Source organism: Setaria viridis, chromosome 8, assembly GCF_005286985.2.
Source record: "Setaria viridis chromosome 8, Setaria_viridis_v4.0, whole genome shotgun sequence".
NCBI classification, from domain to species: Eukaryota; Viridiplantae; Streptophyta; class Magnoliopsida; order Poales; family Poaceae; genus Setaria; species Setaria viridis.
Genome location: NC_048270.2, coordinates 32,693,947 through 32,766,035, shown reverse-complemented (window position 1 = coordinate 32,766,035; position 72,089 = coordinate 32,693,947). Strand labels below are relative to the sequence as shown.

Here is a 72,089-nt window from a genome sequence, read left to right as displayed (position 1 = left end):
ATCCAACTATCCGTCGGCATACATTCGGCCCATTTCCCACCGCACTTCTGGCCCATTCTCGCGCACAAAACTCGGCCCACCGGTTACTCGGCACACACAAAACTCTAGCTCCTCTTTCTCCCAGGCACCCACTGGCCGCCGCCACCACTGTCATCTCCCTCTATCCTCTCCTCCAAAATCGCCGCCCCGCGCTTGCGGCTCTCCCAAATCTCCCTCCGCGCGCTCCACTCTCCCAACCTGTAGCCTGGCGCCGCCCCGACCTGCAGCCAGCGCCGCCCCAACCTGCATCCCAGCGCTGCCCCGTCCTCGTACCCGGCGCCTCCCCGTCCTCAAGCCCGGTGCCGCCCCGTCCCGTCCCGGTGCCGCCCCGTCCTCAAGCCCGGCGGCCGCCTGAACCTACAGCCCAGCGCCTCCCGGAGAGCTAGGTGCCGCCCCAATCTCTTGGGCATGGTTCGGTTTGTGTTCTGCTAGGTTTTGATTTGTCAATTTTTCACTGGCTTGTGCCTCGATTTGCTGTTTGTATGTTTGATTTTTGGAACACATCTGCTGATTTAGTGGTCCAATAGGTTAAATCTTGGGGTCTGCAGTCTACTTGTGTTCAATTTTGTATACTGTTAGCAAAAGAATTTAGTAAGTCACTACGGGAGACAGAACCTTTGCCGAGTGCCTGGGACACTCGGCAAAGGCATGAAAACACTCGGCAAAGAGCACACGGCAAATATTGTGTCGGCAAAGCCTAGTTTGCCGAGTGTCAAAACTCGGACACTCGGCAAACATGTTGCCGACGGCCGAAAAACACTCGGCGAACAGATGGACTCGGCGAACCGCGGACTGACGGCGTCGGGTAACGGCGAGTTTGCCGAGTGCCAAACGGGTGGCACTCGGCAAACACCTGGTCTTTGCCGAGTGTTGGCACTCGGCAAAGACCAGGTGTTTGCCGAGTGCCACGCGCCTGGCACTCGGCAAACACGGTTTGCCGAGTGTCCCATCAAGACACTCGGCAAAGACTATAGTTTGCCGAGTGTCCCATCATGGCACTCGGCAAACTAGTGCCTTTGCCGAGTGCCCTATATTGACACTCGGCAAACACTAACGGCCGTCACGGAGGGGCGCCGCCGGCGGAACGGGGAAGTCACGTGGGCATCATGTTGCCGAGTGTCAAAGTTTGCCGAGTGCCTGTTGGGTGTTTGCCGAGTGTTTTTTGGGTGGCACTCGGCAAACCGGTCGTTCGCCGAGTGTTTTATTTTTGCCGTGTGTTTTTTATGTTACACTCGGCAAAACGGTGCTTCGCCGAGTGCCTGAAAAAAAGCACTCGGCAAAGTAATTACACTCGGCGACGTTATGCTTTCCCGTAGTGAGTTGTGTTCTGTTGGGAGGTAGCACCTAGTGAAACAGGGAGTACCAAATTGGATTGCTTAATTTCTAGAAACCTAAATACACCTAGTGAAACAGGAAGTATATCACTGCAGCTAGCACGCCATGTTAGACTCTGAACTTCTGAAGGTTGTTACTGCCATTTACTTGCAGGCACACTTATGTTGGAAATATGTAGCTCAAGCTGAACTCATTGTAGAAATAGCAGATATTTCATTATCATCTATGTGTCTGCAAAATATAAGGTGCCAGACTATCTAATGGTATATGTCATTTCATTGCCTTGTTATGCATTATGCAATCAGCAAAATCACCTGGAAAAATTGGCACTGGTAGACATGAAGTAGGGAGATAGCAAGATATTGTTCTGTACATCACCATATATCACAAGTTTTATAATAATCTCTTCTGATCTAGACAATTATATAATTCTGTTTTTCAGTCTCATGGTATTAATCATCTTGAAATTCCCACAAGGGACAACCTGTTCGCCCCCTCACTTGAGCATATTTGTTGAGCTGTGGATTTTATCCATTGTAAGTATTATGTCTTTTCTGAACCATGATGCATATTTCTGAAGTCAAAGGTTTAAACGATAGGTTCTTTTCTCATGGATATCTTTAGGAGCTAGAACTGCTATATCCTGCAATCACTGTATAGTGTGTACTATTTTAAGTATATTTGACCTCTTGCTTAAATTGAATGTTAAGGAGAAAATAGCTAAGTTTACTGTGCTATGTCACTAGTAGAAAAGAATTAACCTGTTAGAGAATAGCAATATGATATTATACCGGGAACTATATATGATCCTTAAATCTTTAATAAAACTTGAAAGAGGGCTCCATGTGCTCTTGTTCAAGTATCTGTTTCAGATGCAATTCATGGGTTGGTCCAGTCTGTCAGCAGGGAAGGGTAATTGAACTCTCTTTTTCAGATTCAATCAGCTTGGACAATGGGCTAATGATTGCATCGTCCGAGCCACTTAGTGCCTAGTATGTTTCTTATGCTACCTTTTTCACGTTCTACTGATATGTTTCTGACATGTATCAGTGGTCCTTGTTCACCTTGTTCATGTAGTATAAACCATTAATTATATCTGAATTTTCTTTAGCTATATCTTCAAAGTTGGTACATGGAACAGTCAATAGTACCTTCTTTTCCTATTGAAACTATATCTTCAGAATAACATAAATGATTATAGATGCAAAGTTGGTACATGGTTCTGTCCTGATGTATCTTGTGCATTCATGATGTAGGATCCCATGAAGATAGATATTTTAGTTTTTGATGGTCTGAAGACTGTTTTTGATGTTTTGGGGATAATTTTAATGCTTAAAACACTTGTTAGTGGTTGGAGACAATGACAGTAGATGACATGATAAATGGACTTGCCACATTTCATACTCAGAGAATCTCTTTCTTAATGACATTAGAACTGGCTCCACATGTTGAATCTGTCATTTGATATTATCAAACTGCATAGTTGTATTTCTTCTTAGTTCTTTGAAGTTTCCTTGAATATTGTCTCCATGTTTGGCTGCAGCTCATGTGACATTGACTGTCCTACTTTTCAGTTTCTGTTTTTTGAATGTTGGACAGGGATGGAGGTGGAAGATGTTGGTGGAGTCATGCTGAGAAGTCAGATACTACTGTAGAGGCTTTCAAAAGGATGCAGATAATTGAGGATGATGAATTTGTAGACCCAGCTGAGGAAAAGGGAGAGCCTGATCAAGAGGAATAGCTGTTGCTGTTCATCGAGAAGATATGTAGTAGTTACAGCACTAGTTGTCTATGTATGTAAACTTTTCCTTGTTTTCTACATTAAATGTTACTATCTTCCTCTTGTGACATAATGCACACATAGCCTGATGTTGTTATGTGGTTATATGAATTGAATGAAAGCTTTTATAGCTAATGTGGTCGCTTGCTTTGTGATGGATGTGTTTACATGGATATTAGATTAATCTTTGTTTTGGATATTTTTTTTTGATATATCCAAATGATCCCGTTGAACTTTTGGTTGGTATAAACTCGTAAGAGCGTTGAACTATTGGTCGGTATAAATGCGTAGAGTGCATACCGACTATTGGTCGGTATAAATACGTTGGTCGGTATAGACTTATACCGACACCACTTATAACGACTAATAGCTGTGGTCGGTATAACTCTGTACCGACCGATATTCGTCGTTATAACGACTTATACCGACCACAACGAAGTCGCTACTTCGGGGCTGTAGTTTAGTGGTAGTACATGACTAGGAGAAAAGGCTGGAGGCCCACTTGCCATGCAAGGTGACTCCCACGCCGCTCGCGCGTATGGAAGGCCGCGTATTTCTTTCAGACGAAGGCAAATCGCTGACCAAGTCCATACGTTTTGACTGGAACCAAGTAGCCTGCCCCGGACTGACGAGTACAAAAACCAAACCAAAGGAGCGCCAAGTTCCAAGCGTATCGGCCACGGCCGGCATCTGGAGGATACAGAAGCGTATCGCCGGTTGCAGCAATCCCTCGACGGATAGCTAGCGCCTCAACACCGAGACGCCGCCGCCGGGCTGCTGCGATCCCCTGACGGATAGCAGCGCCGGGAAACACCAACCCATCAAGCTCCCCCGAGGAAGGAGAGAGGCCAAAGGAGCAGCTCGCCGGACAAGAAGAAGCTGCTGCCCCAGGAGGTCCGGCCGGCAAGGTGAGGAGCCTGATCGATGGCTGATCATCTCCCCTGCGTCTCTGATATCTCCCTGTCCTTCTAATCCTGCCTCCTTTCGTTTCGATCCTGTTAGGGGACAAAAACCAACCATCATATCTAATCCAGATGGCCCCTATCATGGATACGAACCAAAGGTAGTGCGAGGGACCCTCTGTCGTCAGTCTGGTTCTCCAGCGAGAGGCACGAAATCCTGCTCTCCATCTGCATGAGCACCATGTCATATCAAACTGCATACTGTGCACGCTCCATACATGGACTCTCCTCCCGGCCGAGTACCATGCCAAGAGCACCGAGCCAAATCAAGTGGCTCCTCATATTGCATGATGACTGATCTTTCCCTTCATGCATGCGTGATCTTTCCTTCCATAATCATGTAATACTCTGCACAAATATACACGTTTGGCCTGACGAAATTTGCTGCGGCTGACGATCATCATTTCTGATGCTGCTTCCGCATGTTGTTGAAACAACTTCACTGGACACAGACGGGACCTGCTTCTTAAGCAATTTGCCAAACAGATTTTTCTGATCAAACAAATCAACTAGACAAATTATACTGTCAACACGTGTATGTCTAAATTACCCTAGGTGCCAAATTTTTTTATCAACACATGCCCACCCAGTTTTTGGAACGACTGCATCTACCAAGTTTTTGGAAGGTGTATGTCTAAAAATTTGATGATTTTTATATGACACATCGGCTAAACGTTTTATTTGATTTGACATCTCCTTTATCTCTTTTTTACTTAGGACGATAGTTCACCATATATCGGCCAAAATTCATTATAAAGGAAAGCTAAATCCTAGTGAAAAGGGGAAGGAGCCAAAAGTAAAGAGCGGCAATAGAAACACTACATAGGAGATAGTGAAGAGTCGCAACAAGCATACCGAGATGGAACCTACTAGAGAGGTGGAGACAAAGGCTTACAAAGGGAAACATCAGGACCTTGTGGACAACGCCAGAAAAGATTGTCAGGCCAGAAAAGGTTTCTTCTGGTGGCTAAAATGGCTCTGTGCTGGCGGGCGATGTTAACCATCCATCATCCACAGGAGAAGGTGAAGATTCACAAAAGGCCTTATTTGGTTTGTAATTGTGCATTTCTACCTTTGTATTGTTCATCCTATGTATTTCAAAGTCTTCACGTATATTGGTCGAAAGCCCTATGTTGGAGTCACAGCATCTTATATTTTTGTAAGCATCTATCTTTGTTTGTAATTTGGCTGTAAGGATCAATTTTAATGTGACTCCATGATCTTGTATTCTGTAAGCATTTTCGTTTGTAATAAGATACTTCCAAAAACAGTTGATCAGTTTCGTTTGTTAATAAGGCTTGGAGTTAAAGTTTCTGGTTAGTTCATCTTGTTGGCATTTGTAATTAGCAAGGGTACAAAATTACAAGCGAAATTTATCTGCTCATAGTAGCAGTAGTAGTACAAAAGCAAGCTAACCAGATCGATCACTTTCATTTGTAATTTGTATTGTTCGATCTCCTACACCGAAACAGAAAAATATCTCCAAAATTCTCGACAGACCATGGATCATCCTATCCCCAAATTGATGAGCTCAAAATGCTGATCCCTTTGCTTTCACTTCTAAATGTTTGCTGTACTTTAGTGCATATTTTCTACTTTTAGATAATGGAAGAAAGTTCCCGCTTCAACCATATCTAAAAGAAGGAACCGATCGCAAATTATTACATTTTTTAGAAAATGTTATGTCCTTGCCTTCCAACATGAGTGTTCCTCAAAGCTAGCGGAAACTTCATAATTACTGACATTTGGATTTAACTAGAAATATCTGTGAAAAATATTATCTTATATAAAATATTTTTATACTATGAAGGTATTTTCAAAATGGTTATAATACTAATCTTTTGTTGCCAATCTATCTAAACTAGATATTGATGGTCAAAGTAAAAATAACAAAATGACTTGGGACAAGCCTAGCACTACTGGAAACAGTAGCTTTGCCGTGGGCCTTGGGCACTCGGTAAAGGCTTTGCCGAGTGTAACACTCGGTAAACGTCACACGGCATCGATTTGGTCGGCAAACGTTTCTTTGCCGAGTGTTTTTGTTGGCCACTTGATAAAGACTTTGCCAAGTGCTAAACCGGCTCTCACTCGGTCAGGATGCCTCTTTGCCGAGCGTCACAGCCCAGATACTCGGCAAAGATGCCGCTTTGCCAAGTGTAAATTGATAAAAAAACAAAAACAAAGGCATTCAACATAGCTAATACAACAAATTTGTGTGCTGGAATGCTAATGCACAATAATTTTCTTTCATGTGTACATAAAGCAGCCAAACATCAATGTCTCTTGGGTCTATCCACAACATCTCTAACTAAATGCTGCTGCTCATCAAAGATGCTACAACAATCAGCTAGAAATTAGAAATTTTAAAGGCACACTGGTGCTAGTGCTAGCTGCAATCTTACTGTAGACAAGCTTAACTGCAGATCCAAAATTGATTATGGGGTATTATAGAACCGAAATTAGTCTAATACAACATCAACCTTGAAATGTAAAGTTGATGCCGCAACTTGTTGTTACCTTTGGCTCTGAATACTTCAACGAAAAGTAAAACTGATGCAACAACTTGTTGTTGCTTTTGGCTCAAAGCTTGCACATAAATGCAAAGCTTTACCTGCGCAGAAATGCAAGGTTCGAGTATTTACATCCACTGTTGGGATAAGCAAACCTCTGCTTGCATGTGTAGAAATGCAAGGTTAGGCAACTTGTTGTTGCATTTGAGACTTGCGCAGTTTCACAATTTTTCAATGTGCAGAAATACGAGGTTAAGCAACTTGTTGTTGCATCTGAGACTTGCGCTGAAACACAATTTTTCAACGCGTAGAAACGTGAGGTTAACCAACTTGTTGTTGCATCTAAGACTTGTGCAGAAACGCAATGTAGTGGCCTTTTGAGGCTTAGTAATGTTGCAGAAAAGGTAAACTTGTGGGTCGTCACCCAAATTCTCTTTTATGAAATTGAACCTCTTAGCCTCTCGGGCGTTATTGATTCATGCACAAAAGTAATGCATCCATGCAATGCGATGATTTGATGCATCCGTGCCTAACCTATGGCCGTGTACTCAACCGCCCCATGTCCAAATAATTAGCATACATCAGAAAACCATAGATGTTTTAAATCCTACGCTTAGCCAAATACTTAAGTGCTAATGCAAATTTAGTCAACTCTGCCATACGCATACGCATGAGCATCTCGGCTGTTTGTCCTGATCAACCGAGATGAAATAAACAAAGGAATAGTCTCCTATATAGTCATGTCGGCCATATACCACATGAGAATCCTTTATGCATGGGAAAATTACCAACTACTATGTTCATTAGTGACCATGTCACTTATCTAAATACTGACAAATAAATGCAATTTAGACGGTACTATACACCGGTCTAGAGATCGCCCCATACATGCATCTGTCATCTCATGATACTGGCGTCCACTTAGTGCAAATAATTGGGTCATATAGCCTGTTCACACTACATTCAACCGTGAGGCCATGACAATCGGTTCTCGCGTATAGCTGAAATAGACGCATGCATGTGAGATAAAAGTATCAGACGGACAAACGACAAAGATTTATGCGTGTTGTTTGCATGGTCTCATAAAACATACAACGTCACTCTTCTAACTGAATGGGGGTGTGTGATAAAGATAATCCTAGGTTAAAGATTTGGCATCCCAGGTTTGCTAAGCTTATAAACAAGCTAGCAGTAACCCATGTGTACGCAGAATGTACCCCTGCTAGGTCATGCATGCATTCCAAATAACAGCATGAGCTCCTGACAGATAGTAAAGTGACCATTTGCCAAGTCTTGGTCTACGACGAGCATTCATCTCTTATGGGCGAGAAGACCTAGGACTTTTCTTTCGTAGCTATCTAATAGGATAGCCATATGATGTAATCTTTCTCTTCAGGTACACATGTTGGAACTCTTAATCAGGGGTGTTCTCTATGGAGATGTAACTAACATAATTTTTATGGAAATTTAAGAATTATGGAAGTGCGGACTCGCAATACCTATATTTCTTTATTTGTCATATTTAAATTAAACTAAAATTAAACTTGTCTCTGCTGACGCGCAGATGGGCACTAGACTGTCCGTTTTCTCGCCATAATAACAATTTGTGCCTGCATCAAAGCTAAAGATGGTGAACAAGTGGGTGCTGAAGGCTGCAGCGCCAACACTGAGAGTTGGCCCGAAGTGAAGAGTTGAAGAGTCTAGCTATAGACTATAAACGAAGCACTTTGCGGGAGACAACCTGATCACCGAGTCAAGAATAAGATACTAGGAGCACAATCTTGAAATCATTTGAAGTTTCAAGTAAGTGAGTCACATATTTACTATATCATACCTAGTGAACATTTAATAAGTGAAATCTTCAATCAAGACAATATTTGGAGTTTCATTCCCTTAGTCATTTTTTATTCCTCTCTTTTTCATAAACCAACGATGTGAGCCATCCCAACTTTTATTTGATTTTTCTTGGAAAACCAAAATCATATATCCCTATCCTATTAGACTATTCATCTTGAACATGATGTTTAGCCTGATTTGTTTTCATGATAAACACACGAGTAGAGCCCATATTGTTCTTACTTTGTAAATATTTGACGCATGCTAGGACTCGCGTAAACACACAACGATCATATGTAGCTTGGTGGGACAAACACACGAAGCTCCTCCATGCGGTTCGATGAATTGCGTGGAATTCCCGAAGCCATGCTGGGCACTTCAAGGAGAGCAACTCGCTCTCGTGGGGGCTTCACCAAAAAGAAGTCGGCATATGGCTTCATGATAAAAAGTAAGGAGGAGGAAGAGCGGCTGAAGAATATTGAAGGGAGAATCATTGTCAAACCATGACTTCGATGACAAATTTCTTCAGAATATTGAATTTCATAATGATATTTACAATCTCCTAGCAAATATTGGGTGGATGGAATTCACTCTTAATGGCCTCGTCAATGTATACAAGGATGTAGGCGTGGAGATGTTCATGACCATGAAAAAACTAATGCAATGGAACGAGGAGACAAATAAAGATATTTCATGCCTATCCGTTAGAATAAAGGATGGAGTAAAGATTATTACATATGGAGAAATCACAACACTGTTGGGTTTCAATCTAAAAGCCTCAATATATGGAGAAGTGGAAGAAGAAGACTTAAAGGAATTCTAAAAAAATAGGCAATGGAAAAATATTTGCAATCCCATACTGCAAGTATTTCATTTTTGGATGAGCCACCGCGTCTCGGGAAGAATGAAGGAGACCAAAATTATTGACTTCGTGATGAACTAGCTTTATTGTATGGTAGTAGGAAAGAAAGTAATCGATCCCTCCTTGCCATGCACGTGACGCGTGCACGGGTCTAGCTTCAGCCGGCCGGAAAGTAATTAATCAATTTCACTAATCACATGAGTAGTACATGACTAGGAGAAAAGGCTGGAGGCCCACTTGCCATGCAAGGTGACTCCCACGCCGCTCGCGCGTATGGAAGGCCGCGTATTTCTTTCAGACGAAGGCAAATCGCTGACCAAGTCCATACGTTTTGACTGGAACCAAGTCGCCTGCCCCGGACTGACGAGTACAAAAACCAAACCAAAGGAGCGCCAAGTTCCAAGCGTATCGGCCACGGCCGGCATCTGGAGGAGACAGAAGCGTATCGCCGGTTGCAGCAATCCCTCGACGGATAGCTAGCGCCTCAACACCGAGACGCCGCCGCTGGGCTGCTGCGATCCCCTGACGGATAGCAGCGCCGGGAAACACCAACCCATCAAGCTCCACCGAGGAAGGAGAGAGGCCAAAGGAGCAGCTCGCCGGACAAGAAGAAGCTGCTGCCCCGGGAGGTCCGGCCGGCAAGGTGAGGAGCAGCTGATCGATGGCGTTCCTCTGATCATGTCCCCTCCGTCTCTGATCTCTCTCTGTCCTTTCGTTTCGATCCTGTTATAGGGGACAAAAACCAACCATCGTATCTAATCCAGATGGCCCCTATCATGGATACGAAACAAAGGTAGTGTGAGGGACTCCTCTCTCGTCAGTCTGGTTCTCCAGCGAGAGGCACGAAATCCTGCTCTCCATCTGCATGAGCACCATGTCATATGATCCATATCAAACTGCATACTGTGCACGCTTCATACATGGACTCCTCCCGGCCGAGTACCATGCCCAGAGCACCGAGCCAAATCAAGAGGCTCCTCATATTGCATCATGCGACATATGCATAGTGTCATGCCTTGCTAGTTATTACACTAGTAGAATGCATACACCAAAATACTCTGAATTCTAACTGCTCCGTGTCCCTTCATGCATGCGTGATCTTTCCTTCCATAATCATAGATTTGCCCCTTCAACCATGTAATGCTCTGCACAAATACACATGTTTGGCCTGACGAAATTTGCTGCGGCTGACGATCATCATTTCTGATGCGGCTTCTGCATGTTGTTGAAGCAACTTTACTGGACACAGACGGGACCTGCTTCTTAAGCAATTTGCCAAACAGATTTTGCTGATCAAACAAATCAACTAGACAAATTATACTGTCAACACGTGTATGTCTAAATTACCCTAGGTGCCAAATTTGTTTATCAACACATGCCCACCCAGTTTTTGGAACGACTGCATCTACCCAGTTTTTGGAACGTGTATGTCTAAAAATTTGATGATTTTTATATGACACATCGTCTAAATATTTTACCTTATTTGACATCTCATTTATCTCGTTTCTACTTAGGACGATAGTTCACCATATATCGGCCAAAATTCATTATAAAGGAAAGCTAAATCCTAGTGAAAAGGGGAAGGAGCAGAAAGTGAAGTGCGGGAATAGAACCACTCAAAAGACATAGGAGATAGTGAAGAGTCACAACAAGCATACAGAGATGGACAAGGCCAAGGATCACGATGGGAATCAGGAGAACAACAATAAGGGAAACAAGAAGGGTGAGAATAGTACAACTCAGAATCTCAAAAGGAATGCGAATGGTGACAACAAACCTACAAGAGAGACGGAGGAGACAAGGGCTTACAAAGGGAGATATCAGGACCTTGTGGACAACGCCAAAAAAAGATCGTTACAGGAAGAGAAACTAGGAGACGGTGAAAAATGAGAATAGAAACACTCAAAATCCACAGCAGAAGGTGAAGATTCACAAAAGGCCTTATTTGGTTTGTAATTTTGCATTTCTACCTTTGTATTGTTCATCCTATATATTTCAAATTCATCTCATATTTTGGTTGAAAGCCCTATGTTGGAGTCACAGCATCTTATATTTTTGTAAGCATCTATCTTTGTTTGTAATTTGGCTGTAAGGATCAATTTTAATGTGACTCCATGATCTTGTATTCTGTAAGCATTTTCGTTTGTAATAAGATCCTTCCAAACACAGTTGATCAGTTCCAGCCTATGCAACCACACGCAGCCAAGTTTTTACATAATTCTCAGCTTTCAAGCTGATCACAAATAAGAAAGGAACATAGTACGCAAACGATAGGAGTAAATTAAAAGCAAAATTTATTATTGCTTCTCCATCCATTATTAGCAAAGATATCCAAGGCGACCATTTCCAACGCCTTGCTTGCCAAACGGACGGCCTTCCTTGTATCCTCACGCTGCAACAGAGACCAATATCGTAGCCAATATGCTCAACCTGCATAACAGAGGAAAATTATGTTTTCAATGACCAAATCGTTATGCGTACACTAGATCGCACACATAACTACCGCCACCCAAACAAAAACCAATCTTCTATCTTTTTTAGTTATGCAACCAATTTCCAAGCATATGAGATATTGATTTTTGTGGAGTTCATTAGCTATATTAACAACTCTCTAAATGGTTTTGGCATGATGACAATCGAGGAGGAGATGATTAATTATTTCATTTTGATCACAAAGCAACATTTTTGACTCCCAAACCAGTTCCTCTTAGCTAAGTTATCCTTTGTTAAAATAAAACCTCATTGGAGATACAAAAGCAAACTGTTAAAATTACCGTATCTATGCAGCTCCCAGGTGAAATTATCCCTCCCATCAGAAAGCTAGTAGTTTGCTATTTTTGCTAAAAAGGTTATGCCAAGCAGTCAATTATCTCCAACTAAAGCTCTTCTAAAAGATATGTTCAATGGCATTTCATTCATGACATTTGCGACTGTAGTATGAGGATAGTAGGCTATATTATGCAGAATGGGAAATTGCTCTTTAACTGGTTTTATCTTGAAGGTTCCATAGCCAAAAAAGTCCTCTCTAACCTTTAGCAAACCTTTCAAAAAATGTAAGTCTCTAGGTTTAATTTTAACCTGAGAGGGACAATTTGAAGTTACTTGTTTATTTCTAAATAAAGTTTGCCGTATGCCATCCTCATTCAGCAAGTTAAATAACCATTTGCTGAGTAAACATTTATTTTTTATCCAAAGGTCTACTATTCCAAGACCCCTTGGTCTTTAGGTCGGCACAAAATCTCCCATTTGGCTAGGTGATATTTTCGTTTCTTATTATTGCCTTTCTAGAAGAGTCTAGATCGATAGAAATCTAATCTTTTTAGGACTCCTTTAGGAATTTCGAAGGACATCGTGAACATAGGGAGGCTACTCAAGAGTGAATTTAGAAGAATCAATCGTCCTCCATGACTAAGATAGATGTTCAGCCTTCCAGGTACTTAGCTTATGTTTGAATCTTTCCTCGATTACACTCCAATCCGCATTACAGAGTTTATTGTGGTGCATCAGGATTCCTAAGTACGTGAAAGGGCAGGATCTTATTTGGCAACCAAATAGTTGAGCATATTCTAACTCATACTATTTTGATTCTCCATAACAAAAAATCTCACTTTTGTGGAAGTTGATCTTTAAACCTGACAATTGTTCAAAGACGCAGAGCAATAACTTCATATTCTTAGCCTGCTCGAAATCATGATCCATGAACATAATTGTATTATCTGCGTATTGCATAATAGACTATCCTTCTTCCACCAAATCAGGAATCACACATTTAATTTGACCATCATCCTTAGCGCTTTTAATTAAAATATATCTGCCACAATATTGAACATAATAGGTGACATAGGATCTCCTGTCTGATACCCTTTTTTGTTTGGAAATAGTTCCCAATGTCATCATTAATTTTGATGCCCACACTTCCTTCAGAAATGAACTTTTCAACCCATGTACACCTTTGTGGGTCAAATCCTTTTATTCGGAGCGTTTGTTGTAAAAAAAGACCATTTTACTTTATCATAGGCCTTTTCTAAGTCAATTTTGAGAATCACACCATTGAGGTTTTTGGTGTGTAATTCATGGATAGTTTCGTGTAATATAACTACCCATTCCATAATATTCAACCTGGCATAAATGTCATTTGGGAGGGTCGAACAACTATGCTACCCACCATCATGAGTCTATTGGTAGTCACCTTGGTGAAAATTTTGAAACTCACATTGAGAAAGCAAACGGGTCTGTATTGTTGTATCCCTCGTTGCCTCTTTTATTTTAGGGAGGAGCGTTATTACTCCAAAGTTTAAGCTGTAAAGAGGGAGATGCTCATCATAAAATTCCATGAATAATGCCATTAGGTCACGTTTTATAGTTTCCTAGAAGACTTGATAAAATTCTGCTGGGAAGCCTTCGGGACCAGTGGATTTATTATGTTCCATTTGGAATAGATCCTCTTTTACTTTCTTGTCTGGGAATGGGGCTGTTAGCAGATTATTTTCCTCCTCTGTTACCTGAGGTTTGTCATGATTCTGATTTTCCATCATGCTAAAATTATTATCCTCTGGTGCTTCGAATAGTCCCTAATATTTTGTGATATAAACTTTCAAATCAGCATCACTGACTATTACACCATCTTCCTGTTTAACTAATTTAAAGATTCATTGTTTTCTATGTTTGCCATTAGCCTTTTATCCAAATCATCTATCATTAAGGTTAATTTCTTCTTCTTTTTATTATGAACAGCTGTATTTTAGCCCAACCTCTCAAAAATTGCCAAAGAGATCTTATTTTGTTCTACCATTTATCCATAGGAGCGGTTCCATTGGTTTCAGATCGCTATTTATTAGCAACCAAATCATAGAAACCATCTCAAATAAGCCAGCCTTGATCAAATTTAAACAATGGCTGTCGTCTGTTATGAGTGGAAGCCCCTGTGTTTAATAAAAGAGGTGTGTGGTTTGAGTTACTTCTATCTTTGGCATGTATCGTAGTGAGAGGGAATTTTTGTTCCCATTCTACGTCTGAGCAACAATCCAGGCATTGTAGTTGCAACAAATAAAACACAAGTGTGTGCACATGCTGTACTCAGCAAGGCAAAACAATAAATGACATGCAAGGCTTTTAATAGTGGAAGGCTGACAAGGTTAGCTGCAATTAGCACTTTTAGTTAGATAAGTTTTCTTCAGCAGCTAGTCACTAGCAAATGTAAGTTTATACTAACTAACAATTGATAATGAGCATCAAAATGCCAAAGGCATGAACATAAACAAAAACAACAAGTTAATTCATATTCATGTGAATTAATCCTGTGAGGGTCCAGGCCGCTCCTGACCATGAGCACGACTGATATATCACTTTTAGACACTTTGCAGAGGTTGTACACTTTACCCACAAATTCATTTTTCCCATGTCGCGGGAGGGAGGTAGCCTCTTAAATACTTCTAAGATGAGAGGCTAGGGATTAACTATGAGGTCTTCAAGGGGTTCGCTTAGTACAAAATGATCCCCTAAGGAGTCAGGTTAAATAAGAGCATAAACCTGCCTAATGAGTGCGGTATCTTAGCAAAACATACCACTAAAGAGGACAAGGCTATCCCCTAACGATGCAACCCCTCTTGCCCTTTGTAGGTAAGATCATAAAGTACCAAGTTCTCTAGTTACTAGCCAAAGTTAGATCCATGTGACACTTATGGTTGCACTATATTCCTAGTTGGTTCACCATGTTTCAATTAATAGATGTGGTCTTGTAATAAAGCATAAAGGCACATAGAGTAAAATAAATAAATAAACATAACCATGCTGTTCATTAGCCAACCCAGTTGAGCAAACTAAGCATCATCTACCAACAAATCTAATTAAAACAACCTAGTTGCAAGGTATGATCAAAAGACACTAGGCATCATCCTTAATAGGAACCCATTATTTTAATGCAAGCGATAGATAAATATTGTGAATAAATTACATGTCATTTAGGTATAAATAGGAATAACCAAGGTCACTTGCCTTACATAGAGTCCTGCTGCTGCTCGGAGCCTTCAAAGCCTTGATCTTCAATGAATTCTTTAAACGGCGCACTTTATACACAACATACCATTACATGCAAAGAAAGCAATACAAAAAATGAAAAACAATACACCAAATAGAACTAGTAGAACTAAAAAGTAGTACAAAACTATTATTTACATTATTACGAATGCTTGAGCAAAATAATCACTCAAAATGTAGTTAAAACGCGAAAGTTATGCACTAAACAAGGTTAGGTGCTTGCTGGCAAGTTTTAGAAGCATCCAAGGGCTTAACTCTGGTAAACCGAGGGCATAAATGTAAATACTCATATAAACTCGAGGCCTAACACGTAAAAAGCTAAAACTGCTATAATGAGAGAATCTAAACTATCCGAGGGATTTTTCACAAAAGCTACAAGACACATAACTACTCCAATTAATTACACGCTTCTTCGGGGACCAAATCAAAAAAAGGTCATCTTCCACCTCAAGACCAAGGCAGCGACGACTGTTCTCGCAGCAATTGGGGCTTGGGGCGGTGTAAGCAGCACTAGCGGGGGTGCACAGGTGCACGGCTGGCAGCGTGAGGACGAAGGCGGGCATGGTGGCATGGAGGCGGGAAAGTGCGGGCGCAAGTAGGGCGAGCGGGTGGCCGAGCGAGCGTGACTCGGGCGCGGGCACACAAGCAGCTGGGCAAGAGGGGCGGCGCTGCTGAGGCTTGGGAAGCGTCGACCATCGTCGGTGCTATGAAACAGAGGGACAAAGAGAGACTAGGAGGGGATTGATGACCACAATTCATGACACTCGCCTAAGAATGGCGAAACTTAATGGAATGAGACCGATGAGACGAACGTGATGGTGTGCTCACCTTACGGTGTAATTTCTTGTTGGAGTTCTCGTTGGAAAGTTCATTGGAGTTCCTAAGATCCAAAAGTTCGGCGTCGAACCGGGGAAGTTAAGGTTTGCAAAACAAGGTGGGGTTTGCAGGGTTGGAAAGACAACGTTTTATAGTTAGGGTAGGAGTCAGGTTTTATTTTTTCCTTTTTCTTAATTCGGCAATTAAAACAATTTCAGTAAATCTTGAAATCACTTTTAAACCACGAAAAACACTCCAGAAATTTTGAAAAATTTAGCAAAATTTCTGGATATGGTTTTGGACATGAGTCCAAATAAAATATTTAAAGCTTGGAGAAAAATATGTAGGACCTTCTAAAATTTAGATTTAGCTCTAGGAACAAGAGAATAAATTCTTAGAAAAACCTAAACCTCGCATAACGCTTTTTTAAAACATCAACACCCACAAAACACCAAAATGCACCAGCATGAATGTATGAAACACACACCCATTTGGACTAAATTATTGGATATGATATTTAAATTCACTTAGCCTATGGAAATTCCAATTAAATCCTAGAAATTTAAACAAGCCTTAAATATAACCTTGAAAATTCAAAAAGTTGCTAAATAAATTATGTGATGAATTTTAGGTTGTTATGTAGGCGCTTCCTTCCGGTTGCTAAATAATTTCAGAAAGTGGTATGGATATTATCCGCCCGTTCATACGACCGAAAGGGTTTAGACACTCAATGGTAAGTTCGTAAATGAATCCGGACATTCAATATCTGTACTGTATCCAAATCAGTATACTCAATGTTGGATTTCTAAGATCCGAATAGGATGAATATCAATATTTGACAAATCTTGTCACTATTTGTATCCGAATTCAATCCAAGAAAAAAATAACTATCTGCATTTCTATCCGCAATATCCATTTTTATCCGATCCATTTTCATCCATAGTTCAGCTAGTGGGGTGTGAATCAAGGCTTCACATGGACACGCACTCCCTAAGGCGGTACCTTTTCGACACGTATGGTTGCATGCTTTCACTAGAAAGACTTGCCCGTGAACCGGTCCTTATATGACCGAAGTAAGCTCTTGAGATAGGATCCTGCACTAAGGTTGTCCCCTTACTCCCAAGTCTCTTCCTTAATAGTGTCTAACCCTTATTTGGTTCTTTTTAGGTTTTTCTACAAAACGGACACATTTAGAGTTTTCCTTGAAAATTATTGTATATGTGATATTACTAAGATATTCTATTTCTAAAATGACTCTCGATCATCGATCTAGTCGTGATCGGGGTCATTTATGGGATTTTTTGCTAGAAGTGGCTCCAAGTCAAGGCAAGGAAGAGAATAGTTGTGGGTTGCTCCTACAGTTTTATAAAATTATGCAAGTCAAGTTATTATATTGACAACTTTTAATATTTATGAAAATATAGGATAAAAATATGATCAAGGAAGAAGGTGCTAGGACTAGGACTAGCCTTCATCGACGTTTCCTAGGTTGACTAGGGGCTTGGCTTCTTGCCTTCTGGATTCTCAGCTTCTTGTCAGAGCCTGGCCAGCGAACACTTCTACACATCTTCTTCACAGCCGGACCTTCGGCTTGGCTTATGGCCGGATCTTGGTCATGTCCTCGGTTCACACAAGCATACGAATATACAATCAATTCTAGCAAATAATATATGACTAAAGAAAATGGAAAAGGATGATTGATGGATGCTTTGGGAATTAACCGATTTCTAAATGATAATCCTTGGATAAAACATGAATGGTTTGTTAATTATTTAGAAATAAGTTTCTAAATAAATAAATGGATAGAATTGTTGAATTTTGAAGAGAATTCTAAGAAATCAAGAATGGATTTTCTAGAGTTTGGGACAGGCATCATAATGGCTAGGGTATATCATTGTCTTCTCAAGCTTATCTTCTGGGCTTTCGCCTACGATGGGAGATGATTCTTATCGACTCCGATGTAACAAGGTTAAAAAGGATGGCTTGACTATTCTGTGGTTGTTAGTCACTTTCCTGGGTGGGGGACACTTTCGGCGAAAAAGGTAACATCGATGAGAGGCTAGAAAAAGGAGTATATGAGGTGCAAATGTGAAAGTAGGGGTTGGAATAGATTTAGATGGTCCTAAGTTATTTTTAGAAAGTTTCCCAGGATTTTTGGAATTGATAAAGATGGAAAAATTATTTTTGCGGTACATATATTAGGGTTTTCATATTATGAGAGGGAAAGATATTTTGAAAAAAGGGCTTTAATGGGATGAACAATGGGAACGAAGGCATGGATAGGTTTAGAATATTTTCTAGTATTTTTGGAGGTTTTTGTGAAATTTTTGGAGTTTGGGAAGGTCTTTAAATGATGTTTTGGGTACACAAAGCTGGGTGCATATAGCATTTTAGGAACGGCTGGCGCAAGCAATGGGGTCCACAAGTTACCGTGCTGTGGTCCACGGACCACGGGGTTCGTGGACCAGGCGTGCGGATGAGTCAATGGTCTACGTGCGCCGGGGGCACGCAAGCAAAGGAGGGAAAGGTGAACGGTGTGGGTGGCGGCCTTAGGTGCTGGATTTGGAGTTTGAATTTGAAATAAATTTCAAATTTTAATAGGACTTGTTGTGGGGGCTTAATTTGTACAGGAACTTGGAGGCTTTTGGGAGGGTTGGGGAGATAAGGGTGTTTGGATAGATTTAATATTAGATTTAATATTCAAATTAGATATTAATATTAGCTTTAGGGATTTTAGGAAAGGAAATATTTTGAAAAGGTTTCTAGGACTTTGATGATAGGGTAAAATATTTGAATATTATACTTGGATAGTATTTAACGGGAATTTTGGCAGGGCTTTTCTGAAATTAATATTCGAATAAAATTCAAATATTGCTTCAAAGGATTTTAAAAAGAAACGTTTATCGTGAAAATGTTTCTAAGCTTGGTGAGAATGGTTGGAGAGGGGTTGCTGAAGCAATCAAATGCAACACGAATGCTTATGTTTTTTTGCAAGATTTACTTGCAAAAATGATTTTGAATATTCAGGAAAAAGAAAGTATATTTAGTTTAAGGAATTTTTTTAAAAAGACTGTACTTTTAAATGCTTAAAAAATCGGGATGTTACATGTTACCCTTAGCTAGCGCACGATATCTGACATGCAGCAACTATCCCTTTTAGGAATGTGCGTTTTCCTACAACTTTGTATTTTGAGAAAGTTACAACTTATATAATGATTTTTATGTAAACTTTTACGAGTAACTTGTAGTACGATAATTTTTCGAGACAACTTTCATAATAAACATAACTTTTGTGCATAATTTTGTACACACAACTCTCATTGGATAATTTTTCGATGCAACTTTCAAGGTACATATAACTATTATGTATAACTTCTTCTAGTAAAATTCATATGGGATAATTTTTTAGCATAACTTTCACGATACAATTAGGGGGTTAGTTTAAACCAATTTTATAAGAGAGAATTCCCTATATAGCACTAGATGAAAACTTGGTTCCCTATGTAACACTAGAAAAAATTTCCTCCCTTATTTGATACTAAAGTTTATCCTTCCTTTTCTCGCACTTGCGTTATATCTGTTAAGTTCTTCCGTTAAAATTTGCTCTTTGTCATGTCATACATTTGGTTGTGGACTAAAGTACCCCTAAGAAAATGTGGGGAGAGACACACCGATGGGACAGCATGTCTCGCTTTCATGCTCGTCTGTATACATGGCCAAACGGGAGGCTCAGCCCGAATTGGCACGAGCATAATTTGGCCTGGCATAGCTAGGCCCGGCACAGTTAGGTCCACACAGTAATTATGCCGGGCCGTGCTGGCCCACGTGCCAAAGGAGCGGGTCAGGCACGGCCCGCAGCCTTCTTGGGGGGGGGGGGCGTGCCTGCACGCTAGCCCGGCGGGCCTTAATGGCCTCGTCGTGCCTGTGTCAGCCCGCGGCACGGCATAAAATACAGCTTCACTAGAATTAGAATCAACGAATTCGAATTTCACAGTTTGAAAATCAAATTCACAGCTTCTAAAGTAAGTTCAAAAGCTCACAAATGCATAGATTCAAAATCAAGATCACAATAACACAAACACATATGAATTCAAAGGAGATTCAATATTATTTTGAGCTGTTTGTGTTGCTGCCTTAATAAAAACTTTTGTAGGTATAAACTCACACCTCATGAGAAAATCCTACAAAGGAAAAAAAGAGTACAGCCAGGCTCATCAAAGAACAATGTTCAAGTTCAACATTACATCAGACATCACAAGATTCACAACAGTAACACTAGAACACCATCAGGCTTCTGGCTTGCTCTTGAACACCAACAGGGCAATAGACTTGGCTTCTGGCCTTGATCACCAACAGGCATCTGGCTTCTGCCAACAGAACACCAACAAAGTGTTAATTCATCTATTTTGCAATAGAAGAAATGATAGGAAATGGAAGAACACTTATTGATTACATTTAATCATCAAGATACAAGTTCTCAAATGATTCTTCAAGTTCAGGATCATTGACGGTATGCTGCAGTCTTGAATCTCCTTACTCCCAATCCTTGATCAAAGCAAGGATCTCGACCATCTCAGGGGTGAGATGACATCGCCGCTCCTCAATGATCCTGACAGTGGTACTAAATGCAGATTCTGAAGATATAGTAGAGACAGGCACGGTCATAACATCCCTAGCTAAGATAGAAAGAATAGGATAGGATAACTTATGCCCATGCCACCTTTACAATATGTTAAAGTTATCATCATACTGGTTGATAGTATCACTATCTAGGTAGGCAGATAATTCAGAAACAGCAGCAAGAGAGGCACCAGTATGAGCAGCTTGCAACAAAGCACTAGCAGGTTGTCTCCTAGATAGGGAGGAGGAAGCAGAACTAGAACCCAGGCCAGCACCAAGGCTAGCAGCAGCATAACCAGATGAAGTACCCTGAACCAAAAATCTTACCCCAAGCAGTCTTCTTCTTACCTGTAGGCCCTGGTTGTGTGGCCCTCTGCAACCTCACAGAACCATACTTAGCATCGTACTTGGAAAAGATTGTAGATAATTCAGCCCTTACACCAGTTAAGTAACAAGAATAATCATTTCCATTAAGCTGAGACAATAGCTGAAGAACATTGCTAAAACCAGTAATCTTAGCTCTAGGATCCAATATAAATGCAAAGGACTAAAGTATAGGTATATCACACCAATAATCTAAGAACTTAGACTTCACGGGTGCAACAACATGCTTCAGATCAGCATCATCGGCATAGGAATTAAGATGTCCATCTATCTCAAGAACATGATGCAAGAGTAATGTTGCAGTAGGATAATAAATACCAGACAGACTAACAGTAGAATCATAAAATCGTTCAAGAAATAATAGAATCTAAGCTTAAAGAGACAATTTCTTATTCAACATAGATCACAAGACCACAAGACTAGTTTCTACTGAGTAAACGATTCTCCCAGTCAGGAGCTTACAAATCACAAGATCACAAGACTAGTTACATATCATAAGTGCAAAGGACCAAGAGCACATATCATGTTTCTTACCTCATCCTCGAGCACACCCGGAGCACACCTTGAGCCCTCTGCCGTAGACGTGGTTGCCTTGGTAGCTCCGTTCCTCGACGATGCGCGGCCTCCAACAGAGACTTGCAAGCAGAAGAGGAACGAGAGGAGGATCAGAAGAACGAGAGGATCTAGGATTAGGGTTAGGTTACCGTTACCTATGCAGCTGGAGCCTGGAGCCGGAAAAGATGAAGGCCAACATTGGTGAGTAGGAAGGGAGGAGCGGTTTCGACGAGGGAACCAGGGAGGGAGGCGGATCTGCGAGGGAAGGAGTGGTTACGTTGAGGGAGGCGGAGGGACGAGCGGCGAGCTGGCGGCGGGCGAGGATGGTGGCAGATCTGCTAGCGAGGCTGAGGATCTGCAAGGACGGCGGCGGGTCTGTGAAGGAGGCGGAGGGGCGACCGGCGAGCCTGCGGCAGGCGAGAACGGCGGTGGATCTACGAGGGGAGGAGGCGAGACAGAGGGAGGTGGTCAGGTGGAGGCGACGAGATAGAGGAGGCGGAGGGGCGAGGGAGCGGGGGAGGTGGTGGAAAAGGAGTAGGGTTTTTGGGGGAGGAGGGCGAGCAAGCGGCCGGCCACTGTTTTGTATGGCTAGGAGGCGGGCCTAAACAAGCCGTGCCAACTGTTGGTTTCCCACAGGCCAAATGAGCCGGGCCGTGCTGTGCTAGTACGTGGGCTGAGGCCACGGCCCAAGCATGGCCCATGGTGTGGGCTGGGCCGGCACAAGCATGACGGCCGGTGGTGCTTGGATCGGGCCAAAAAACCGTACCGTAGGCCGGTCCACGCTCCACGGGCCATATGGCCAGCTATACTCGTCTGTTCCTGTCCGCCCGGGGCGACCTTTTGAGCTCAAGCCATCGGCACTTGGAGCTGTCTTTTGTGGGAGCGGAGGTGCAGCACCCGCCGTGCGTGGTGGCCGGAGCCACCGCAGACGTGTTGGAAGGAGCGGAGGAGCCGCTGCCGCGGCCTCGCGTGGGGCCGCAGCCGTCGCCGCCGTAGCTTCGCATGAGCTGGAGCAGTCGCCTGCCATGGTCTCGCGTGGGGGCCCGAGCTACCGTGCCCTCGCGTGGTGGCCGGAGTGGCCGCTGCCTCGCATGGTGACTGAAGAAGCCCCACGGTTGATGCCGCGCTTGGGGATGGATACGTCGGGGGCCTGACGCCATCTGCGGGATCTAGACAGGAACCACGGCCACCGCACATCTCAGTTCGTGGGCATGGAGTCGTGGGTAGGGTAGAGGATAAGAACCTGGGGCAAACAAGTTTTTCGCGTGGGATTTAACAGCCAACCTAACGGAAGTGTCAATAAGGAACGAAACAAAATTTCCGGTGTCAAATAAGGTAGGCAAATCTTTCTATTGCCATATAAGGAATTGAGTTTTAATCCAGTGCTATTATAGAGATTGCTAAATTGATGGTTGAATGTTTGTGACTTTTAGAGAATTTATATGATTTATTTTTTTCTAGCGTGTAGGGTTAACGTGGAGGCTTAAAAAGGAGTCTACCTGGTGCTTCAGTTTTTAAGTTTGGTGACCCCAACCGTCTACCTGGTACTTCAATCTTTAAGTTGACGGATGCCGTCTGTCCGGTGGATTCATGACATCAAATTGGTCTGAATCTGGAGATGCCACCACCATCGGTCCTTCTCCATCCACGCTGGAGGCACGCCCACCGATATCACTTCTTCCCTGCCGCTTCCGCTGGAGTGTTCAGAGGAGCGAACATATTGCACTTGACATGGATAATTGGTACTCCTTCCATTTTTTTCTACGACTTGTCTAGATGACTAAACTAGATCCTGGAAATGTTACATCACGTATGTTTATAGAGTGTTTTTATAAAACAAATAGAAAATATATAGTCTCTGCGATCGCACGGAGCCCAGTGGTTTCAGCTCAAACAGCCGATCACAAGGAAATACCACACAAACAAAAACGAAGAAATCATAAGCAATACTCCATCCATCCAAAAAAAATGCAACTCTCGTTTCTCGAGAAGTCAAATGGTTTCAAATTTAACCAAAATTACACAAAATTGTACTAACATTCACGTCTTCAACTAGGTTTAGTATAAAAATATATTACCCAATTAATCTATTGATATTTATTTTGTACCATAAATGTACTATTGTGTATAAATTTGGTTAAACTTAAAATTGGTTGACTTCTTGGGAAGTAAGAGTTGCATTCATTTTGGATGGAGGAAGTATTATTATTGCTTATCCATCCACTCTTCACAAAAATATCCGAAACCTCGACTTCACACTGCAACAATGCTCAATATCGCAGCCAATATATCCTAGCCTCCAAAGAGACGACTGTAGGTAGGAATATAATGTCGAGAACGCCGCTGGTGCTGTTTGGTAGACCGATACTGAGTTTTTCACTTGAGATGCCAATGATTGTAAGGGAAAAGAGACCACACAACGATATCTCCAAGAAGGTTTGGGACGCCGAAGCCGTCACCCGCCGTCAGCACGGACACAAGGGTTATGTGTAGCAAGAAAGTAGCTACCACCAACCATATAGTGTGCATCAGCGCATCTATAAAACGTAGTCATAAATTAAACCAATTGGTGCCAACGTTAGATGACAGGCTGCCTCGGGAACTGATAAAGCTCTATACAGAGGAGCATCGAGGAGTAAGGATACGCGCTTCTGGTCTTCAGTCCTTCTGTAAGTAGTCTTCCTTCTCAGCTCTCTTTGGTCTCTGACTAATCATTATTATTTAATACTATAAATTGCTGTTAGGGAATGGACCTTTCGTCCACACCCTTAGTATCGGTTAGACTAATATTAGTATTAGTACCAGGCTTAACGAAAAGTCCCTGAGGTGACGCCCGTCAGACCTTTTAGTACCGATTGAGAGCACCAACTGGTAGGAAAGGGTTCACATTAGTACCCATTGGTGACCCAACGATCCACATTAGTACCCCCACATTAGTACCTGGTGCTTCAGTCTTTAAGTTGACGGATGCCGTCTGTCCGGTGCATTCATGACATCAAATAGGTCTGAATCTGGAGATGCCATCACCATCGTTCCTTCTCCATCCACGCTGGAGGCACCCCCACCGATATCACTCCCTGCCGCTTCCGCTGGAGTGTTCAGAGGAGCGAACATATTGCACTTGACAAGGATAATTGGTACTCCTTCCATTTTTTACTACGACTTGTCTAGAGGACTAAACTAGATCCTGAAATGTTACATCACGTATGTTTGTAGAGTGTTTTTTTAAAAGAATAGAAAATATACAGGCTCTGCGCACCGCACGGAGCCCAAGTCTTACAGTGGTTTCAGCCCAAACAGCTGATCACAAGGAAATAGCACACAAACAAAAAGGAAGAAATCATAAGCAATACTCCATCCAAAAAAATGCAACTCTCATTTATCAAGGAGTCAAACGATTTCAAATTTAACCAAAATTTTACAAAAATGTACTAATATTCACGTCCTCAAATAGATTTAGTATGAAAATATATTATCCGATTAATCTATTGATATTTATTTGGTATCATAAATGTACTATTTTATATAAATTTGGTTAAACTTAAAATTAGTTGACTTCTCGAGATGCGAGAGTTGCATTCTTTTTGAGTGTACGGAGTATATATTATTCTTTATCCATCCACTCTTCGCAAAAATATCCGAAACCTCCGCTTCGCAGCCAATATGTTCTAGCCTCCAAAGAGACGACTGTAGGCAGGGGCGGATCCAGAACGGGGCTGCGCCCCGGGCTAAGCTGTTGAATCACACCTAAAATAGTCTAATTTTGTCTCCTAAACCTCATTTTGTTAGGCTAAACAGCACATAGGTTAAAGGGACTCCATGATCTCGCCCCGGGCTGCAGCCCGGGCAGCCCGGACCCTGGATCCGCCCATATAATGTCGAGAACGCCGCCGGCGCCGTTTGGTAGAACTGAGACTGAGTTTTTCACTTGAGATACCAATGATTGTGAGGGAAAAGAGCCCCACAACGTAATCTCCAAGAAGGTTTGGGACGGCCAGGCCGTCACCGCCGTCAGCACCGACACAAGGTTTATGCGTAGCAAGAAAGTAGCTACCACCAACCATATAGTGTGCATCAGGGCATCTATAAACGTAGTCATAAATTAAACCAATTGGTGCCAACGTTAGATGAGAGGCTGCCACGGGAACTGATGAGCGTCGACAAGCAAGGATGCGCGCTTCTGGTCTTCAGTCCTCGTGTAAGTAGTCTTCCTTCTCATCTCTCCTTGTCTCTGACCAACCATTATTATTAAATAATATAAATAGCACTCTATGTGTCTGTGTATGCGTGTAGTGTCTCTGTGATGTCTTTGTAACACTACTAGGGAACGGATCTTTTGTTCACGATCTTAGTGTCGGTTGGAATTAGACCCGTTACTAATGTTCACATTCGTACTGAGTCTAACGGATAATTCTCGAGGAGGTGCCCGTGAGATCATTTAGTACCGGTTGGGGTACCAACCAGTATGAAATGGTCCATATTAATACTGGTTGATGCCCCCAACCGTTCACGTTAGTACCTGCTTGAGTCTTTAAGTTGACGGATGCCGTCTGTCCGGTGCATTCATGACATCAAATTGGTCTCGAACCTGGAGATGCCACGACCATCGGTCCTCGATCCACGCTGGAGGCACCCCCACCGATATCACTTCTTCCATGCCGCTTGCGCTGGAGTGTTCAAAGTATCGAACATATTGCACTTGACATGGATAATTGGTACGCTCCTTCCATTTTTTACTACTACTTGTGTAGATAACTAAACTAGATCCTAGAAATGTTACATCACGTATGTTTATAGAGTGTTTTTTTAAAAAATAGAAAATATACAGTCTCTGCAAACCGCACGGAGCCCAAGTCTTACAGTAGTTTCAGCTCAAACAGCTGATCACAAGGAAATAGCACACAAACAAAAAGGGAGAAATCATAAGCAATGCTCCCTCCGTCCCGAAAAGAATGCAACTCGAGGAGTCAAATAGTTTCAAATTTGACCAAATTATACCAAAATGTACTAACATTCACGTCTTCGAATAAATTTAGTATGAAAATATATTACCCGATTAATCTATTGATATTTATTTTGTACCATACATGTACTATTTTGTATAAATTTGGTTAAAGTTAAAATCGGTTGACTTCTCGGGAAGCGAGAGTTGCATTTTTTGGGGATGGAGAGTATATTGTAGGAGTTATGGACTCGGCACTCAATCTGGGGGTTACCCAATTGGTTGATTTGTAGGTGACGATGGTTGCGAGACCAAGAACTCGAAGGTGATCACGAGAGCACAAAAGAGATGCGAGGCATTTTAGACCGGTTTGAGCCTCCAAAGAGTAATACCCTACGTCCTGTATGCGTGGATTGTATTGCTTGGTATGAGAGTCGATGCGTTGGAATTTCTTGCCCCTAGGGGGTGCCCTTGGCCACCTTATATAGTCCGACGTTACATGGAAAGTAATCTAAGTCAGATTACAATACGTGTCCCATGATATCCGGGTAGATTTGGGCTGTCTTGTTGGCTTGATGTGTACTCCATGTAACTTCATGGTCGGGTAGGCCCACTTGTCAGGTCCAGCCAATCTCCTAGTCGGTAGGGACCCATGGGCTACCCATATTCCTCAAGCCCATGAGCGATGTGTAGGCGAACAGGAATTTTAGGTCATCACAGCGAAACTTGAAATGAGGTCGACTGGAGCTGTGATGGCGTCATGGTGACGGAGAGGTTGCGCAAGAAGAAAATCCAAGCGAGCGCAGAGCCAACGCGTAGAGTGAAGATGAGTCTCGAGTTGATGGATGCTGGCATCTAGCAGGTCGAAGCAAAGGTTATGGAGGGCGTCGCAAGACACACTCCGTAGGAGTAACCCCCGAGAATTGAAGCGATTAGAATAATTGGTCCAATGGTCAAAGAATAAAAAGTTGATCCCAGAAGCAAATCCAAGTGCCCAAGCACAAGGATAGGTGAAGCCATGGAGACACGCCGACCAGAATTAGGTGCCCAGGCCTTGAGGATGAGGACTGGCGGAGCCACAGAGGCACGTTGACCTAAAGTAGGTGCCCAGCCCCCTAGTGTGGGAGCCGGACGAGTCATGGAAGCACATCAAGTTGCCTCCCGCCCCGAGCCAGAGAGGTCGGCCGGGCGATGTGAGGCATGCTGAGTAGGCGGCGGCGCTCAGCCCTCGATCCTTGGAGCCGGACGAGTCATCGAAGTATGCCGAGTCATCATCGGCTCTGAGCTAGAGAGGTTAGCTGAGTGACGGAAGGCACGCCGAGTCGTCGGTGGCGCTCAGCCCCCAAGCCTGGGAGCCAGACCAGTCATCGAAGTACACTAAATCGCCTACCGCCCCGAGCTAGAGATGTCAGCCGAGCAACGGGAGGTACGCCAAGTCATCTGCAGTGCCCAGCCCCGAGCCTTGGAGTTGGACGAGTCATCGAAGTATGCCGAGTCGCCTCCCGCCTTGAGCTAGAGAGGTCTGCCAAGCGACGGGATGCATGCTGGATCGTCAGCGGCGCCCAACCCCCGAGCCTGGGAGCCGAACGAGTCATCGATGTATGCTGAGTTGCCTCCTGCCCCAAGCTAGAGAGGTCGGCCAGGCGACAGGAGGCACGCCGGGTTGGCGACGGTGCCCAACCCCCGAGCCTGGGAGCCGAATGAGTCATCAAAGTGCGTCGAGTCAGGACCTGTAAAATAAATATTGTGTTGTATCAATCTATGTGATGAAATATGTGATGCAATGAACTTAATCGTATGCAGTCTGAGAAAAAGATGCTCCATCCCTCCTTTGGCACATACGACTGGACAACGTGTAGCTGAGGCTTGACCAGCGTCCTGCTGAGAGCGGATCTCGAGCTTGTAGGAGGGGTAAACGCAAGGTTGTCTAGGTTTCGCAAGTTAGGATGCCGGCCACACGAGTTAGTCGTATAGCCTCAAGAGAGGGAGGAGAAGGAAACAGGACCTAGAGGTTGGTGCCTGGGGGAAGGCCCCGAGCCTGAGAGCGAGCGAGCTGTTGAATAGGTCGAACAACCCTTGAGCGTAAGGAACAGCTCGGGCAAAATAATAGTAACTCAGTAGGTCCGCAAAAACAACCATAGAGGTTTTATTTATTCAATAACAAAGAGATAAGGAATACGTAGCTTTTAGGTTCTTGGGGTAGAAGCGTCGTAGGTGTTGGATATTCCATGGGGTGGTGACACCTGAGTTGTCCACCCACTACATCCGATAGGTGCCGGGTTGGATGACCGATGAAGCCATGGAGGCACGTTGAGTCACCTCCCGCCCCGAACCAGAGAGGTTGCCTGGGTGACGGGAGGCATGCCGAGTAGTTTTATGCTGTCAAGGGACAATAAAAAGATTATGTAGCATAATGTAGAATATTTAATGATTGAATAACTTGGAAGTTTGATTTGTCGTAGAACGTCCTGCTCTCATAGGTCGTGTAATTTCCCTATGTAGTTAGCCTGTTATGTTTAAGCACCTAACCCTGCTGACCACTACTCACGGAGAGGATAGCTTATCTCAGGATATAGCGTTGGGGCTGACCCAATGCTCGCATATAGGAGACGTGCAGGATGAGTCAAGGTTTCACGAATTAAGGCATGTGCTACTTGAGTATTTTAGCAACTATTAAGAGAAAACATACAAGACATGAAGGATATCCCAAAGTACAAGACATGGCGGAGCCGAGACGTATGTAGGACGGCAGCCGTAAAATATTTAATTATAAAAATACGGCAGCCGTAAAATATTTAATTATAAAAATAGACTTAGCTTGATTCATGGACGATTATCGACGAAGCCGTGGCGGTCGTCGATGGAGCCGTGACAGTTTGTTCATGAAGCCGACTAGTCGTCGACGGAGTATCCCGACTAGTTTCTAGTCAAGACAAGTAGTCGAAGTAGTTGCTGGTATGTTGGCGTTGCTGAATTGTAGCGGTGTAAGCTTATTGTAGCTTCTTTGGTATGCACATAGCAATGGTTGTAACCTTTTGTGGCTTTTTTTTGTGCACGTGACAATATAATTCCATATTTACGGTAGACCGATGGTATGCTCCTTCCAAGCATGTGCGGCAGCAGATGCGCATGCACTTCATCTTGACGCGTGTTAGATTTTTGCCTCGATCTTGTTGATCCTTTCGCTCTCGGACCTGATCTGATATGTGGCTGCAGCTGTTTTACGGGTGGAACTCGGCGAGACCGAGTACTTGCTCTACTTCCGACTCGGTTAAAGAAATCGATTCCGATTGCACCGTGACGCCGCGATGGAGTCAAATCTGCCATAAATTATAGCTCAACACACACCAAGACGACATGTTATTGCTTCGACAGATCGGATTGATGTTCCTCGATTGCTTTGAACTTGACGCAGGAGCACGTTGAGATACTGATTGGTTAACATAGAACAACAAACACACGACGCCGATAGATTCATTTTGGGAAACTTGGTCAAGCTTAGCAGAGTACTCGGCGACCGAGTTCTGCAGACCAAAAGGGATGTAGAACGGACCTTGCACCGACCTTGTTGAGCATAGCACCGCCTCAGATAATTCTATGCACTCAACAATAGTGATGCTGATGCGCTCTAGCCCCGCGATTAGGTCGGATGGCATGGGTAGGTGGGCGCCGACGACTAGATCTGGAATTCTCTTTGAGACGGAGAGTTCACTGACTTGTTGGGCAAGCGGCGTGACTATCCTTGGATGGAGAACTTGTCCTACTGCAACAGATCCAATGGGGGTTGAGTTGGTGCCGGTCGCCGAGTTGATAGAAGCCACCGAGTCATCTGGAATCGCCGAGTCAACGGAAGTCGTCGAATCAGTGGGAGTCACCGAGTTGACGGAGAAAGTGGTCGGACCTGAATCCGCCGGTATGGTCCCGAACTGAATCTGGACCGGGTTGGCGAGGAATTACTTCATGCTCTTGGGAGAAACAACGTCAGGACGGGATGCCATCGATGTCACAAGAATGAATCTCGCAACCACCCCTACCTAGCGCGCCAACTGTCGGATTTTCGGACCCGGCAGTCCACTTGGGGGTTACCCAAGTGGTTGATTTGTAGATGAGGATGGTTGCGAGACCAAGAACTTGAAGGTGATCATGAGAGCGCAAAAGAGACGCGAGGGAAAGTAATCTAAGTCAGATTACAATACGCGTCCCATGATATCCGGGTAGATTTGGACTGTCTTTTTGCCTTGACGTGTACTCAGGTAACTTCATATCCTCGGTCCGCATACCCTGGTCGGGTAGGCCCACTTGTCAGGTCCGGCTAGTATCCTAGGTTGTGGGGACCTAAGGGGTACCCATATCCCTCATATATATTATTGTTTATCCATCCACTCTTCACAAAAATATCCGAAATCTGACTTCATGCTGCAACAATGCCCAATATCGCAGCCAATATGTTCTAGCCTCCAAAGAGACGACTGTTGGTAGGAATATAATGCTGAGAACGCCGCCGGTGCCGTTTGGTAGAATCGAGACTGAGTTTTTCACTTGAGATACCAATGATTGTGAGGGAAAAGAGCCCCACAACGATATCTCCAAGAAGGTTTGGGACGCCCAAGCCGTCACCGCCGTCAGCACGGACACAAGGGTTATGTGTAGCAAGAAAGTAGCTACCACCAACCATATAGTGTGCATCAGCGCATCTATAAACGTAGTCATAAATTAAACCAATTGGTGCCAACGTTAGATGACAGGCTGCCACGGGAACTGATAAAGCTCTATACATAAGAGGAGAGTCGACAAGTAAGGATGCGCGCTTCTGGTCTTCAGTCCTTCTGTAAGTAGTCTTCCTTCTCATCTCTTTTTGGTCTCTGACTAACCATTATTATTTAATACTATACATAGCACTCTATGTGTCTGTGTCTGCGTGTAGTGTCTCTGTGATGTGTTTGTAATAACTCTCTTTCATTTCAAATTTTCTTGTGCAGTGCTTGTTGCAGAGAGTACTTTGAGCAAGCTTGCCTTCTGGAGCATCGTCTATGGAACCTGCTGCGGCAAGAACATTTGAAGAACCAGCAAATGATGAAGTTTGGGATCCTGCTGCCGGCCTCCCTGTGGAGTATGCGTCGTCCATTGACATATTTGCTGGTATGTGGAGCCTCCAGCCATATGTCCCTAGTAGCTCTACCAGAGGGCAGCAGCAGCAGCAGCTTGTTGAGTACAACTACTATGCTGCAGCCACACAGCATGACGGTCCGATTGTTGAGCAAGCAGCAGCACAAGAGTCCTTAGAGGTTGATTTGCTGCACGATATGGAAATGGAGATCTACAACAATAATCCTATTCTGGTGTTCCAGGAAAAAGCGCGCAAGTTTAAAGATGATATCGGCATGATGAAAATGAAGATCCATAGGTACCCTCCAAGCATCCAAGATCTCGGCGATTGGTATACCGTCCCGAGGATTGTGGCCATCGGCCCTTACCACCACCGTCGACAAGAGCTCAGGCATACCGAGAATGTGAAGCATGTGGCTGCTTACCACTGCATCAAAACTTCGGGCCGCTCGGTCCAGGACATGTACTACGCGGTCGTCTCCGCTGTGGCGGAGATCGATGCCCGCCGCCTCTACAGAGAGGACGTGATGGAAGGTATCGTCGATGCCGACTTCCTACCTATGATGTTCTTTGACGCGTGCTTCTTGGTCATGTACATGATAAAAATGTCGGGCATGGACTGCAACGCGACGTTGTATGATTTCTTCGAGTTCAGTGCCAACGAAATCGATCATGACATCATGCTGCTTGAGAACCAGATCCCCTGGCCGGTGGTGGACGCCCTCCTGAAGTACACGTCCGTGCCCTTGGCGAAGTTCGTTGCTAATTGGAAAGACGGCCGTCTGCAAGACTGGGTTGATGAAGTGCCTAGTGTTGTCTTGGATGATAGCTACGAACCCCCGCATCTCCTTGGCCTCCTCCGGTTCTACATTGTTGGAAGAACAAGGAGCAGAACAGAGGTGCCTGGAATAGGGAAAATGAAATCGATACAAGTCTCAGTTAGTGCCATGGAGCTTGCCGAAATGGGCATCAACATCAGAGCCAAGAAAACAACAGAGCTTGCGGATATGGGCCTCACCAAGAAACGGATCTTGTTCGCCGAGCTCTCCATGGCGCCGCTGTCTCTGAACGATTTAAACGCAAGCCTGCTCGTCAACATGGCGGCCCTCGAGCTATGCACGACCCCAAATTTTTTTTACGACGAGGCAGAGTTTGAAGACTCTGCTGTCTGTTCGTACCTCCTCCTGCTCTGCATGTTGGTGAATAGGAAGGAGGACGTGCACCACCTGCGAACAAAGGGTATTCTGCAAGGAGGAGCAGGGCTCACGAACACGAACGCGCTGCACTTCTTCACCAGCCTTCAGAGCCTGCGCCTCGGACGCTGCTGTGGCAACATCATGGTACAGATTGAGAGTTACAGGATCAAGAGGCCAATGCGGATTAAGGTGTACGCGTTCGTTTACAACAACTGGAAGACCATCCTCAAGGTTTTATCCGTCATTGGTGTATTTGCCAGTATCTTGTCGGCGATCCACTCTCTCAAGGGTGCCCATTGACATAGTATTTATTTGAGTTATCAGCATGTGCTGTCTGCTGTAAAATGCATGTTGGCTCCATCTTAATCTTCTGCGTCTTGAGCTAGTGTGTTGTGACAGTATTGTCTACTTGTCGGTTGGCTGTCATGGAATTTATTTGCAAACTGCTTTCTAGCTGTATACCAAGATTGAAATTTAGTTTTTTAATTTATTTGTCACCTGCCGAAGGCCATTCTCGAGAGTTTCATTACACCATTTCCAAGAGAGCGTGCATAGTTTCATGTCACGATTTCATAGGTTACTCATAGTATTTAATTGTTGTATGGTATTGAGATCAAATATGCCATATAAATATGTAACCACTTGTAATTGTACCTAAACTAAATAGTGGCACACTAACCATGACCACATAGGATTGACAAAAGTTATAAAGATGAGGAGTTTCATCATAGTTTCAAAGTCTAGGTAACCATGTACAGAGGACTTCATCCCCATGAAACCCAACCCCTCTCTCTCTACATAAATTTTATGCCATGTCACCATTTTTATCTATATGGCATGCCATTTAATGAGTTTGAAACCCTCATGAAACTTGCATTGAGAATGGCCTCACTGGTAAAGAACTTGGTATTAGTCCCGGTTGGTAGGGTGCAAATCTCTCGAAAATCCATCCGGGATAAACAAACCGAGACAAAAGGGGGGGTCTTTTATCCCAGGTCACTCAACTAGGACTAAAGACCCCCTTTTATCCCGGTTGGTAAACAAGTCACCACACCAGGCGCTGCACAAAAAAAAAAAGAAATCCTGGGAGGTCCCGCCCACACGCGCACGTCGCAAATCACAAGTCACACGATTTTTCACGCGAAACATGCGCGTGCACGCTGCGTGGGATTCGAACGCACGACCTCCAGCCTCGCGTGTAGCTTCCTTGCCATCCCACCTACACAGCACATCTAACTATATAGGGGATGCAATCTTTCTGTATTAACTCGTGGGACCCTTTTATCCTAGTTGAAAACACCAACCGGGATAAAAGACCCCCTTTTATCCCGGGTGGTATTACAAACCAGGATAAAAGGGTTCGAGGGATTTACTCCTCTTTTAGCCATCCCGTTGGGACCCTTTTATCCCGATTTGAAACACCAATCGGGATAAAAGACCCCCTTTTATCCGACACCAACTGGGATAAAAGATCCGGGATAAAAGGCCTCTCAGGATCTTTTTTTTCAACTAGCCTTTGCAACTGGGATAAAAGGTCCCGGTTGGTGAGCCCCTGCCAATGACCGAGCTTTAGTCCAGGTTGGTGAACCTTTTGTCCCGGGCCAACTTTAAACCGAGACAAAATGGGATGCATGGAAGGTGAGTTCTCTACTAGTGCCTAAAACAAAGGAACCCCTTCTCCATTCAAAAGGCATTCAAAAGCAACGCTTTGGAGTGGCCGTTTGCAATTTGGTTTTCGATTTACATGTTTAAGGCAACTTGCATGCTTCTATTGATCAAAAGTTATTGCAAGGTGATGCAACAAGGCACGGAAACCTCTCATGGTAATATGGCACTAGAGGTTCCTCCAACAATTCGAACAGTTGTTTGTTGTGCGTTCTGGAGTTAGGTTTGCTTTGCACAAATTAAGGAATCACAGGAAGAGAGGAACTCTATGAGCGATGTTGTTGTCATGTTGAAAAAGATCAAGCAGAATCATTCGAAGTTTTGCGGCTCCCACTGAACGACTAGACGTGAAAGACCATGACACTAGAACGGCTCATATGTATGTAGAACCAATGCTGGTTGGAGACATAGGAGTGTACTCCCTCCATCCCACAAAGAGTCTCTCTTTAGTTCTGTCATAAGTCAAACCATCTTATGTTTGATCAAGTTTATATAAAATTATATCAATGCTTTTGATGTCTAGCAAGTTTCATTAGAGTCGTTATGAAATATATTTTCATAGCATACCTATTTAGTTTATAAATATTGATACTATTCATTGTAAACTTAATCAAACTTAAAATAATTTGACTTAGGATAAACTTAAAGGGATACTCTTTACGGGATAGGGGGAGTAGGAAAGAGATGTTGAAGGGATGAGGAAGTCAAGTGGATTAGAAAAGATTGTCAGGTCACATCCCGACCCCAGAGTACAAGAATAAGACATTGTAATGCCCAGTTAGGAGATGGCGTGAAGGGAAGGCGCACGTGGAGAAATACATCTTCTGTAATGTGTAGCGTGTGTGGTGTCCGTGTGGGACCGGCAGTCAGTGTGCGCGTGGGTGTAGCGCTGAAGGAGTATTAGTGTTATCAGTCGGGGAATAGTGGAAGCCATCGTCATCTGTTATCTGAATGAAACTGAATACTGGGGTTCAGGGTTCCTCCCTCCCCAAACCACTTCCAGATCTTGATCTGTGTGTGACTCACGTCGCCGGCGAACTGCCGACGGCCACGGGGGCATTATAGGTGGTATCAGAGACTCGTCTTCCTCGGCGTGGGTGTTGGGGGTGGCGGCGGAGCGCTACATCGGGGAAGTGGCGGCGCAAGGCAACGCTGTCTGATATCTTCAATTCAGGTGTCTCCCTCCCCGATTCCTTCTCCCTGCTAGCGATTCTGGTGCGTTAGGTTTTGGATCGGTTGTTGGTGCATTGAATTGCGTTATTCCGTCAATCTGACCTTTAATCGGGGTGGGTTTGCTGAGGTCTCGCCGTTTACCGTGCGACACCGGCGACAATGATTGACTTCCTGTAATTCCCATCCTACCACGGGTTGATTTGCGGGCGATTCACCACGGCTCCGCCCAAACCTTCTGTGCAGTCCCAGCTACTTTTGGATGCCATGGCCGATGGATATACCAAAGCAGATGCGAAGCTGGACAAGTTGATGGAATCTGTGGATCTACTATTTGCCAAAATGGAGGACCTCAACATCGCTCAACAGCAGATGCAAGTGAAATTGGACATCAACAACAAGGCTGTGGATCTATCCACGAGGGAGCAACAAATTCTAGCACAGGAAGCTACTGGCCAAGCAGTGGCCAAATTAACTCTGGAGCAGAGATGAGATAAGAGGATCAGGAACATGGGGACAGTCCTACTCCATCCAATACTGGCAGATGAGACAAGAGGATCAGGAACATGGGACAGTCCTACTCCATCCAATACTGCTTACAACTGTCAGAACCAATATCACCATGACCAGTCACAGTTTGGTGAAGCACACTATCATCGATCTGCTACTGGTGCTCGTCCTTTTGGACAAAATGCTAATGTTCATAAGAATTTAATGCCGACAATGCAGTTTCCCAAGTTTGAAGGACATGATCCAACAATTTAGCATGATAAGTGTGAAACTTACTTTCAGATATTTGACATACCTGAACACATGAAGATTATGACTGCAGTAATGCATATGGATGAAAATGCTTCCAGGTGGTTTAGGGTATATAAGGGAAAGAATATGGTGGAAAATTGGGACCAATTCATTAAGGCTGTAGAGTAGAAATTTGGAGATTATGACTACCAGCATGCTATAGATGAGTTGTTCGATTTAAAACAGGTTGGTTCAGTGGAAGAGTATGCAAATGCTTTTGAGACTCTTCAGTTTAAGGTGGACATGCATAGTGGAGGAATGCCTAACACCTATTTTATTTCACAATTCATTAGAGGACTTAAACCTGAGATAAGTTATGCAGTTCAAGGACAAGTTCCACACTCCATGGAAAGAGCTGTGATGCTGGCAAAGATACAACAACAGATACAGGATAAAAGTTCAATCAAGAGTCTGAAACCTCCCTCAGCCACCAAATGGCCTTCTACATCCACTTCTGTTAGAATGGACCAGAACAAACCAACCACAGCTCCTACACTCAGAGATTATTGTCGATCTCACAATATATGTTTCTATTGTAGAGAACCTTATGATGCAACTCATGCTTCAAAATGCACTAAAAGGCCAAAAGCTCAAGTCAATGCCCTGATGCTCAATGATTTATACATCAACCTGACTGAGGAAGTCTTAACTCAGTTGGACATTGAGGATGCATTAGCAACCGATTTTGGCACTTTGTCACTGAATGCCATTGCTGGTACAGATGAGGGTGAAGACATGAGATTAAGAGCTCTTGTCAAGAACAAGGTGATGTTAATGCTAGTGGACAGTGGTAGTTCCCATTGTTTTGTTAGCTCCAGATTCTTAGGTAAGATTGGCATACAATCAATACCAGCACCTCCTAAGACAGGCAAAGTAGCCAATGGAGAGGTGCTAGTTTCTGATCAAATGGTACCTCAGTTAGAATAGTGGATTCAGGGACACACTTTCAGTTGTGATATGAGGGTGTTGCATTTGGAAGCTTATGATTGCATTCTAGGGTATGATTGGCTCAAGTCACATAGTCCCATCACCCATCATTGGGAGCACAAGACAATGGAATTTTTGTACAAAGGTGAACAGGTCACTATCCAAGGGGTCAAGGCAGGCAATTTGGCTATTCAAGAGCTCTCAGCTGACAAATTATTGAAGTGGGATGCTGACAATGATATTTGGGCTTTTGCTATAGTGAAGCTCCTACCACCTCCTGAAGTTCAGACACTCTTAGATGAATTTCAAGATGTTTTTGCTGAACCTAAGGAGTTGCCTCCCTCCAGAGTTTATGACCACCCTATTCCCATTATTCCAGGTGCTATCCCTATTAACTCTAAGCTTTATAGATACTCACCATTACACAAAAATGAAATTGAAAGACAAGTGCAAGAATTGTTAGCTGCTGGTCTGATAACCCCCAGTACTAGTCCTTATGCTTCCCCTATCTTACTAGTTCAAAAGAAAGATGGCACTTGGTGTTTTTGTGTGGACTATAGGAAACTTAATGATATTACCATCAAAAATAGGTTTCCAATGCCAATAATTGATGAAATCTTGGATGAGCTTGCTAGCACAAAATATTTCACTAAGTTAGACATGAGAGCTGGGTATCATCAAGTGAGAATGAAAGAGTCTGATGAACACAAAATAGCTTTTAAGACACAACATGGGCATTACCAGTTTAGAGTAATGCCATTTGGGCTTACCAATGCTCCAGCCACTTTTCAGTGCACTATGAATGAGATTTTGGGTCCTTTTCTTAGGAAATTTGTGCTAGTGTTTCTTGATGACATATTAATTTACAGCCCCACATTGGACTTACATATCTAGCATCTCAGGCTTGTTCCGGAGAAGTTCAGACAAAATCAATTTTTCCTGAAACATAGCAAGTGTTCTTTTGCTCAACACAAATTTGATTATCTGGGGAACATTATTTCTGAGCAGGGGGTGGCTACTGATCTAGCAAAAATAGAAGCTATGCTTAATTGGCCGATTCCTACTATTGTAACTGAATTGAGGGGATTTTGGGATCTCACTGGCTACTACAAAAAGTTTATCCAACATTATGGATTGATGGCTAAACCATTGACAACACTTCTGAAGAAGAAGCAATTTGAGTGGTCTGCTATAGCTCAAGCAGCTTTTAACCAGTTAAAGCAAGCCATGGTCATAGCCCCAGTGTTGGCTATTCCAAATTTCACTCAGCCATTTATTGTTGAAACTGATGCTTCTAATTAGGGGTGGGGGCTGTTTTTGATGCAAGGAGATCAACCTGTGGCTTTTATGAGCAAGGCACTAGGACCCACACATAAAAATTTATCTATATATGAAAAGGAATTCCTAGCTTTAATTATGGCTGTTGAGAAACGGAGACCATATCTTCAGAGGCAAGAGTAATTAGAACAAATCATAAAAGTTTATCTTATCTCAGTGAATAAAACCTTCATTCTGAAATGCAAAGGAAAGCAATGACCAAACTTATTGGGCTCCAATTCAAAGTCATTTATAGAAAAGGGAAAGAGAATCTAGCAGCTGATGCTTTATCCAAATGCTATCATTTGTTAGTAGTACACGTTGTTTCTGAAGCTCAACCTAGGTTCAAGAGGTGCTCAATTCTTATGTCACAGACCCTCAAGCTCAAGAAATATTAACAAGACTAGCAATTAAATCTCCAGATGACTAGGGATTCTTCCTACATCAGGGCCTCATCAAGTTCAACAACAAAATTTGGATTGCTGCAAATGTAGCATTACAAACAAGACAAATTGATGCTTTACATTCTAGTGTTATTGGAGGCCACTCTAGAACCAAAGCCACCTACTACAGAGTCAAGCAACTCTTTTGTTGGAAAGGATTGGAAACTGATGTTGCCAACTTTGTGAAGCAGTGTATAGTCTGTCAGCAAACAAAGCATAAGCATACTCATCTAGGAGGTTTACTCCAACCCCTCCCTATTCCTCAAGGTGCTTGGCAGGATATTTTCATGGACTTTGTTGAAGGCTTGCCACTATCAGAAGGATGCAATGTTATATTGGTGGTGGTTGACAGATTCACCAAGTACAGCCATTTTATCCCTCTCAAACATCCATTCACTGCAGAGGTTGTGGCTAAGGCAGTGCTTGACAATGTAGTTAAATTACATGGTATGCCAAGGACAATCGTATCTGACAGGGATAAGATCTTCACTAGTGCTTTTTGGACAGCATTGTTTAAATTGGTGGATACAAAGTTGCTCGGAAGCTCAGCTTACCACCCTCAAACGTATGGCCAAACTGAACGAGTGAATCAATGCCTTGAAATGTACCTCAGGTGTGCTGTTCAAGATTCACCCAAGCAATAGAAAACTTGGTTCTCTTTGGCTGAATTGTGGTACAATTCTAATTACCACACTTCTTTGGGCTGTTCCCCCTTAAAGCTGTCTATGGTTATGAGGCTGATTTGGGCACTTTCATACCATTGTCTACTCAAGAACACAACCCCGCTGTGGACTTTATGCAGGAAAGGGAACAGCAATTGGCATCTCTGAAGCAACACCTTGCTGCAGCCCAGAACCGTATTAAACTTCAGGCAGATCGCCATCGTTCTGACAGATGCTTTCAGGTTGGTGAACAAGTCCTACTCAAGCTGCAGCCATATGTCCAACAGTCATTGGTAAACCGACCTTATCCCAAGCTTGCTTTCAAGTATTTTGATCCCTTTGTGGTGGAAGAAAAACTGGGTTCAACAGCTTATAAATTGGCATTACCAAAAGGAAGTGAGATACATCCAGTTTTCCATATTTCTCAACTCAAGCCTTTCACGCCCAACTACACTCCTGTCTTCAAGGAATTGCCAAAGTTGATTGATTTGTCAGCCCAAGATCTCTCACTGGAGACTGTCCTGGATCGTCATCTGGTCAAGAAGGCAACTTGAGCTATTCCTCAGGTCCTCATCAAGTGGACTGCCCTGCCTGCTACCTGTGCTACTTGGGAGGATTACTATGTTGTCAAACACCGGTTTCCTGACGCCGTTGCTTGGGGACAAGCAACTTCTACAGCCGGGGAGATGTAATGCCCAGTCAGGAGATGGCATGAAGAGAAGGCGCACGCGGAGGAATACGTCTTCTGTAATGTGTAGCATGTGTGGTGTCTAGGTGGGACCGGCTGTCAGTGTGTGTGTGGGTGTAGCGCTGAAGGAGTATTACTGTTGTCGGTCAGGGAATAGTGGAAGCTATCATCATCTGTTAGCTGAATGAAACTGAATACCAGGGTTTAGGGTTCCTCCCTCCCAAAACCACTTCCCAACTTGATCTGTGTGTGACTCATGATCGCCGGCGAGCTGCTGACGGCCACGGGGGCATTACAGTCATAGGACTTGTGTCAGAAGGTACCAGAAATTTTTTTCTCAAAAACAAAGAAGAGCCGCATATCTTGTATTTAGATAGATGAAAAAAAATGTCCTAGCCACCACAGGAATGAGGGGTGTTTAGGGTCACAATGCAAGCACCTTACAAAAGTGAAATACAACCGAATCGACCAAGCTAACTTAGCCGACCTCCTTGACCCTCCCTAGGTCCAGGGCTTACAGGCCTTAGGCCCAGCAAAACACCATAACTGATATTCATCTTTAAAGGCTTGTAGGATGGCGTTTATACTAGGTGATGCTCCTTCAAACACGCAAGCATTACGGTTTCTCCATATGGTCCAAGCCCGAAGTAAAATCCTATAATAAACATATGATAAATACCTCAGATGCCCCTGAAACTTACTCATTCGTTCCCTTATTTGCTAGTCGTTGTATATGCTGGGTACATCAGTGAGACATCAATGGCAAAAATTTCTCAGTTCCAATTAAGAAATTGCCCCAGAAATGTTGGGTTCAAAAAATTGACAACAGTACGGAAAAAGATAAGCATGCAATATTCCATTCCTAAAAAAATTTCTTATAGAGCATTCACTGCTTGGGAAAGCATCTTCAGTATCGGTTTCTAACTGACCTTTAGTATCGGTTGTGCAACCGGTATTTCTACTTCAGTACTAAACGGGGGCCTTCAGTACCAGATCAAATAACTGGTACTAAAGGGGTATTAAAAAATAAAAAAAGAAATCCGCCAACCTGAGCCCCGACCGCACCCTGCCACTATCCGCCAGAGCGTCGGAGCCCCGCCCGCACCGCACCTGAGCCCCACACCAGTGAGACAGGGAGGGAGGAAGGTGGCGTACTTATGCTGCTCAGCCACCACCACCGGTTGCTGCCGCCACCGCGCCTCAGCCCACCGGTTGCCGCCGTCGCCGGATCTGAGGGAGAGGTGGCTGCTCCGTTCTCCACCACGCCTGTCGACGCTCCGCCGCCGTGCCCTCCCTTCTTGCCTCCGCTGCTCCTTGCCCCGTCGCGGGTGAGAGAGAGGTGCAGGTGAGAGGCCGGATGAGGGGGACGAGAGGATAAGTACGTGTGGGGAGGGGGTGCGCTTGGGGTGGGAGAGAGAGAGCGGGGCGACTGACGTGTGAGGGGAGGTACCCCTTTAGCACTGGGTGAAGCCTTCATTAGTACCAGTCGGAGGCTTCAACCGGTACTCAATAGGTGACCTTTAGCACCGAGTGAAGCATCCACCCAGTACTAAACGGTTCATTGGGGGCTCCTCGGAGACTAGCCATTAGGCCCGGTACTAATGTGCCGGGAACAAAATGCAACCGATGCTGAGCTTTGGGATGAATCCGGAGTTTTCTAGTAGTGATTGTTACCTTCTAGTTAAGTTACAGGGGAGAGGAAACAGTCACTTTTGCTGATTACTCCCTTCGATCTGTTTTATAAGGCGCATGCAACATCTCACATTTTTGTGATATGTTAATTGTGAAAAAAAATATCATGATTTCAAAAAAACTTTCCCGCGTGTTCTTGCATGTGAGCCATGAAAAATGGTTTGCAATATAAGCAATAACTCTTTTTCACTATCTTAATTCATAACAATGAATTTGTTCATTAAAATACTTACTCATGCCTTTGCATGTGTGGTTTGAATTTTAATTGATTCATCTGTTGTTTTGTGTGAAGGTTTGAATCCGAATTAAATTCGAATCCAACATAAATCTAATCTAGACCACCCAAAGCTAACGTGGGCCCATATATGGCTCAGTGCAAGTGGGCCAACATTCACCGGGCCCCTGCACTGCCAAACTCGCTCCGTCGTCTCTACGGCATACGATCGGTCATTCCTCGTTCAGTAATGCTCGGGATAGGGCGTCCGACGTCCAGGTGAAATATCGGATGCGAGCCCCACCCACCGCTCCCCTGCCATATCTGGATGTTATCCACCGTTCATTTCCCACCACCAAATCTCTCTCTCCTAGATGTAGGCCAAATCTCTCTCTCCTAGATGTAGGCCACGGATGAGGGAGGAGCTCCGCCCGGGAGGGGCAAGGCCGCAAAAGTGGCGGCGATTCTCCTGGCATGCTGGAAGGGGCTTCATTCATTGTGACCAGGTTTGCACAGAACGTTGGTGACCCATTCGGGTGAATCGCCACACCCGTTTTCTAGGTTGACTCTAGTTTTATTTCATTTTTTAACTTTGAATAAAATTATCTTGCAAATTCAGTATTGCCTTTTTGTACGAAAAGCAATTGAACTATGTCGTGAATTCACAGCTAAAGTTGCACAATAATACACATATGGAATAATATTCAGAAATACAAGTCGGATTAGATATGCCTTAGCAAATTTCTAGCTTGATTAGCTCTCCTGTCACAAAACATGACCCCAAACCCCAACGAGGTCGGTTACTTGTGTGTGCAAGGTGGAATGCCTTCTCCATGTACTATAAACATGGAGAAGGCATTCTATGTACTATAAACATGCTTTTTGTCACACCTTGAAATTTTTGGATTTCAGGACGTGATTAGAAAGAATAAACAATGATTTTCTCATAATTTTAAAATTTTTCCAACATTTTTTTTCTTGATAGGAAACTTAGTATAGGAAAATAATTGATTGTTTTTCTTGACACCCTCACCCTCCTCTGCATAGCACCACTGCTGCTCGAGCCGGAGCAGAGCCGAGCGCCGCCAGAGCTCGCCCGCCGATTCGCCACCTCCTTTGACCACCGGAGCAAGCTGACGCCACCAAGAGCTTCAGGACGTCAAGCTGCACGTGTGCCGCCACCCGCCGTCCTCAAATCACTGTGGGAGGACCTCCGCCGCTTGACAACCGAGCTGACCGCCATCACTGCCATTCACCTCCGATTCCGGCAGCTGCCGTCCATCCTGACCGCCGGTGAGCTACCTTGTGCGACACCCTGCTCCTACCTTGCCAAAGCGCTGGCGATTTTGCCGCCCAAAGCCACCTGTTGGCCATGGGAGCAAGCTCTATGTGCTTTAGCAATTAGGTCCCTGCAAGAATTAGTAATCTTTAGATTAGTTCTAGTGTCTTGCAGAAAACCCCTTTGAACAACCATAGATCCTTGCAACCGAATCCTAGCCCTATCCTTTTGTTGATCTAACCCCAAGGATTCATCTATTCGCAACGACAATTCACTAAGTCTAGAGTTTCATCTCTGCTAGCTTCTGAAGATGCCCATACCTCTCGCGTTTTGTATCTGTTCAAGTTTGTTTTTTGCTACGTTAGTTTTGTCTCAACATAAACTACGCGCTAGTCATTATGTTTAGCCAAATATGTGTTTTTAAAATTTATTCTGAAATTAATGTGATTAATGACTATTTGAAAACCTTTTCTTAATAAAGTTTAATTAGGGTTTACATATCGATGTTTCATGTTAATATTAATTGGACTAATTCTATTTAACTAAGTTTTCTAAATAAAACCTAATTTGAGTTATACCTCGCTTTCATAATTAAATTAATACTCCCTCCGTCCAGAAATGATGGGCGTATTTGAACTGGAGAAAAGTCTTTCAAAGTAGATTTTGACTCTTAATTTCTCTTATAATATAATGTCAATCACTAAAAACTCAATGTCATCTCAAAATAAATTTAAGTACAAATATGCTTATAATTTAACTAATTGTTGGTCAAAGTTTGTAAAGTTTGAATTTTGATTGATCAAAATACGCCTCATTTCTGGATGGAGGGAGTACCTATTAAGCTTGTTTTCTAATAAAATCTAATTAGAGCTACACTTCGGTTTCATAATAAATGTCAACTGATTAAAGTTTATTCAATTATCTTTCGAAATAAAAGTTACATAGGATATATCTCAATTTTTCCAAATTAAATATTAATTTGGCTAATGTAAGTATCAATATATTTTTGAATTTTAATTTGGTTAGTTCAACAAGAATCATAAAGTTATGCGCTTAGTCCCACATGTGTTGTCTCCCTGAATTAAATGTTCAAAATGGTATAAACTATACATGTACATTTGTAACTAAAATGTGATTAAGCTTTACTTCGTGTTTTTAAAATATAAATATAATGTGAGTTAATTCTAACATAGGATATTTCTCTAAAATATGATCTACATTAATTTATAAATTTAAAATGTATGAAGCATATAGTTCTCTTCTTTGATAAACCCAAATCTTTCGATAGTGTATCTTCTCAACCACAGCTTCGTTTGCATGTGTTCTTGTTGTGTTAATCTTCTAAAATGGTACGCTATAGTTTAGCAACGTTGTTTTGCCATGTTTCATGTTTTTGATAATAAATATGATATTAGTTTTGCTTAATGCTTATTTACTCAGCTTTTCTACTTAAAAAACTAATTAGGTTTATACAACAATTTTCTTTAAGCGAGTGTTAGTATGATTAATATGTGAATGAGTTTCTAATTATAACTTGTCTAGCTCAATGCGACATACAAAGATATCAATTAGGTGCTATTGCATATGGTTATTTTCCAAAGTTAAATGTTTAAATGGTATAATTTATACATGAATGTTTATAAATAAAAGTTGAGTCTTTTCGGATACAAATATAATTTGAATTAACTCTTGGGTATTTTCTAAAAGTATCCTTTACATGTATTTTCTAGATAAAAATAAATGCAACATATAGCTCTTGTCTTTCCTTTATATCCAAAGTTTCCTCGATAGATGTATGTTTTCAATGATACCATTGTTCTTAGTGTTTCATGCGCCTTCGTGATCTTAGAGTCGAGCCCTATCCTTTAGTATGTTCTTTTAAATCTTTTTTAAATCTTTTCTTTGATTGGTGTATTGTTCTTAGTTGTACTTGTTTGTTTGCTTTGTATGGTTGTGCCAATGATTGATTCGAGTAGAAGGATCGCTATTCGAAAGATTTCAAGATTAAGAGTTTCAAGAGAGCAAGAGCTGAAGAGCAGTAAGAGTAACTTTTCATTGTAGAAAGGCAAGTATCCCTAACCATCCTTCTACTTATGCTTTATTTTCAAAAATACCATGCATGCATTAATTGGAACATGAAGAACCACCTAGGTAAACAGTGCAACTACAATAACTACATGGCTTTGATCTTGGCTAATTAATTAGAAACTCTAATTTGTGGTAACTTTACTTGAAAGGGGCAAGAGGGGGAGACAGTAGTTGGCGTATAACCTAGCCCTCAAACTGATCTGCTCTACGGTAGCTTCATAGTTTGAGAGAGGTTTATGCATTGCGTTGATCATGAAACCTTAGTGAGCTATCCTTACTAGGGAATCTTTGTAAATACCTCGTAGCATCCCTATTCAATCACACCTTGGTAGTGTGATAAGTGCCTATTTTTGCACAACGTGGTTGGGTCTAAAGTTCTTCTGAACTTTTACGTGACTTGTGGTGAAAATATACAACCACTGTAGAGTGTCTAAAACTGATATATCAGCCGTGCTCACGGTCAAGAGTGGTCTTAACCCTCACATAATTAATAAACTTGAAGATGGACTTAAATAATTATTATGGTTATTTCTTGTGGCCTCGCTAAGTACCAACCATAAGTTTACTCATCCTTGCTTACTGCTGCTTAGAAGAAGTTGTTGCTACGAAGTTTGCTGAAGATGATGCTGAGTTTCAGGCGTACGCGACCCCCAGTCGATTGTCTGTGATGTTTGGAGCCTTCGTTTTCAGGATTAAGTTGTATATCCTTGATTAACTCTTTTTATTTATGTGACACTATTACTATTATTCACTGATGATGTCATTATATATATGAAATTTTGATTCTAACATACATATAAGTAGCACTTGGTTTGTTTTAAAACCAGGTGTCACATTGTTGTTCGTAAACTGGAATGCCTTTATGCACAACCCACTTCGATCTCATGCTCCTCTTTTCTCCTTCTTCCTTTCGAGTTGATGACAGACCAATATATGCACTACTTGTTCAATGTGATGATGGACAAGATGCCTGCGGCATATATATTGCTATAGATGTACATTGAGCCCGCAGCCCGACAGCCTAGTTTTTTGGCTCAGCCCAAGCCCAGCCCGTACCTCTTCGGGCTTGGGCTCGCCCAGCCCAATGCCTCATGCTGGGCTTGGGCCGTCGCCTAGGCCCGACGGGCGGCACTGCCTAGCACAAAACTAACGGCCAGCCCGTTACTGGCCCGTGTCTCACCTTTATCCACACTCACAATCTTATCTCACCCATAGTCCGCTCCCCTTCCTTTCCAACCTCCGCCTCACCAGCTCCCCCTCGGCGGCCACCTCCCCGACCTCGTCGCCCCTACCCCCACCAGCCATTGCTCGCCGCCATGCCCTTCTCCTCTACGACGACGTGGGGCTAGCCACGGGGAGCGGCGGTGGCAGAGCGAAGAGTAGTCGGGGCGGCGGCGCAGGTGGATGGCTCAGGGAGTGGTGGCGGCAGCAAGGGGTCTGGCAGCGGGGAGTGGTGATGGTAGCGCGTGCGTGGGAGGGGGGGTTGCGGCGAGGGACCTGGCTGCGGCGCGGGGGGCTGGGGGTCAGCTGCGTGAAGTGGCGGCGGCGGCGCAGGGGCCAGTGGCGGTGAGAGGCCGGCGGTGCAGTGGCGGTTAGGGGACTGGCAGCGGTGGTGGCGCGCAGGAGGAGTCAAGGAGACAACGCACAGTACAGGGAGCAGCCGAGCAGGCCGTGAGGGTCCGCCGTGCCTCGTGGTGGCCTGAAGCCGGTCATGCCTTACGGGCCGGCCCGGCACGAAAATGGCCTTGCGGGCCCACGCTTGGGCCGCCGGTGCGGCTCGTGGGCCGGCATGGCACGGCACTACGTTGCCGTCATGACGGGCCAGGCCCGGCACAAAAAATAACGGGCCTTGCTGGGCCCGTGCTGGACCGGGCCAGGCGGCCCGAATGTACATCTATACATATTGCGTGGCGTCCGGACGTGCCATCTATTATGGGTTTGGCATGTGTTAGATGAAAACTAGAAGTGTGCATAACATGCATCATTCCAGTTAGCTATGTTATTAAATAGGAAAAACGTTAACACTCTGGTTTATATTGCCAGTTCTAAGAGCATTTACAAAAATTCAGATCGTTAAAGCGTGGTCGTGTTAAACCCAGAAAGATGATGACAATGTAAATACACATATATATATCAAGGTCGTCGCAAGTCCCAACGTGGCAACGTCAATGGCAAACCAGGACAAAAGAATATATGCAGGGGCTACCAGCTTGCATTTTGCATTGCTGTATTAGTGTATTACAGAGAAAGACTTTTAAGCACACATGTAAGCATTTGGTTGAAGATGCCGTAACAAACATACCATCTTCGAATCAGGCTGTTGGCAGAAACGCAAATTTGTTGGATCGGAATTGCACAGGTATATTATGTTAATCACCATGCCGGTGATTGGGACTGTAACCAGTTTATTTCATTAATTGTTCTGTGAGCATACAACTGCTGCTCATACTATACCTGGTATGCTGCTTGCATTGTACTATAATCTAGACCATCGGACGCATCCTCTCCGTCTCAGATTGCAAATGTATGGCCTTCACATTTCATCTTCCAATATAATGCTCGATTTTCAAGATATGAACGAGTACTTACCACAGCTCTGGTGCTTCAACATATGCAGTCGTCAGCTGTCTCTGTTCAATCGTGTGTATGCCTCTTTGTTTCATGCAATGCTAGCTCATCCAATCTGCATGGGACATCATCTTGCAAATGTGCAGGTAGCTCACGCAAAATTTAACTTAGAAACACAATTCCTGTGTATCTGAACGTTTCCATTGGTTCAGTTTTATCCTGTCATGCACTAATTTGCGATGAAGTCAATCCATATCGGTATTACCAAAACATCTCAATTTTTCTAGCAGTTCTTTTCATGAGAATAACTTATAGCCCACGTGTCACTTACACAAGGAGTATGATTTGCGAGGCAGTCTAATATGTGAAGCACTGGGTATACTCGCGTTTTGAGAGTGAGACGACCAAACAGAACGTTTTGTGCTTCAAAAATACATGAACGACATGTTTACCTGACGAACTAGTATTACATTTATGAGATCAAGTTAACAACTAACAACGGCCATTGATTCACATGGTCATATTTTTTTCTGTCAATCACAGACCTACACCACTCAAATATATGCAATTTTCTTCATTCTGCTTAGCTAGCAGCATCATATCAGGAAGAAGCTTATGCTCTTATCTTATTTGAAGCCTCTCGTTTCCTCAAGGTTACGGCCTGCATGCAGATGGTATGAAGCAATTGTCTCAGCCAACTTGTCTTGGCCATTTCAGCTTCCTCCAATATCTCTCAGCTATCAATAGAAACATGCAAGTTGCCTTAAACATGTAAATCAAAAACGAAATTGCAAACGGCCACTCCAAAGCGTTGCTTTTGAGTGAATCTTGAATCGAGAAGGGGTTCCTTTGTTTTATAGTGATCTTTGAACAGAGGAGGCCATGGACTGCAGTGCAGCCAAGGCGAGCAGATGTTTAACCATTGAAGCAAAGAAGATTCTGATCCCTGTTGGGGATGACTTCCACAGCACCAATCTGGATGAGATCTATGGTTCCACTATGCATTGCGTCTGTGCGCGATGACATCTTCGATTTGAGGGTTCTGCATTCTAAACGGAACATACTTAGCCTGGCCCTTTCAGCTTCCTCCATTATCTCAATCATCTCTTTTTCTTCTTTCTGGCAGTGCAGTGGAAACCCTTAGGCCTTAAGTTGCCTGTAAACAAATATGAGATTTGCACAAATATTAAAGCAGCCAACTGATTAATTAAGATTAATTTCCGCTTGGGTCATTTTTGGGCCCGGCCCTACCCGTGCCCTAATGTTGCCCGAGGCCTGTCCAGTCCAAACCCCAGCAGGACACCGCCGCGCAGCCAAGAAGTCATCCTCCCCCGTTCTCGTGTTTTCCTCCGCCGCATTCTCCCTCTGACCCTCTCGCCATTTTCCTTCATTGCGCCGAGCGCGGCGGCCGGCGGCGAGCGCAATCGGAGGGACGGCGGCTACCTCTCTTCCCGAGGATCCTATTTGCCTTAGAGATAGAGATTGGTTACTTCGGTTAGTTTCAAACTGCAGATATGTGCGGAGTCTATCACCACGCCGTCTGCATGCGGGTTGCGGCGCTGCTGGAGCGGCCGAGCACCATCGACGGCGGCGCCGTGCGCGTGTAGCGTGGGGCTCCTCCCTTATTGATCTGCACGGGAAACTCCACACGCTGCTGCAGGTGGTGGTGGACACCGCGGATCCCTCCAGGTCGCTGCTGCCGGTGGTCACTGAATATTTTCCTTTTTCTCCATGTCATCCATAAATTCTTCAGTCAATGGGTGCTTCAGTCAGGACGTTGTTTTCGTCTTTCTTGTTTCAGAGGTGACATTTTTGACAAATTTCAAGCAGATGAGCAGGGTTGGGTACTTGGGTTAACACCATTAAGTCAAACAGTCTACTGGCCATCCTTGTCAACAGCAATCTCAGAGGTATTAACACTTTAGATCCAACATGTTTTGGTTCCGGCAAAATTCCATACACTAGTAGAGAACTGACCTTCCATCCACCCCCTTTTATCCCGATTAACCTTGGACCAGTGACTAGAAGTGGCGTGGCACCGAAGGCCAGCGCGGGGCAGCTTTAGTCCCGGGACTAAAGGAGTTGTAACGGTCGGAAAAATCGCATCGACGCCGCCCCCTTTTGTTCCGGTTGGAAGCTCCAACCGGGACAAAAGACACCCCCTGGAGCTTCCAACCGGGACAAAACTACGAATCGGGACAAAAGGGGTTATATTTTGTCCTGGTTGGTATTTCCAACCGGGATAAAATCTCCTCCCCTGTAAAATCGCCAGACAGAGAGCTCTTCTTCCTCCTCCAGCCCGAACCACTCAACTCCACCGGCCTCCTCTCCATGGTGACGAAGCAACCTTAGTGGAGGTGCTGCCCGAACTTTCTTCCTCATTTCCATGGGGATTTCACTCATCCAAAGTGTTGTGAAGGTTAACTACTTCATTCTTCCTTCATTTATTATTATTATGCTTTTTTATGCTTTAGTGAGGGAGAATTCTTGAGCTAGAATTTGATGGATAGCTTGTTTGTCATATACGATTCGTACTTGTTAAAAGAACTTGATCAATATTAGGTATGAGAAAGAAATACAGTAAATGTGTTTTTGATATTTAGTCATTGCAATAAAATTAAGGTAAATAAATTGTAGGTGTAAGAAAATAGAATTTGGTCAATAATTGTATTTCTTTGACCAATAATTTATTTATCTCATGTTTAATGCAAGAACTAAATATTATAAACACTAATCCTATATGGAGCTCTATGTTCATTTTCCACGTAATACGATGCAGATGGACTGGCAATAGATGTACCACCTGCATTCCTCCAATCCCAGTTAACAGTGTCTGCACATGGCATAAATGTGGTTACGCTATTTTCTACACATAACTCAATCTTCTCTGAAGTCAATGGAGAGTCACCTCTGCTCCTCCAGTACTAGAACATTATGGTAGAACAGAAGAGCTTCGAGTCCACAAACTCGGGATGATTATCATAAAAGAATCTTGAAATAGTATTCCAAATGTCTTTTGGAGCCTAATTCTCATAATAGAAGTATGCTAGCCCAATATCCTCTTTAGACAAAGATCTGTTCACTGACCTTGACCTAGCAGCTTCTGGTTGGTTTTGGCTTGCCACCATGGGCCATGCTCAGTGGACAGATCTTTTGCCTGCACGGGCTATTTTGTGTGTGCCACCACACTTCTATTATGAGAATGTGACACTTGCTCCAAAATATGTTTGGACAATTATTTCAAGATCCCTTTATGATATTCAGCCCGAGTGTGTGGACTCGAAGATTAACTGTTGTGCCATTATTTTTTGGTACTGGATCTGTGGAAGTGACTCTTGATAGACTTTGGAGAAGATTGAGTTAAGTGCAGAGATGGCTTGGAGGGCGAACATTCTGCTATATTGTACAATTATTTTAGGATAATTGACTATGTGAAGTCCACTATGGAGCGTCTGTAGTCTTTAGTGCATATGTATCTTTATTGTCTTGTTATGAGTATAATCTTTATATGTATCTTTAGTGATTGTTATGAATGTTGAACAGTGTAATTTTTATGTGAATTGTTTCAATCCATTATGAAGGTTGTGTAAATTATGAATATTGATCAAGTTTTTTATTTAATACGAAAACCCATGTCCATTTCTCACGTAATAATTTATTTACCTAATATTTTTTGCAAGTCCTAAATATTATAATCACATTAACTTTATATGTCCATTTCTCACGTAATACGATGCAGATGGACCGACAGTGGATGTATAACGCGAATAGACAGATGAGGAGTTTGTTGATGGCTTGCATTATTTTCTCGAAGTGGCCAAAGCGAACAATCCAGAGAACGGGTTCATATGTTGTCCATGCTTCCAATGCAGTAACAAGAAGGACTAATCTTCCTGAGGGACTATTTGCAACCACTTGTTTAGATACAGTTTCATGCCTAACTATTTGGTTTGGACGAAGCATGGTGAAAGAGGGGTTGTAATGGAAGACGACAAAGAAGAGGAGGATGATAACAATATTCCGGACTAGGCTGCAAGCCAAGCTTCTGCAGATACTACAATGGGCAAGGCTGATGAAGATGAGTTTGCAGAAGACAGCCCTATTGACGATCTTTGTCGGGTGCTACAGGATACACACAGAGATTGTGAATCTGAGAAGGAATCACAAAAGTTGTAGCGCATGATAGATGATCACAAAAAAAATTTGTACCCAGATTACAAGTAGGGTCATAAAAAACTGGGTGCCACCCTAGAATTTCTGCAATAGAAGGTCAAAAATAGTGTGTCTGATAAGAGATTTCATGTAATATTGAAAATTGTAAAGAACATTCTTCCCAAGAATAATGAATTGCTGTCCACAACATATGAAGCTAAAAAGATTGTTTGCCCTCTAGGATTAGAGGTTCAGAAGATACACGCATGCCCTAATGTTTGTATCCTCTATCATGGTGATGAATACGAGAAATTGGATGCTTCACTACGGGAGACAGAACCTTTGCCGAGTGCCCCAGGCACTCGGCAAAGGCCTGAAAACACTCGGCAAAGACTTTGCCGAGTGTAACACTCGGCAAAGAGCACACGGCAAATATTGTGTCGGCAAAGCCTAGTTTGCTGAGTGTCAAAACTCGGACACTCGGCAAACATGTTGCCGACGGCCGAAAAACACTCGGCGAACATATGGACTCGGCGAACCGCGGACTGACGGCGTCGGGTAACGGCGAGTTTGCCGAGTGCCAAACGGGTGGCACTCGGCAAACACCTGGTCTTTGCCGAGTGCCAACACTCGGCAAAGACCACGTGTTTGCCGACTGCCACGCGCCTGGCACTCGGCAAACAAGGTCCCTTTGCCGAGTGCCGGCTCCCGGGCACTCGGCAAAGCCGTCTCTGTTTGCCGTGTGCCGGCTCCCGGGCACTCGGCAAAGCCGCCCCCTTTGCCGAGTGCCTTGACCATAGCACTCGGCAAAGGACCTTTCCTACACCTAGGAAATGCCCCTTTGCCGAGTGCTATGGTCAAGGCACTCGGCAAAGGCCCCTCTTTGCCGAGTGTAACACTCGGCAAAGTGACCAGAACCGCCCCTTTTTTGACATTTTGCCACGTATAACGGACCCCTCTCAATTCACAATACACATATCACAGGCATTTATAATAAACAACCACATGGATAATTCACAACCACAGGCACAATTCATAAACATCACAGGCATAGTTCAACATAAGCACGAAATAATCCATAAATCCAAGTTCTTCTCACAATTTAGTTTCCACATTGTTCACAATCAAGTCTACTTCTGTGGAGGCCAAGGAGACCACTGCGACAAATCTTGATCTTCATTATTCGAAGCTGCCGATTGATTCTGCACATAGAATAGGACATTCTAAGGTAACATCTAAAGTTGTCAAATTTAAACTATTGAAACTTAAGCACAATGTGTAAAGTGACTCACAGGAGTAGTCGTGGGTGGCTGAGGCGGAGGGAACATCATCGGCGGTGGCGGAGGCAAAGACTGTCCCATGCTCGTAGCAAAGTTCTGCATGTACTGGAACATCTGCTCCATCCTAATCCGGTTTTCCTCCTCCATCCTCCGCCGCATTTCCTCCATCTGCGCCTCCATCTGCGCCTTAATCTCCTCTTGTGCCTTCCTTGATTCTTCCACCTGGGCCTACAATATTTCATTGCAATGTTATAATGCAAAGCTAAAGTATAACAACAAACGAACGATGAATGGAAGAGAAAGAACCTGTAGAGCCTCCATCTGGAACTGCGCAGCGGTGGGTCGTGGGCGTACCGCCGGGCTCGAGTCTGTGCTCCTAGCTCGGATCTGGGAGAGAGTGGGAGTAGAGGCCGTGTCGATGACGCCGTCGCCAATCCAATATCGGCCATGCTTCTTGCCTCCTCCCACCCTCATCACGATTTCTCCATCAATGTCCTCGGAGCTCGGATCGAAGTCTGGCCCGTGAACCTCCCTAGCCATCTTTGTATACTCGCTGACGCGGCTGTATATGCTAGGGTGGCTGTACGCCTCGGATGGGTCGTCTGGGTTGAAATCTATATCGGCCGTCGCCTTACCCTTTTTGGAGAGGACCCATGCCTTGAGCTGGGAGTAAGGTCGGCCATCATGTGACGCCGACTGCGGCAAAATACAAAATCATTAAAAATTACGTAGAACTGAACGTTACAATAAAGAATTGAAGTTGCGTACCCATTTTTCTCTATATTCATCAAGGCTTAGGCTGCCTTGATGGTGTGATGCAGTCGGCATCTGCAAACGCCGCTGCCGGCAAGAAAGGTGGGTCTCCAACCACCCGGGCTCCAACCACACGTCGACCATCCTCTCCCAGCACGGCATATGCGCACGACACCACCACGGAGGCACCTACATCATCAAGCGTGTGACGTATGAAAAAGAAAATGAGCCTAATTAATCATAAATAGTAAGCATCAACGTTCTTTACTTACCCTCATGAATTGATCCTTAGTCATGTTCATTGTTCTTGCCTCCTCTTTTCTAACCTTCGTATGATTGTATTGAGCGTTGAACTCTATGATGGCCTGGATGCGCGCCTCGTAATGCATGTCCCTCACGAGCTTCTTGGCGGCTACATCACAGACGGCCTTCGCCTTGGCCTCGAACCCCTCCTGGCATCTATAGAAGTCCTGCATATACACGCGTAAACAGTTATTATTTCAAGAATGTCGAAAGTAGCTGATGTATTGAGCAATTTAGTACGAGGAGTACTTACCCACAGCTCGGCCTTGACCCGCTCCGCTATGTTGGGGAATCATCTCTGTTGACGATCAGGGACGTCGGGGGCGGCGACGTAGTGGTCCCACGTGTAGGCCGGCTGCAGCTGTCCGGCGTACACCACCAAGCCAGGGAAGTGAACCCTGCACAAAAGGCCAAGGATCCCGTTGGCCTTACGGTTGTGGTCACGCCCGCTGAGCTTAACCCAACTCCTGCACAAGTAATTAATATGAATTATTAGTTTTTGTAACTTACAACATAAGAACAATTTTAAGAATATTTAAAGTTACTTACTTGGTCCCAACCGGTTTAATGAGCGGGCGTAAATGCTCAGGTATCGGCCGCTTCGGGAGGGATGAGGGACCTCGCAACCATATCTTGGCCTGGGTATCCCCTGCCTCCCCGTCCCCCTCCTGCTCCTGCTGCTCCTCCTCCTCCGCCTCCTCGTCCCCAGAGGAGTGTGCGGAAGGTACCTCCTCCTCCTCCTCCTCCTCCTCCTCCTCCTCCACCTCAGGTTCAGGCAACGGGGGCCTCGCCGCTTTACCTTTCCCTCGAGGCCTCTGGACCACCTCCTGCTCCTCCTCCTCCTCCTCCTCCTCCTCAACCCTACGTCAAGGCCTGCCTCGACGCCTCCCTCGACCACTCCCTGAACGTGACCCTGACCCTGAACCAGTCCCTGCCGTGGCCAGTCTCTCGCAAATCGACGTGAGCTTCCTGATACCGCCCACCATTGCTTAATGACCTGCAATTAAAAAGAGTACACGAGTCAGCATAGGCAAACAAAACATAATTAGAAATATATGCAAATTACAAGTAATTATAGCTAAATTATTACGAATCATACATGTATTAGAAATAATCATCATGATCGGGATTAGCTGGATCATAAGTCTCATCATCACTATCACGCGTGTCGATATAGTCAAGCTCGTGCTCCGAAGAAGGAATGTCGTCATCACTGTCATTATCTAACTGTAATCGTTGAAGTAATTCTAAGTCCTTCACATTCTGAACCTCGTCTCCACCGTCTTCTGCAGCAACCCTCTCGTTGTCTACTTCCATTCCGATCGCTTCGGTTAAATCTATCACAAAACTCCCTTCGAGCCCATCTTCTTGGAATAACTCTCCTTCGTACGTGTCGGGGTCTATATTGTAATCTTCATTGTTTGGTACAGATAGTTTACCGTGTGGTGATACCTTGTACACAACATCCCAACCCTTAAGACGGCTGTCGGTTTGGCACGGGTATGACAAATAATAAACTTGCGTGGCCTGTTGAGCCACAATATAGGCATCGTCTCCTGGTAACCTGGATGACTGTCGAATTTCGACTAGCCCAAGGTTAGGGGCCCGTCTCACGACAGATAGATCAAACCAATGGCATTTGAATATAACTGGATTAAGAGGTTTGCACCCATGAAAGTGAGTTCGTATATTTCTTCAATTCTTCCGTAGTACTCGACTCCATCGGAGCCTGGCGTGAAAACTCCGGTATTTGTGGTTCTTCGATTGGGCCGACTCTGCTCGTGCCTTGTTGTGTGAAACCTATATCCGTTGACGTCATAACCGGCAAACGACCTGACCCTATAGTCACAGCCATCGGCAACCTGTCTCAACTCGACATTCATAGACGCATCGGTTCGGCCCTGCAAGTACGAACAGGGCGGTTTGTTATATTAATCGTATGCACTCATATCTAGAATGTTCGCGGAAATGAAATTTTACCTTCTGTTTGAACCAAGAAATGAAATCGGGCATTCCATTTCCCGCACCCTCTTTAAGAAGAGTCTCAGCTTCGTGCGGGGTCGGTTGCCTTGATTTACGCCAGAATTGACGATGAAATTGCCTATGCCAACGAGAAAGATACGTTTAGGCAAGAGATACCATTAATACGTCGAAACAAGTTTGTCGATGACTTACATCATGTACGGCTCCACTTCAGATAGGTTGGTCAACACATATAGCATTATAGAGCGCCACTCTTCATGATTAAGGGTCTTGCGGGTCGCACCACTTGCACTTCCGAGTTGCCCTCGGAAAATGCTAAGGCTTAATTCATCTTCGCTAGCATTGTAACGAGGAGGTGGATTATGCACACTAGGAAGGTTCTCAGCATAGTATTTCGATGTGAAGTTTGACACCTCCTCCAGAATGTATGCCTCTGCAATGGATGCTTCAATTTTGCACTTATTCTTACATTTAGTTCAAAGAACCTTTTGACATCTCTCAATTGAGTAGCACCAACGACCCTGCACAGGCCCCCCCATTCGTGCTTCATACGGGAGGTGTAGAATCATATGCTGCATTGGATTGAAGAAGCCTGGAGGAAAGATCTTCTCCAACTTACAAAGCAACACAGGCGCCATTGTTTCCATTTCTGCAACCACGGTACGAGATAACTCCTTCGCACAAAGCCGGCGGAAGAAATTGCTCAACTCCGCTAGCACCTGCCACACATGCTCAGGGACATAGCCTCGAACCATCACCGGAAGGAGGCGCTCAAGCCATATATGGTAATCATGACTCTTGAGCCCGTTGATTCGCATAGTTGCTAAATTCACTCCCCTCTTCAAGTTCGCTGCATAGCCATCAGGGAACATTAATGTTTGGAACCATTCTAGAACCTCCCTCCTTTGAGCCCTCGTCAGAACGAAATCGGCCTTAGGCTTCCTCCATGACTTGCCAGCTCTTGGAGGCGCCATGTTTAGCTGTGGTCTGTTGCACAATGTCGCTTGATCCACTCTAGCCTTAACGTTATCCTTTGTCTTGTCAGGAATGTCCATTATTGTACCAAAAATTGCCTCGGCGATATTTTTTTCCTTGTGCATTACATCAATGTTATGTGGAACAAGGAGATCATCAAAATATGGAAGGTTCCACAAGCACGACTTCTGTGTCCAAGCATGTTGCTCGCCATATCCCAAAAAACCACCTTCTTCATTATTGAACTCAAGAGCGTCTAACTGAGCACGAACTGCGGCCCCTGTCATCATCGGCGGTGCGGGGGCTGTAACTACAACATCTTTGGTAAAGTTCTTCATGTCTCGTCTAAATGGATGGTCAGGAGGGAGGAATTGTCGATGTTTGTCGAACGAGGAATATTTGCCCCCTTTCGACAACCAAATGAACTTCAAAGATGCTTTACATACTGGGCAAGGGAACTTCCCGTGAACACACCATCCGGAGAAAATCCCATATGCCGGCAAGTCATGCAGTGAGTACTGGTACCAAACATGCATCTTGAAGTTTGTCTTTGTGGATCGGTCATAGGTCCATACCCCTTCCTCCCAAGCACGGAGCAAATCATCAATCAGAGGCTCCATATACACACTCATATTATTTCCCGGATGCTCTGGAATTATCAACGACAAGAATATATTATGTCGTTGAAATAGGACGCCGGGTGGGAGATTCAGTGGGATAACGAAAATGGGCCAACAGGTGTACGGGGCGACCGCCATTCCATAGGGATTGAACCCATCAGTTGCCAACGCAACGCGTACGTTACGGGCCTCTAGAGCTTTTGCAGGATAAATCGCATCAAAGCTTCTCCAAGCTTCAGCATCGGATGGGTGTACCAGCTTCTCTGGATTATAGCGACGGCCATTTTTGTGCCATGTCATCTGTTTCGCGGATTCTTCAGTCATGAAAAGCCGTTGGATCCTCGGTATGAAAGGAAGATACCGTAGAACCTTCACAGGAATTGCGAGCTGCTTTTTCTGACCCTCACCATAGTCAACCTCCAGAAATCTAGACGATTCACACTTCACACAGTATTTTGCTTCCGCATACTCTTTCCTAAATAAGATGCATCCCTTCGGGCAAGCATGTATATGCTCGTATGGCATCTTAAGTGCACGAAGGAGTTTCTGTGCCTCATACATGCTCTTTGGCAAGATGTGACCAACCGGGAGCAGGCTTCCAAAAACTGTCAACATAATATCAAAAGCGTCTCGACTCAAACTAAACTGAGACTTCACAGCCATTAGGCGTGCAATGGCATCTAGCTGAGAAACCTTGGTATGGCCGTGAAGGGGTTGCTGTGCTGCAGACAACATTTCGTAATAAGCCTTAGCGGTAGCCTCTGGCTCCTCCTCCCTACGTGCCTCTTCGAAGTGTGCTTCATGAAAGTCATTTAACATGTCTCCCACCCCGGCATCATCATCAAATTCCTCGATTCGTTGTCTCAAGACCTCCTCTCTCCCACGGTCAGATTCACCATGGTAGATCCACCTGGTGTAGTCGGACGTAAATCCGTTCTTCACCAGATGTTTTCCCATCTCCAGCTTGGTTTGTCGACGCATGTTTCCACATTTGCTGCACGGACACCAAGTCGATCGAGCTCCATTGACACTTGCAAACGCCCGTTCCAAGAAAGCATCCGTCTTGTCAAGCCATTCATTGGTCAACGTATTCTGACTAGTGCGACCCGTGTACATCCACTGACGATCCTCCATCCTCTACCATTTAAATAAGTAATACAAAATTCACATGGCATATACACGCTCCTATATTGTCTACTAGGTAAAGATAGGTCCTAATCCCACCCGAGGATGTGTAGGTGGGTTTAGTATCCATGGTCTACTCCGACCCGAGATAAAATTTCGGCAGCACCTCCCCGCTGTTCTCCAAATACACGTCCTTGATAGGAGATTGTGTATCTAGAGAACAACAGGGAGGTGCTGCCGAAATTTTATCTAGGGTCGGAGTAGACCATGGATACTAAACCCACCTACACATCCTCGGGCTGTCCAAAAAACGTGGACAATTTGAAACAGATACGATTATAGATATGCAAAGATCTGCATATTTCCAACCGTATCTCTTTCGAACGGGAGACGCCTAACTAGGTTACGTGATATACGAACATTATATGGAAATAGAGGTGTAGCATGCCTCACCTTGCTATCCTGCAAAGTGACGAGTCGAGGACGGTCCTTGTAAGCCTCTCCTGCAACAAAAGAAACAAAACACTATTTAAGTCAAAATTCCGGCAGCATCTCCCCTGCACGGGGAGGTTTCCAAAACCTGCAACATAATAAACGGCACGATGGCCGACAACCACAATCTCACCAAAGAGTTGGCACGATGGCCAACAACCACAACCACACCTCTATTATTTTCAACCTTTTGTAATTCCTACTATTTCTACCTCTAATTTATAAAATAAATGCTACCTCTCTAGTATTTTCAACATTTAATTTCTAATTTCCAATTTTCATGCATACTCTAATTTATGATGTGTAGCGGCAACATAAACTTACCGGAGGGGTGACGGAGGAGCGGGCGCGGGGCGGCGGCGGGGGCGCGGCCTGGCGGCGATGGCGCGGGGCAGCCGAGGGTCGGGGCCGAGGGTCGGGGCCGGCCGGCGGCGGGCGTGTGCGGGGCAGGCCGGCAGCGGGACGCCCGGGGCCGGCGTTGGGCGGCCGGGGCGGGCCGCGGGCGGGGCGGGCCGGGGGCGGCCGGGGCAGGCCGCGGGCGGCGCGGGCCGGGGACGGCCGGAGCGGCGTCGGGCGGCCGGGGCCGGCCGCGGGCGGCGCGGGCCGGGGCGGCGCGGGCGGCGTCGGGCGGCGCGCGCGGCGGCGGGCCGGGCGGCGCGCGGCGGCGGCGTGGGGCGGGCGGCGCGGGCGGCGGCGTCGTGCGGCGGCGGCAGCGTGGGGCGGGCGGCGGCGTGGGGCGGGCGGCGGCGTGGGGCAGGCGGCGGCGTGGGGCGAGCGGCGGCGTGGGGCAGGAGGCGGCGGCGGCGGCGGGCGACGTGGGCGGTTGCGGGACGGGCGCGTGCGTGTATGTGTGGGTGTGGCGTGAGGACTTAGCCGGTTTGGGAGCTTATCCGAAAACTTTGCCGAGTGCCCTTGATCTAGCACTCGGCATACCCTTTGCCGAGTGCTAGATCCGGGGCACTCGGCAAAGGGTGTTTTTTTTCCCCGAATTTCGTACTGACACTGCGACGTGGACCCGGAGTGACTTTGCCGAGTGCCCTATTTGTGACACTCGGCAAACCATCCCTTTGCCGAGTGCCCTACGTAGCACTCGGCAAACACCTACCTATATTGCATGTACAACAACACTTTTAGTAATTAAAAGTACGTAAACTTTGTGTAAACCTAGTCCAATTCACTAAACATTGCGTATTCCATTTTTTAAGTAATATTGTACCATTATTTCATGGATTTATAGCTCATATTTAATTTATATCTATTAAATTCATATACGTCCAATTAATGAATAAAAATTACCAAACGGATCTGAAAATTTCCCAAAATAAAAAATTTGGACTCAATGAGAATTACATTTATCGATTCATCTCAAAATCTTACCGGATCCTTTGAACTTCTCTGAAACCTCTCCGGAGATGCTTCGAATTGTAAACATCATATGTCAAAACTTGTGCGAAACCTTATCAATTTTTTACCACGGCCTCTGCATACGAAATCAAAGCATCTTGCAAAATCTCATGATTTTCAAACTTTGTTTGTATTTTTGAGAATTAAACAATCATTTGGCCACACGTTCGTAGTCGTGTTTCCTTAGCAACATGTTCGAAATTTCTTTTCATTTTCTGGGTGAGACCTCAATTTAGACTCACTAACATGAATATGATTTTTTCACTCATATTATTCCATTATTCCAACCACCTGCAGTTCAAATTTGACTTAAATCAAAAAATTACTCTAAATGAAATTAATTGATTAAATATAGCAAACAGGTCAAAAAATAGTCCATCTTCTACCATGCAGTGCCAAATGCCATACATGTGGAGTGTAAAAAGTTTGGAGGGTGAAGGAGGGGAAAAAAAATTATGTTTGCCGAGTGTGTGAAAAGACACTCGGCAAACCCTATAGTTTGCCGAGTGTACCCCCTAGCACTCGGTAAACTATAGGGTTTGCTGAGTGTCCAATCAAGACACTCGGCAAAGACTATAGTTTGCCGAGTGTCCCATCATGACACTCGGCAAACTAGTGCCTTTGCCGAGTGCCCTATGTTGACACTCGGCAAACACTAACGGCCGTCACGGAGGGGCGCCGCCGGCGGCACGGGGAAGTCACGTGGGCGTCATTTTGCCGAGTGTCAAAGTTTGCCGAGTGCCTGTTGGGTGTTTGCCGAGTGTTTTTTGGGTGGCACTCGGCAAACCGGTATTTCGCCGAGTGTTTTATTTTTGCCGTGTGTTTTTTATGTTACACTCGGCAAAACGGTGCTTCGCCGAGTGCCCGAAAAAAAGCACTCGGCGAAGTAATTACACTCGGCGAAGATAAGCTTTCCCGTAGTGCTTGTCCTGTGTGCGGAGCGCTGCTGTATAAGATTAGGCGAGATGATCCTGATGATGTCGAGGGGCAGCCTCCCTAGAAGAGGGTTCCTGCGAAGGTGATGTGGTATTTCCCTGTAATACCACTTTTGAAGCATTTGTTCAGAAACAAGGCAAATGCTAAGTTGATGCGATGGCACAAAGAAGAACGTAAGTAAGATGAGATGCTGAGACACCCCACGGATGGAGCCGAGTGAAGATCAATTGATAGAGCATTCCCGGACTTTGAAAGTGATGCAAGGAACATAAGGTTTGGTTTAAGTACTGATGGATTCAATCCATTCGGTGTGTTGAGTAGTGGTCATAGTACTTCGCCTGTGACCCTAGGTATGTTCAATCTTCCTCCTTGGCTGTGCATGAAGCGGAAGTTCATTATGATGCCTAGCGTTCGATAGTTGTTCATCTAGTCTTTTGTGCTCTCATAAACATAAATCGTTCGATAGTTGTTAGCCTTCTGTAAATCTTTAGATCTTTCCAGTTCCTACTCAAACCATGTTTTGTTAAATCTAACCAAACTTTTCTTTTTCAAGCACAATTTGCGTGCTTTAGTGATCCAAATAGTTTATTTTAGAGAATCTGTTTCACCTAGTAGTCTGATCTCATGCTTGTCCCTGTCTTTCTTGTAATCCTATATCCAGTTCATAGTTGTCCTATATCATAGTTGTCTCTTTGTGAGTCAGCTATGTTCCTTATGAACAAACCTTTCGCAACCATCTCTTTAGAGCCAATCTTATTAGTTTGCTTCTTCGCAAACTAGTTCAGTTTAGCTTTGACTAGTTTGTTATCCTTGCAACCTAGCTGCTCTCTTTGTAGACTAGTCTTTCCTAAACCATAGTTTACGCTTTTCTTCTTCTACGCTATAGAATAGTCTGTTTTTTTGTTCTCGTTCGTTTCACCTTAACTTATGAGGCAGTAGTGTGGACTACATGTTGCTTGTTTTTAACATCAAAGTTAAATGTGAACCTGACCAATTCTTATTCAATTAGTTTTGTAAATAAAAGTTGATTAGGTTCTATCCCGATTTTCATAAACTAAGATTTAATTGATTAATTCCTATTTATAACTAGCTTTTCTAAATAAAAGATATCTAGTGTTATACATTGATTTTCATAAATAAAGTTAACATGCTTAATGATATTATAAATGCACTTTTAGTATTAATATGTTTAGTTGAACATGAAATACAAAGTTATTCGATTAGATGTCTTATGCATACTCTGTGTTTCTAAAGTTAAATTTGCATAACTTGTACTTGAATATTTACAAATAAAATATGATTATGTTCATCGCATTTTCAATGATTAAATATAACTTGTTTAATTTCAAATAGTGTATTTCTCTGAAATAACCTATGTGCATGTTTTATTTAATTAAAATGGATCAGTCATATAGTCTTTTTTATTCCCTCTTATAATTCAAATCACTCGATAGCTTTGTCTTTTCAACCATAGTTTCGTTCCTAGCGTTTCTTGCGTTCGTGATCCTAGAATCGAGCCCTATCCTTTAGTGCGTTCTTTTAAAGCTTTTCTTTGATTGGTGTATTGTTCTTAGTTGTACCTATTTGTTCGCTTTGTATGTTTGTGCCGTGATTGCTTTGAGTAGAAGGATCGTTGTTTGAAAGCTTTAAAGATTAAGAGTTTCAAGAGAGCAAGAGCTGAAGAGCAGTAAGAGTAACTTTTTGTTGGAGAAAGGTAAGTGTCCCTAACCATCCTTCTACCTATGCTATGTTTATAATATCATGATGATTTTAATTGGAACATGGAGCGACGACCTAGGAAAATAGTGCAACCATAAGAACTAATTGGCTCTGATCTTGGCTAATTAATTAGAGACTCTAGTCTGGGGTAATCTTACCGAAATGGCAAGAGGGGAGGCGTTGATAGGGTATGACCCGGTCCTCTTGGGAAGTGATTTTTGCTATGATACTATGCCCACTAGGGAGGTTTATGCTCTGCTTCGACCTGAAACCTTAGCGTGTTACCACCTTGATAGTGTGATGAGTGCCTGGTCAGCACAGCATGGTTGGGTCCAAAGTTCTTCTGAACTTTTACACGACTTGTGGTGTGTACAACCTCTACAGAGTGTAAAACTGATACATTAGCCATACTCACAGTCAAGAGCGGCTTGGACCCTCACATGATTAATAAACTTGAAGATGGACTTAAATCGTTATTCTTTTTATTTCTTATGGCCTTGTTGAGTACCAACTATAAGTGTACTCAACCTTGCTAATTGCTCCTCAGAAGAGGAAGGTGTGTGAAGTTTTCTGAAAATGATGCTGAGTCCTAGTCATATGCAGCCCCCAGTCGATTACCTGTGAATTATAGCTGTTATTCACTTAAGATGTCACTATATGTAGGAAACTAGATCTTGGCATATAGGTAGCACTTAGTTTTGTTTTTAAACCGGATGTGACACTTCAAGTCATTACCCAGACTGTGTAGGGTCCTCCTCAGCTTGTAGGCCATGGGATCCCCTTCCCCAAGGTCATCTGTCGACTCCAGAATCCATTTCTCTGGTGCAGCATCTGGTGCAGTCTACTCTCCTCCTTGAGCGTCTTCAGGATCACCTGCTGGATCAAGTGCCGGGCAGGTGCCGGAGCAGGTGCTAGAGCAGGCGCTGGAGCAGGTTCTGGTGCTAGCTCTTCTAGCTCCACCTCATTCTCCACTTCCACTGGCTCCTCTTCTGAGTCATCACCAGGGTAGTAGTAGTAGTAGTAGGCAAGGTCTTCAGGATCTTCCTCGGGATCCTAAGGATGGTACTGAGGAATGGAACTTTTGCGGGCAATTCGCTTGGTGCCGGTCATCTAAAGATCAAAAAAAAATTAGATTGAATTTAGATAAAGAAGCAAGTAGAGCAATAAGGATGAGATAAAAGCAAGGATAAGCTTATTAAAGCACTTTTAAAGCAAACATTGGGTAAGAATGGCTACTAAAGCATTATAATCGTTAAATTTGATCATTTTCTAACTAGGCTAATGTCCTACAGTCAACACGGCTCTGATACTACTTTTATCACACCTAGTTTTAAATGCAAAACCAGATGAATGAATTACATGTGCGTCAGGATTAAGTTTCACACATGCAACGACTTCAGTAAATACCATAGATAGTGCCATAATGTAAAGAGAGTATTATATTTATTACATGACCGAAAGTCTTTAAATCAAGTAGCAAAACAAGTTTTTATTCTAGTAGCAGAACTCCAACAATGACAACGACTTCATAGGCAATTGACTAGGGGCAGACGTACGTCTAGAACTCCTCGAAGTCTTGAAGAACCTCCTCAAAGTTGACTTGGTCTAAGCAGTGGTTCTAGCAAGGGTGAGTACACTTATGGTTAGTACTTAGCAAGCATGAGGAATGTGTAGTGTAAGGCTATGCAAGGATAGGCTACAGTTTAATAGCAATTCAACATTTTAATTGGTTGGTCAAGTTTTATTAGAAATTACTAAATATAAGTTTATACCATCCACATTTAAGCATGAACATAAACAAAGATAATACCAATAAATAACTTCAATTTAATTCAATTTCCGATAAATTAATCATGTGAGGGTCGAGACCGCTCTTGACCTAGAGCACGGCTGATCGATCAGTTTTAGACACATTGCAGAAGTTGTACATCTTTACCCACAAGTCATATTTCCCAGGTAGCCTGAGGTAGCTAGCCTCTTAAACACTTCCAAGGTTAGTAGCTAGGGACTCACTATGAGGCCTTTACAAAGATTCCCTAACAAGTAGCAACCTGCTAAGGTTTCCGGATCAGTAGCAAAGCATAAACCTCTCTCAGAGGTTTAGGGTTTTGGTGGGGGCTCTGGGTTGTGGCGGCATGGTTTATAAAGGATGGGGGGGCCTTGGCATACGGGGCAAGCGGAGGTGGACACGGAGCGGCATGGACTCGAGCTCAAGTCCAGCTCGGGCGCGGCATGGGCGAGAGCGAGAGGAGGGGGATGACAGGTAAGGTCCCAGCATCAGCGGGAGAGGCGGACACGGCCAACGCATTCGGGGGTGGCGCGGGAGCTGGGCTGAGCTTGGGCCGACATGCTTGGTGAGGAGCTGTTGCGTGCTGGGCCAAAAAGAAGAATCAGGCCAAAACCACGGGGGTGGCGCGGGAGCTGGGCTGAGCTTGGGCCGGCATGCTTGGTGAGGAGCTGTTGCGTGTTGCGTGCTGGGCCAAAAAGAAGAATCAGGCCAAAACCAGAGAGAAAAGAGAAAGAACAGGAAAAGGTTTTTCCTATTGTTTAAAAAGGATTCAAAGATGAATTCAAATGCAAATTTGAATTCAAACAAACAAAATCAATGCACCAACATGAATGCAACAATAAACTCCTATGATTCATTCTCTTGTTTTAGAAAAACTTAAATGAAACCTTAGGAAATCCTTAAACAAAAGCAATTAAATTCTAGCAAATTCGGACAAATTTTATTAATTTGCAAAAGTTGAAAATTAGGGTGTTACAATAGCCGACTCCGGTCGCACTAAAGTCCACTCCGGTAGTCTGCTTCGGCGGAAAGCCGAGTCCGGTCGCACAAAAGCCCACTCCGGGGGCTGCTTCAGTGGAAAGCCGACTCTGGTCACACTAAAGGCCACTCTGGTGGCTCGCTTTGGCGAAAAGCTGACTCCAATCACTCAAAGCCCATGTCGGTGGCCTGCTTTGGTGGAAAGATGACTCCAATCGCACTATGGTCTACTCCGAGTTCTTAGAGACAGAACGCTGGTGCCTAGCCTATTCTTGCTCCTGTATCCCGAGTCCTTGAGAATTTCGGGCGTCCCAACCTGCATCAGCATGGCTGGTCAGGAAGATCTGGGCACCGCGGACCCAATGCGAGCGTGGAGGCTAGCGACAGGTGGCGACCCAGCTCACTGGTGGGCGCAGCCGGGGATAGGGCGGCGGCCGCGGGCTGCTCCCCAACACGGCCTCCAAGGGCTGCGGTACGCGCGGAGGCCTGTGGCTGGTGAGGCCCCAACACGGCCTCCACACGCGGCTAGGAGGACGGTAGCCGGGGCATTGACGAGGGAGGCAGCGGTGGGCGGGGGTGCAGCGGTAGCCAGGGGGTGGCGGCCGTGGGTGCTGGGTGGCTAGCAGGGCGGTGATCGGGATGACCGGGGGTTGACAGATCCGGCTGCTTTTTGTTTTTTTAATTTTTTATTTGATTTGTAGGGGTGGTTGACCATCCAACCCTGCAAATCGCCATTTTCAGCTGCGAAAAGGAGGAGCGGGTGGGACACCTGCCTCTAGAAATACCGTTTTACCTGATCCTATAAACTCTTTGTGTAGTAGTGGTAAGTTCTACCCCACCTAAAGTCTTGGGTATTAGTAGAGGGAGAGAAAAGATGCAGAACTGTTATGCATTTGACATATGCATACTTAGAGATTATCTAATTACTTGTTGAAATTTAAAAAAAAATCTACTTCTTTTGAATGCATATACATGTGTACTGGTGACGACTAGTGATGTATTGGCTAGTGACGGGTAGCTAGCAATGTATTGGTGGCACTGGCACCATCATATATATGTCACCTGTGAGTTAATTGAATTGAATTATGCACCTCTTAATTAGTTTATTAGGATGTACAGAAATCTTTTAGGATATCGTCTGCATATACCCTTTGGTGTGCACGAGCAAGCAGGACAGCAGTCGGTATCGGTACCACCATCACGGAAGGGTACCTTTAACCGTTTGCAGAATGGAAGGTGCAATAATGTACAAGAAACAATTAGTTCGTCCCTCACATCCAATGCAATAGGTTGGTATAATATCTAGAATAGTCGTTTCTAACTTCTAACAAACATATACTGGCAGTGGACTTAGAGATTGATGGGCCTTAAAACTGTAGAATTTTTGTGGGCCTTCAAACAAATATATATATAGATACAATGTACAGTGAATTTGTTATTACAAACTGAAAAAAAAGGATAGCAATCCCCCTCAACAATTTGCTAGCTAGGACGTGGGCTCCAAAAGTCAACCAATGCTCTACAAATAATCTCTGTTGACTTCAAAGTTTGTCTTCTACTTACAAGTTGCAAGAAAAATTAAAAGTGAAATAAATACATAATGGTGCAGGCATCTTCTGAATGGTGCGGATAACAAACTATCTAGAACTAACGGATCACATGGCCATGTGCGACTTCTCCAGGATCTTAAAATACCTGCCCGAGTATTTACGCAGAGATCCTGTGAAAACTGCATGGTACAGCTACTCAAATTCCATTTTCATACATGAGGTCCATAAATTTTCAAAAATTCTGAAATCTTGTCAGTTTACAAAAGATCTCATGGCGCAAACTACTCAACTTAGGAAAAAATTATAGGAAAGATAAATAATTTCTTATTTAGTCAGAAGTGAAAAATATAGGGCTGTTAGCGTTAGAGTTTCCTCTGCTTTAGCATGGATTCTCAGAGGAAAAAAAGCTTCCACGCCGTCAAGAGGGAATGGACATCACTAGTTCAGTGGTTAGAAACAGAAAAATGCTGCCTCTCATGCTTATTTGTACTGGGCAGATAAATGAAAAAGAAAGACCGTGGATGCTGATCTATATACTGTATTATGTACAGTGAATTTCTTATACTAACAAGAAAAAGATCGCAATCCTCCACACGTTGCTAGCTAGGACGTGTGGGCTCCAAAAGTCAACCAATGCTCTACAAATAATCTCTGCTGACTTCACAAGTCAGTATCTTTTACTTACAAGTTGCAAGAAAAATTATAGCTGAAATAAATTTAATATATAACGTTGCTGGCATATGCATTCTTGTGAATGCTGCGGTGAACAAACTACATAGAACAAACGGATCATATGGCTAAGTGCAACTTCTTGGAGAACTTAAAATACCAGGCCGAGCATTTACCCCAATTTGGTCGGCCTTAAGACATCATAGTTTTCATGGGTTTTCCTATCATTTTTGTAATTTGTCCATCTGTGTCCTGTTCTTCTCTGGGCACATATCCTTTGAAAATGCATGGTACAAATAGTCAAAATCCATTTTCATAGAGGTCTAGAATTTTTCAAAAATTCTGAAATCCTGGCTAGAGGTGTTGTTGTGGAAACCTGTTGTCAGTTTACACAAGATCTCATGGCCAAGCTGATCTAAAGAAAAAATTAAATACAAAAACAAAAATAATTACTCATAGTTTCCTCAGCTTGAATATTCGCACTGAAAAAAAAGCTTTCACGCTGTCAAGAGGGAGTGAAAATGATTAGTTCTGTCGGCTGTTGGGTAGTGCTTTACTGTCAGCTGCTTAAAAAAAACATGTTGGATGCTGATCTGTATTATCACATATTAATAGGCAAGTGGTATGTTATAAAGATTAGATGCACGTACCTTACTGATAGTCGTGACATTAGGAATGAGATGAGTCTGCGGTTGGCTGAAGTTGGAAGCAAGGAATTTGTCTTCGTCCTCCCCGGCTATATATAACCCTGCATGCGGCCGCATAGGAAATCATGAAGCTAAATAATGCTACAGCATCTTCACTGTCTAGTTGTTAGCATCTAAGCGCCGATAATCCAGCAGCAGCCATGGCGCCTCTTCGAGTTCTACTGTGGCATCTCCTTGTTCCTGCCCTAGTAACTTCCCATCTGGTTGCGGCTGCATCCAACTCCTCGATGCCGGGACCGGACTGCCCTAGTAAGTGCGGCAACATAGATATTCCCTATCCTTTTGGCATCGGCGATGGCTGTGGCCGGCCGGGCTTTAGTCCGTACAACCTCACTTGAAACAATAGCTTTAGTCCTCCGAGACTATACATGAGTAGCGCCGAGGTCATCAGCATCTCGCCGGAGACCGGCGAGATACGCGTCGTCACCTATCCTTCGTACATGTGCTACAACTTGAACTCGCCAAGCTTCTTCACTTCCTACGCGGGGCCGTGGATACTTGCCAATCCGTTCATGATCTCGGCGAGGAGCAACGAGTTCACGGCCATCGGGTGCAGCACGGTGGCGCTCCTGCAGAGCAGGAGCTACTACACCGGCTGCGTCACCTACTGCGAGAGCATAAAGGGCGCGGCTACCGACGGCGCCCAGTGCACGGGGCTCGGCTGCTGCCAGATGCCGATCTCGGGCAACCTCAGCACGATACAGGTTTACTGGAACAACAACAGCAACGGCACCTACGACAATCCTGCGTGGACGTACAGCCCCTGCAGCTTCGCCTTTGTGGCTGAGAAAGGCTGGTACGGTCCTATACTTCCTGTCCTCTACATATCCAAGGTCTGGCTATATCATGTTTCTCGAAACTAAAATATAGGTCGACATATAATAGAATAACAAAATTTTCATGTATATTCAATTGCGTTATACACTATCTACTAGTTGACAGGTAAAATTTAGGGCGTGATTGGAGGCCGCTTGGGTGGTGGCTGCCCGCGCTGCCGCTCACCCTCTGAGTAAAAATAAAGTGGATGATATAATTCAGATATAAATAAAAAGTGATAGCATAAAATGCAAATTAAGTTCTAAGTGCGCCATTATAATTCTTAGGATAAGATTTTTAAAACAGGACTGGACTTGAGTTTGTTTGGATGACATTTTCTTATGAACACTTTTTATGAAGGTTGAATTATTTTTCCATGAATCTAGAACAAATGTTTCAGGTTTAGGAGAGAATATTCCAGGTTTGGAAAAAAAATTATTCATGCTAAAAGAGATAATTATTCTAGAACAAGAATACTACAGTTTGGTCTAGAACAAAAAATATTCAAGTAGAAAAATTGTTCAAGTGGAAAAAATATATACCTAGAACAAATCATATGAGCTTGTCCAATAAAAATTCTATACATCTCGATTGTCTGGGAAGATTTATTGAATTGGAACAAACAAGGTTCAAATAAAAAAGTTTCGTATCTAAGTCACGAACACATCCATAGCTGAGTAGTGATGGGCGTCAACCCATCAGAAGGGAAGTTGAGGGTTCGAACCTAGCATCACGGATTTTCCGGGTGTTCGGTCCTAGTATACTTTATACTTGATTGTTCTAACAGTGGAAACGTATTATTTTGTGGTATATTTTTGTACTGTTGCAATTCATTTTTTCTTGCCACATTGATATTTTCCGTAGAATATTTTTCTGTGAAGTAGAGCAATTTTCTCTGAATTCCAGCTTCATAAAAAGAATCATCTTGTAAGAAACATAATGATATGATGCAATCAGAATTTAATTTGAAAAGTATAGCTCATGTTTATTACCCAACCTATTTGGTACTATGAGTGACCCCCACATGCGGGATCAAACGGTGCATGGGCTTGTGTGCATGCAGCAGCATGGTGGTAGAGCTTGTGGTGCCGTCGTAGTGGATCTTGGCAGCTATGGTGACTTCGTCGTGCAGCAGCTCCGTTAGTCCGTTCAGCCATGCATATAGGTCCTCAGCTGATGGGAAACTGTAGTCTAACAAACTCAACGGATGGGCAATTTGATAAAAGTCACACATGACAGAACTATAGTATCGCAAGTCTGTAGGACTTACGGCTCATTTGGTTTGCGAGCAGCTCAAGCAGGTTCGTTAAGTTAACGCGTATGAGCTAAAACTTCAGCTTGCTCC

General features: G+C 44.0%; 3 protein-coding genes and 2 long non-coding RNA genes across 6 annotated transcripts in view; all 5 read left to right on the top strand.

Moving 5' to 3' along the window:
- The first annotated feature begins 3,632 nt into the window (after positions 1-3,632).
- On the top strand, positions 3,633-5,241 carry LOC117834024 (uncharacterized). The gene is made up of 2 exons (XR_004635676.2): positions 3,633-4,062; positions 4,834-5,241. It is a non-coding gene; the product is annotated as an uncharacterized lncRNA (long non-coding RNA).
- A 4,106-nt stretch (positions 5,242-9,347) lies between these two features.
- Positions 9,348-11,453, top strand: LOC117833941 (uncharacterized). The gene is made up of 2 exons (XR_004635602.2): positions 9,348-9,967; positions 10,839-11,453. It is a non-coding gene; the product is annotated as an uncharacterized lncRNA (long non-coding RNA).
- Positions 11,454-29,373: 17,920 nt separating this feature from the next.
- Positions 29,374-33,469, top strand: LOC117866659 (UPF0481 protein At3g47200). Of its 2 annotated transcripts, XM_034750935.2 has the most exons (3): positions 29,374-31,505; positions 31,657-31,816; positions 31,907-33,469. In XM_034750935.2, the coding sequence occupies exons 2-3, from the start codon at positions 31,708-31,710 to the stop codon at positions 33,277-33,279; spliced, it is 1,482 nt and encodes a 493-aa protein (XP_034606826.1). In that variant the 5' UTR covers positions 29,374-31,505; positions 31,657-31,707; the 3' UTR covers positions 33,280-33,469. The 2 variants fall into 2 exon arrangements, with proteins under 2 accessions (XP_034606826.1, XP_034606824.1); XM_034750933.2 differs by having other exon boundaries at positions 29,382-31,505; positions 31,657-33,469.
- A 6,629-nt stretch (positions 33,470-40,098) lies between these two features.
- On the top strand, positions 40,099-40,518 carry LOC140220287 (uncharacterized). The gene has a single exon (XM_072290309.1). The coding sequence runs from the start codon at positions 40,099-40,101 to the stop codon at positions 40,516-40,518; it is 420 nt and encodes a 139-aa protein (XP_072146410.1).
- A 29,629-nt stretch (positions 40,519-70,147) lies between these two features.
- LOC117866874 (wall-associated receptor kinase 2) overlaps positions 70,148-72,089 on the top strand; it is a 6,314-nt gene continuing 4,372 nt past the window's right edge. The window contains exon 1 of the mRNA XM_034751164.2: positions 70,148-70,724. Within this exon, the coding sequence (XP_034607055.1) occupies positions 70,297-70,724 (428 nt within the window). The 5' untranslated portion in view covers positions 70,148-70,296. The remainder of the gene's footprint in view (positions 70,725-72,089) is intronic.

What these genes read in the sequence shown, in the direction of transcription:
- LOC117866659 (XM_034750933.2), top strand. Translation starts at nt 31,708, where the DNA reads ATGGAACCTGCTGCGGCAAGAACATTTGAAGAACCAGCAAATGATGAA.
- LOC140220287 (XM_072290309.1), top strand. Translation starts at nt 40,099, where the DNA reads ATGCAGGAAAGGGAACAGCAATTGGCATCTCTGAAGCAACACCTTGCT.